Source organism: Colius striatus, chromosome 13 (genome assembly GCF_028858725.1).
Source record: "Colius striatus isolate bColStr4 chromosome 13, bColStr4.1.hap1, whole genome shotgun sequence".
Taxonomy (NCBI): domain Eukaryota; kingdom Metazoa; phylum Chordata; class Aves; order Coliiformes; family Coliidae; genus Colius; species Colius striatus.
In genome coordinates, this window is record NC_084771.1 from 19092773 (window position 1) to 19164861 (window position 72089).

General features: G+C 39.7%; 1 protein-coding gene across 3 annotated transcripts; it reads left to right on the forward strand.

Annotated features, from left to right (window-relative positions):
- The first annotated feature begins 1351 nt into the window (after positions 1–1351).
- Positions 1352–42240, forward strand: RPS6KA6 (ribosomal protein S6 kinase A6). 3 transcript variants are annotated; one of them, XM_062006323.1, is made up of 22 exons: positions 1352–1640; positions 11115–11174; positions 14213–14329; positions 18016–18097; positions 18928–19008; positions 19507–19586; positions 22397–22503; positions 22773–22810; positions 24151–24293; positions 25126–25196; positions 26412–26500; positions 26943–27007; positions 28125–28227; positions 29218–29342; positions 29589–29714; positions 30271–30360; positions 31030–31188; positions 31610–31771; positions 32178–32254; positions 33909–34026; positions 35906–36046; positions 36880–42240. In XM_062006323.1, the coding sequence occupies exons 1-22, from the start codon at positions 1560–1562 to the stop codon at positions 37003–37005; spliced, it is 2241 nt and encodes a 746-aa protein (XP_061862307.1). In that variant the 5' UTR covers positions 1352–1559; the 3' UTR covers positions 37006–42240. The 3 variants fall into 3 exon arrangements, with proteins under 3 accessions (XP_061862307.1, XP_061862309.1, XP_061862308.1); XM_062006324.1 differs by lacking the exon at positions 1352–1640 and adding an exon at positions 2112–2473; XM_062006325.1 differs by lacking the exons at positions 22773–22810; positions 24151–24293 and having other exon boundaries at positions 22387–22503.
- Positions 42241–72089: the final 29849 nt, after the last annotated feature.

Below are 72089 nucleotides of genomic sequence, written 5' to 3' on the forward strand. Positions count from 1 at the left end.
ATAGTCCTTGATTCAGTCCAAAACACTTGTCCATGGTTGAGTTACAGACCTTTGAAAATGTTTGCAATGGAAATGCTGACATGCCAGCTGGCTGTTGCTGCAATGACACATTCACAATAGGCAACTCTCTTCAGCATGCTCAGCAACAGGGAGCTGGTAATGGTTTGTTTTGTGAAACGGGTCACTTTAATTTAATCGGGGGCTACAGCAGCACAGCATCTTATATCATATACTTGTTTGAATGATGACTGACTTCTGAGTAAGAAAAGGATCATGATGGGAAAGCATGCTGGACTACGGGTGTACCAGCTCATTCCCTTGGTTGTGCTAATTTCATCACAATTATTTGGCAAGTAAGAACTGTTTGAGAAATCCTTTGTTAGCTTTATCCGAAGGGCTGGGCTTACTAGTAAGCAATACAGTGCCACTGAGGCAGTTTTCTATCCTCAAAAATATATCTATTTTGATAGTGTCATCTAGTGTTTTCCAGCTGCCACGATGAAACGGTGATGGAGAAATATTTCTTTTTCATCTGTGGTCTTTTTTCTACCCACTCAGGTTTGGAAATAGTGTAGTGTTTCTCTCTAAACACATGCTTGGAGACGAAGAAGTCCATTGCCTTGGTGTTTGTAACCAGTGAAGCACACTGGTGATCTCACACTCCTCATCACACCAAGCACCTCGCGTGAGCCAGGCTATGGCTTTCCACTTTCCAACCGTCTGTGCTGCTTCTTCTGACACCACGAAGTTCTCAAAACCAAAACTATTTGGGGACTGCCCCCGCTGTCACTTCAGCGAGGGGGAGAGCCGCCCTCCCCCCCGGCCGGCCGCCCCACCTATCCCCTTCCTAAGCGCGACCCCTGGGCTGGAGGCACCTGAGGAAGGGACGGCCGCAGACCGTGTGGGCTGAGGGCACAACGCTCTTTTAACCAGCGGAACTTCCCTGACCTCGCACGGTCCCTCTGTTTACCCGTTTTGTTTTGTCCTACGTGCCCCGGCGCCCTTCTCCCAGACCTTCCCTCAGCGTCCCCTCAGCCTCAGGCGAAACGCCCAGGTGCCGCCCGTCGCCGCCGCTCTTGGGCCGCGCTCCCTCGGGCGCGGGGGCAGCTCTGTGTGCGGCGGGGCCGCCCCAGCCGGCGCCTTCCCCGTGCCGCGGGCCGGTGGCCGCAGCCCCTGCCCCCGTCTCGGTCCCCGTTCCCGTCCCCGTCCGGGAGGCGCCGGGCGGCTGAGCAAACGTTAACAGCCCCGTGCGTCACCAGCCGCTCCTCGCCGCCCCCCCATGCAGGGGATTCTCCGGCCCGCCCTGACGTCATCTCCATGCCGCGCAGGCCCCGCCCCCGCCGGCCGCCATGTTGGGGGGTGTGCGCGGGGGAGCGCAGAGCGGCGCCGCCCCCGCCGGCCGGCAGCAGCAGCAGCAGTAGTCGCCTCAGCTCCGCCGCCGCGCTCCATGGGCAGCAGGAGGGGACCCGCCGCGGCTGCCCGCCGTCTCTGAGCCGGCCGCGGGCCGGGGAGTGCGCAGCGGCTGGCGGCGGCTGCCCGGCTAGGAGGGGAGCCGGGACATGGTGCCGTTCGCTCCGCTGGAGGACGCGGAGGAGCCGGAGCCCTGCCACAAAATGGAGCTGTACGTGAGCGGCGGCGAGGTCAGTGTGGGGCCCGGGGTGGGGAGGCGGGGCTCCCCAGGCCGCGGCCGGCTTCCCCCGCGGCCACCTGCCTCCGCGGCCCCCGCCGCCTGCGAGCGGCTGGACCAGGCCGGGGGCGGAGGGCGGGCAGACCGCAACGCCCCCGGCCCCAGCCGCTCCCCGGCGGCCCCCGCCCCTGCCCGGCTTCGGGGGGCTCCGCGCTCCTCGCCTCGCTGTTCCCGGTCTGTCCGCCGCCCTCCCCCGCCGGATACCGAGCGCCTCTTCCCCGCCTCCCTCGGGATCCCCCCCGCGTCCGCCCCCGCCGCCCGGCCACCTGGCCTGCTCACGCCTCCTTCCCCTGGGCAGCCGCGCTGGGACTGGCCTTCCCGGGAGCTCGCCCCGGCTCCGGCGCGGTCCGGTCCGGCCCGGGAAGGCGGTGGCCCCCAGGCGCGACCCGCAGCCCGTCGCCGCGGGAGGGCCCGTTCCCCGCGGGCCTCCCCCGCTTCCCCTCGGCGGCCGTGGCCGGGGCCCTCGCAGCGCGCCCTGCGCCCGGCGGCCGCTCCGGGGTTGGGGAAACGACGGCAAAGCGCGTTTTCCTCACGGGTGCGGGCTGCGAGGCAGCGGGAACACGTGTGGAGTTAGAAGAGAGCCAACTCGACTTGTAAGAAAAACGCGAATGAAGGGCTGGTGTGCATTGTGTCGCCGCCTTAACGACGTTAATGCCACAGTTGTCGGTTCCGCGTTAATGTACAGCTCGGGAGGCTTTTGGTAAACTCAAATTTATGGCTGTATCTCCTGTGGAAAGTTACTTTAACTGCTGAAAATTTGATTGTAGCAGGCTGATGTGCTGCCAGGTAGGTTGTCACTAGGAGAGGTCCCTTTGCTTTTTCATTGAATAACTATATAATGATAATCATACATGCAACTAACAGAAGGAGCCAGGAGTGTGTGACTGATGTTTTGATGCTTAAGCGTTGCAAAGAGCAAGGAACAACTTTGAGAGTGGCTTCACTATTGCTCTGCACTCCAGATGCGTCCATAAGCAAGTGCCAATGCTATTTAATCGGGAAAAAAAGGGTAAAACTGGTTACGCTGTGACAATGCGTGTGTCTCAGCAGAACGTGATGCTCAGGTATTGAAACTTCGGCGCTTTTCAATCAGAAGTGTAGGATTGTGTATCAAGTATGGCCAAGCATGACAAATAAAAGATTACACCTAGGTGTATTAGACACACAAAAGATGTTATCTAAATAAAGCTGCTTAAAACCAGTCAAACTTGCTTTCTGTGATGCAGTAGGTTTTTCTTATCATAAGGAAAAAGGTCTGTAGCAAATTGATGTCTAAGTACAACACACACAAACCAGATGTAGGTTGAAGTTTTAAGAAGAGTGAAAGGATAACCTTTAAAGGATCACATTAGCATTTTATTCTCTGATTAAAATTTTATTCATATAGAGGAGAAAAACAGTGATTCAAAACAGGAATAGAGCCATGAAGTTTTACCTTTCTTAGCTGTGGCTTTATGTTTGTTGTTGTTTTGAGTTTTTTTGTTTTAATTTTCTGTAGCTATCAATAGAGTGTCCCTTCCAAGTGTTGGATGTGCATTTCTATGCTATGACTGCTACACTTTAACACTTTAAAATATTCTAATGACCTAATAGTACTTGACACAGTCCCTGTACCTTGATATTAGAGAGATCCTAGTGGAGCCAGGTAAGGATTAAAAAGTCAGCAGAAGTATTAAAGCTTATTTGTTAATATTATGGTTTTGTAACAATTATATGTTGTAGTTAAGGTATGAAGCTTATTGAAGGTCTGGGAACTTCCTTGGCTCCATTGATCTAATCTTTAAGAATATTGTGATACATCAATGTAAAAGTAATCAAACTTTAAATATTGCAGTTGGAACGTTCACATCTGTGGTTATTGTGCACCTCTCAGTATTTTTTGGCCAGAAGAGCACTCCTCCACTGAGGCTGGTGCTACTTCGAGTACTGTATTCAGTGCTGCTTTTTGTGTACAGATTTTGCCATATTGGCAGTTAGCAGGAGGCTGGACAACCAACCAGCTGTAGCCTCAGCACAGCAATGCTCAGACAGGTAGTTCTGGTGGTGGTGATGTTCTGTTGTCTGTGACTACTTGGCTGGGCTTGAGCTAATAAAGAAACGTGAGCTTGGCAATGTGGTTTTGAAATCACACTCAGCTGCGTAACAGAGCCCAGGATGGTGGATGTCCAGCTGAAACAGTGCTGTGTTCAGGCCATCTGAAGGCAACTTTGCAACACTCCTTTAAATTGTATTTTTCTCAAGTCTGTACATAAGCTCCTTAACAGGATGTGTGAAAAACTATTTCAGTTGCACTCTGATGAAAATGAGCCCTCGTATTGGTAATGTCTGTGTAATGTTATTTGAGCGTTCATTTATCTCAAAACCAGTTTCTTCCAGTTGCATATGAAGTCCCCAGGTTGCATTAACAAATACTTGTTATTGTCATAACACTTACTATTAAGCACATCTCGGGGACGTGTAGTGCTTCTCACTTGTTAGAATCTGACATCTGCATGGTCTGGGGATTTAACAAAGGTTTATTTTATGTTCAAAGGAATTTTGTTTTGCTTTGGATTCTTCACTTAAATTTTACAGAGTTCATTACAGCGTAGAGTATTTACTACAACCTTATAGTGGCAGTTGGATAGATGTTAGCCTCACTGTCAATAGTATTACTGTGAAACAGGACTATATTTTGAGTGCTTACTTACTTGGGTTTATTGATGCTCTTGTCCATCAGTTATGGCAAAGGGGAAAAAAATCTGAGAAACGTTTTTCTCTGAGGAATCTGCTTGTTAGCTAAATTTAGGGTTACGTTATTAGAAATAAGTGCATTTCCAGTGAAGTAGCACTCCTGTTGACTTGACAAAGTAAAAACAGTTGGCAAGGGGAAGATACAGTCTTGGAAAGTAAGAAACAAATTTTCATGCTTCAAGGCATGAACTTGTGGAAGAAATTTAGGGATTAATTATTTTGCCCTTTTCACATTGGTGGCCTTTGAAGGGCTAAGGATTGTATTTTGGACCATACGCTGTGCTGTTCGTGTCTGTTGCCCTATTCCTACTATGGTGTCACCTGTGAAGCAGTTTGGTGACACTGGGTATTCTTAAAGCCCTGGCGGGAAGGGTCAGCGTTGTGCGGTTCAGGCTTCAAATACTTGAGTGAACTTCTTTCCTTCTAAATATAGGATTAGTAAGTGTTTTCGTGGTAATAAAAATTGGTATGAGGGTGTTGATTATAATCAACTGTTGTAGATTATTAAAATATAGTAGTCTCCAAAGGCACAGGAAAGTAAATGTTAACATTTTATTGACCAAGCTGAATAAAATGCAAAGATATTTGGAATTGGGTAGAACACAATAATTTTGGTGTATTTTTCCCATTTGATAGAAGTAATCTTGCATTTAAAAGGAAAAGTGTAATTGACTTAAGTGCATGCTGTTAGTAATACATGAGTATTGTGAATTAATACTTCAGAAAACTGTTGCTTAATTGGCTGGCAGTGACAAAGACAACAAAGTTGGAACAATAAACTCACTGGAAATTATTCTGTTAGAAAAGTGGACTGCATTGAAAGCTACTGCCTTCCAAAAGACACATTTGTGAGTTGAGCTTTGCTGCTGTTGTACATAATCTGTTATGCATGCTGGTGTAAATATATCTTTGATTTTTCACTAATGTTTTCAGTCCATTCCTTTAAATGTGTTCTGAGCCTCATCTGTCAAAGGCCACTGAATTTTGTCAGTGTTGGGAGTTGCATAACTCCTTTGTGAGTAATTACTGGCAGTGACGTGGATGACTCAGCTACCTAGTTTTGTGCATCCCTGAAAATCTCCACAATTATGTGGCGTTAAGAAAAGAAAGTAATATTGCCTGTAACTTGAACTAAGTGTCCCCAACCACTGCAACAGTGTAAATTTTTTATAAAGGCTTAGGAGAACAAGCTGCCCTAAAAAAATACCAACAAACCATTTCTAAAAAAAAGAAAGTAAGCACATTAATACTCTTAAATGGAAAACAAGGAATGTCTTTATGCATTAAAAAGTGCTGCAATATAACAATAATAATAATAATAATTCTGGTAGTATGTAGTACTTTGAAGACAGTTTTGGAAATTTGCTGTGATAAGCTGAGTCTCTAAAAGGAACGGGGGATCTGTTGAGGTAGCTTACCTTGTTTCTGACACGATAGCTTTGGAGAGACTTCACAGTAGCCTTAAATCAGAATAATGGTATGATGTGTCAACTCATTATATAGATTTTTAGTATTTATGTGGATGCACTTCTTTACTACAGTAAGAATAAAGTTTGAAATTTATCCTTTTCATCCAGTTTAGATCCTGGCCTTTCACAGTATTGTTTTACTTGCCATTAAACATGATTTTGAGACTGGCTGCTTTATGCCTTTTGATTATGGAGTCACAGTTTTCTCTCAGGCAGCAGTGAGAAGATGAAGTTCTTTGGTGAACAGTGATCCCTGTGCCTTATGGTTGGGTTTATGTCTTATAGCTATAACTACTGTGAGACACATGTAATTCTCCCCTGATCTCTGGTGATGGGAAGGATCAACATGTCCTCTTACAATCAGTAATTATACATTGTTAAACATTTGTTACTTTGTCTGAAGGTATGATTTCTTTGCCACAGGAAAAGAACTTGATTAGCTTTTCATATTAAGTGATTATGGAGTTAAGTTGTTGGCTTTTTTTTAAGATAGATGGCTTTATTTTCCTCTAACTAGTATGTTTAAAGACAGCGTGAGTGAGTTGCCTGGCCTCTTTTGTGAGAGGAGCTGAGACTGAAACTGTCACAGGGTTTGTGCAGGGGGTGGGCTGATGAGGAGATAATTCAGCGTAGACCTACAGGTTTTCACATGAGCACCACCATCAGCAGGACATCCTTCCTCGGGTCACCTTGTGGTAGGGTGGGCTTTCTCTGGTGTAACTCTTGTGTTGGGTAACCCTAATTACACTGGGATTGTCTGCTGGACTGGGGGAGATGGTGCCTTCCCAAAAGGTGTGAGCCCAGGCAGTAAAGAGCACTGAATCTAGTGTGAACACCTGCACCTATAACAGGATGTACCTTAAAAAAAAGTTGCATGGAGGAAAGTTGTGGATGTTTTATAGGAAAAAACAAGTGCCTTTAAGCTTCAGTTTTGTTCACAGTAACTTTTAGAGATATAAAAAAATATATAGTAAAACTGCTTACCTATTTGGCAGTGCAGAGGATCCCCAGGTTTCTCAAACCTGTCTCAGGAAATAAGATTCAGTAGGCCAATGTGTTGCTAATTATCTGCAGAGAGTTTTCATCGTTAATTATAATTCAAAATAAATGAGAATAGGTGTGGTGGTCTTAACAGGTGGGTTTTTTCTTTTCTGGAGTATTTTCCAAATAATTGGGGTTTCTAATGTAAGCTTCCACTCTTAACAGTTGGAAATAAATATTTGAAGCAATGATTTTATAACCAGCAAACTGGTTAGTCTTGTGTTCATTTGGAAGAATTGAAAGGTGTGGGTCTGGTGACTGTAGCTGCAGTAACTTAGCAAATGCAGTGAAGGAGGAACCTTTGAGGATGCAGCAGCTTTTTTTGATCTTTATGTAGAATTTTACCTGTTTGGAGCCAGGCAAGGCTATATGTCAGTGGTGAGGAATAACTCTTCTTCGAACAATACTATGATTATAAAGTGCTGAATTCTGTTTCTCTTCTAAAATTTTTAATTGTTTGAATACCTAAGTGAAGACATATAAAAGAAGGGCAGAGTGAACCAGCTTTACATTATCTTCTGCTTTTGCATGTAGTTAGGCATTTTTGCTGACTGTTTGTGTAGCTGCCTTCAGCCAAAACCTGTGAGTCCACCCAATTGTAATGCATTTATGTGAAAACAGTTAGAACATCCTGAATGTGGAGGGGAAAGATGATTCAAATCTTTGGCAATACTGGGACTCCTCTGTTCCGCTGTAATTGTCAGAGGAAAAAACATGTGCAATAGTAAAGCATTTGATTAGCCCACAAAAGCCCTTTGGATATTCTCCCAAGGTAACAGGGTACAGTCCCAGCAAGTCATGGGATCCATTGCAGCTATTTAAATCAGGCAGATTGCATGGTGCTACCTCAGAGGCAGTTTGGCATCAGAGCATTGGGTCTCTTAGCCTGCAGCTAAGGACAAGTACACCTCTTACCTGCCAGGTTGTCTGACTTTAAGTTTGTTCTCATGTGCTTATGTAGTTGTTTTAGTTATTTTTATACTAATAGCAATGTGGAATACTTTCTGTAACTGTCAAGATTTGTGTTTGGAAAGTATTGATGCTGTTTGCCTAAATGTCTTTAGTTTGTGTTTCAATGATAGTTAATATTTAAAGGGTTCAAGTAGTTGTAGAGCTTCAGCAGTAATAAACAGCAAAATAATTGAAGGATTAAAATCTCCTTCAGAATAATGATACTTGCTTCCTTTCACCAGCTCTCTTTATAACAATATATGCTAATTCTCAATAGTAAATCTAAGTGTTCATAAATGTTTAAGTAATGACTTGGAGGTTAAAATAGTTCTGCTCTATATGTGTTTGTGCATAAATATTCATGTTGAAATCACTAAAAGGGGTCACAGTTGGCAGCGGAAGCAGAATTTTGGTTTTGATTTCCATAGAGGTGAGAATTAAGTATTAATTTTAACTTTGCTCTTTTTGTCTAATACGAGGTACAGTGGAAACTTCTGGTTACTGAAGCTTGACTGATATCAATAACTGTACAGAACAGTATTGATTTGATTTTTGTCATGGAGTTTTTTTACTGAATGATTAATAAACTGACTAATAGATTTTGGGTTGCAATCCAACAGGTTTGAGGTTGGTTATTGTTTTGTTGGGTTTTCTGAATGGACAGTGAGCATGGTTCACAAATAAGGCAAGGGTATAGTCACGTAGCTCGGGCAATAAAAGTAGATTCATGCACTTGAACATAAAATTGTTTGGACTAAAACTTGGCAGACATCCCAGTCTTTGTAGTTATAGGGAGATTGGACAGGAAAAAAAACAACACAACAAAACCATGAGCAACAATGCAGGGGGAAAGTGTATGATAGGAAATTGTTAATTAAGATGACATTTGATTACCTGCCATAAAAATCCAATAACTTAACTATATTTGATTTGCCAGAAAGCTGAAGCTATGCTTACATGGTGTACTCAGGAACTGTGAGATCAAATAACATGCTGATTTTTGGTTCAGCATCCCATTCCAGCAGTGACAGCTTTCTATATCTGATTTCCTGGAGTTAAGCTAATGTTTTGCTAATGTTTTCGGTATATTTGCAGTTGTTCTGGCTGGTAATATCAGTTCCAGAGCTTAATTTTAAGTAACAAAACTTGGAAAATGTTGACTGTATTTAAAGAAAGAAAAGGTGAAATGCACACACAATTCACTTCAGTTTGAAGACTCTGAGTGAAGAATGGCATTGTATTTCTGAGCACCTAGAGTCCAAACTCACTCTATTACTAAAACCAAAGAAGCTTTTTGAACAACTTTGATGCGCTTATCACATTGATTCACTCTTCAATGTAACCTAATGATATTGTGAAATGAAATGACCTGGCAGTGAGCCCTTCTGAAATGAGGTTGGAGTTCATATCTAGTCTGAACTTTGGTATTATTTCCTGATATATTCCAATAATTCATACAGTAACAAGTACAGTGGGTGTCTAGTCACTCCCAGTGTGTAATTTGGAAAAAAAATACTTATGCAAAAGGGAAATAAGTTATGTAGCAAATTCTTTAGCAGTATTGATGTCTGTAGTATTTGTTTCTGTAGCACTGTGAGGTTTCTGAATCCAGTGGATTTTAGCCTTAGAAGTTAGGGTGGCAATGCATGATATAAATGCATGAGAAATGTGTTGAATATGCCATCACTGGGTTAAACTGAGGCTTTATAGTTAATGTGAAGAGTATGTGTGTTAACTGTGGGTAAAATAAATAAAGAAGAATAAAAGCAACTAAAGCCTCATGCCTTAATTTTATTTTCAGACCAAAAATAAGTGCCTGTATCTTGATACAAGAAGACAGAGATTTCATTTTATCAAAATTATTCATTTAGGACTTGCCTCTTAAAAGCTCTACTTGAAATCAAGAGTCCTAGAAGAAGTGATTGAGAGTTTACTTAGATGATACAGCCCTGTCTATTTGTAGTTTTCTGCTTTGTTTTTAAGTAGGAGCATGGTCTATATGGCACTTCAAGATTCTTTGCAGTCTTGGGTTTTACCATTTCACATACTGATAGTCATAACATGTTGTGATGTCTTAGGCCCGTGTTTTAGAAGTAAAGGAAAAAAAAACCCCATACCTGGTGTAAGGACTGAATTGTTTAAACTTCTGTTTTCAGGAAAACGTAGTTTGTTTCCTTATTTCCAGTTAGTATTGTGTTGTGTGAGACCATGTGAAGGTAGTGATACTGAACAATTAACATATCAATAAATTGTCACCACTAAAATCCATAATTGACTTCACCTGTTTTTGTCAGGAATTTCCAGCTTTTAATTAGTTCTTTGTCTGTTGAAACAGAGCATGCCCTTTCCATCCAGCAGCATTGAATTGTTTGTTACTTAGGGAGAACTCAAACTAAATAACTAAACTAAGTAAGTTTGGGTTTTTTTCACTGTGACTATGGACTTGATATCTTCTTTTTGCTGTTGTTTGAGGCAACTGCTAGCTAGTATTGTGCTCATTTAGGAGCGTGTAATTTATTTGTCCCTGTCCAGGTGCATATCATACTTTTTTGTCACTTAAAGGTGCTGTTTTTGAAATTGATTTACAAGTATAGATCTATAATTTCTATAGTACTTCATTAAAATTTGAGTATTTTATTTGCTACATATTTAAATAACTACTGAGGCAAGCAAATTTCTAGAGGAATCTAATTTTTTAGGGTGATAGGTAATTGTTTTTGTGCATAAGAGTTGTCATGTATTTTCCATTCTACTTGCTCTTGCATTTCTGCCCCTTGCCTTATGAAGACATTAAAACACTTTTGAGTCTTTTCTCCCTAAATTGCAAATTAATTTTCAGCAGCAGATTTTAGGTTTTTCAAAAACATCTGCAACACAAATTTTGTGCATAATGAAAGAATTTTACATTAGTACCGTCTTGTATGGGTGGTATCTGTAGCTTTTAAAGAAGGAATTTTAAATTAATTCCAATTAAATAAGAGTATGGAATGGCATTTACAAAGGGTATGCTAAGTGACACATAAGGGAGATGCTAAATATAACTACTAAGTAGTAGTATTTGTTTGAAACTACAGTTCTAAATTAGAGCAGCAAGAACACCAGTTTTCATTTGTGTGCTCTGAAATGTAAATTGGTCAAATTATGAACTCTGCTTATTTGAATTTGTTAGGTCTTAATGATGTACATTGGGTTTTTTCCTTCTCATCTGCCTTCCTCTTCTGTCTCCTCTCCAGCTAAATGGCCTTAAAATGGCAGATGAGCCTATGGAGGAAGGTGAACCATATTCCTACCATGTAAGTATATCGAATAAATGTTCACTTTAGGTGCTCAGTAGTTTTGTCCACTACCTTGATGATATGTGTATTTAGGAGATGCTCAAGATCAGTGTTTTGTATGCTGGGTAGATCTTGGAGTAAACTTCAGGATACTTCTTTGTGTGGTTAAAGCACTTGCCCTTGCATGGAGAAGTTGGCCGTCATTTTACAACACACACATTTATGTATTTTTGAGCATAACCATCAAGAAGGTATCAAGTAGAGGTTATTGCCAGGTATCACCACTGTGGTGTTGTACTGCAGTAATAACTTTTTGAATGACTTGCTGAGTAAACTCTTAAGGTTAGAAACGTGGTGCTTGGACATGTCCTGGTGTGGAGTAAGTAAATAAACCATCATAATCATGTTACAGGTAGCAAAGAAAGATGAGCAGTGGGCTGTCTCAGTGTTTCACTGCAGTTGAACTAGAAGGATGTTGCTGAGCTTGTTTGTTAGTTGCTCAGAGCTACATACCAGTCAAGCTGTAACAAAGTCTGATGGCGCAGAGCCATAACTGATTGTGGCGTTTCTTTCTGTGCTTTGTCTTCTGTTGAACCTGCTGGGAATGAGTTACCTCTTGTGCAAGGCAACTCAGTGGGAGCCCATACCTGAGCCCTGGAAGAGATTTGCTGTTCAAGCAGCAGAGTGCAAAATCAGATAACCAAGTCTGTAGTTCATGGAGGCCCAACTAGAAATGAAAAGGCAACTGGCTTACATATCTGTTCAGCTCTTTACCTGCCTATTTCTTGTTGAAGAGGCAGAGGTCTTTTTATACTTCAGTCATGCCAATTTTTAGTACTTTAATGATAGTTAAGTAGGTGAAATTACATAGACATCTTTGGGAAGATAAAACACTTTATAGAAAATAACTCATTTCATACATCTCAAGTTATTCTTTATTTGCATGGAAAACATTTTTCTCTTCAGTTCACATTTAGAAATACTCTGTCAGTCTCCCCAGCAACCACGTGTGATGTCACAGGCTAATGACTCAAGGTGGGTGATAAACAGAAGAGCAGGTGAACTCTTAAAGATCTTTTCTCATGTAAAAGTTCACAGTGTTAAGAAATACAAATTAGGATATTCAAGTGGAAAGGTTTCTAAATAGAGTTTTTACGTATTTCATAGAAAAGACCAACCATTAAGTCTGTTGTACAACTTGGTATGAAGCTAGAGGAACCACTGCTTTTATCTCTCACCAAATGACTTGAAATGCTCATGTTCTCACCTACCTTAAGTCCCAGACTTGTGTTTAAAAAAAAAGTGATGTGTGTGTATTCCTATGCACATGCATAATCAGCAAGATGGATGGATGAAATCAAGTTGGGGTGTATAGACTGTATCATTGGTATATGTCAGTTGGGCTGGGGTTTGTGAACAAAGAAGGAAATAAAGTAGCTTGGAGTGTGAATTAAGTAACTTTGTTACCCAGCAGTGCCTTGTGCTGATACCTACCTTTCCATGGGAAGCAGGTAGAGCAAACAAGGCTTTCCAAAAAGGGTATGAAATAGGAGATGTAGGGCAGGGGAAGGGACTTTTGAAATAACAGCTGGGCTACAGTTTGTGAATATACTAAGATGTAAGATGTTTGAACTCTTTCCTACTCTGGACAAAGAAAGAAATTTAGGCATAGACAGTTAATGCAGTCTTATGATTGCCCCTTTTTAAATTATTGCAGTAAGTACACACACTTTTTGATGATCCCTAAATGTCTGTATAACCACAGCTAGGCAATTTTGTCTAGATACTTCTATATCAAGTCTGATAATACTAACTGTAAGTTTTAATTCATGATCTTGGGCAAAAAGACTTTCCGTAGCCAACCCGACTATAGAATGCTGTCCTTCCTTAAAACCTTTTCATGAAGTAGTCGGTCTTTTTCTGGTGGTGTTTGTACTTGTCATTGAGGGAGAGCAATGCACTGTAGCTTGATAGGGTGTTTTTCTGGTCTATGTTAAGCTTTCAAGGCGAAGTGTGATATATAGAGAGGATAGGAGGACAGTTAGTAATCATTTCCCTAAAGACATTAAAGTACTTCAAATCAGATGGGATTTGCTGTTCTGATTGGGTAGTATTTGCAGTGGGCCAGAAATTAATTGATATTCTTGTTAGGGCTGAGAGGTGCTGATCCTTTTGTACATGTAAACTCAGGTTGCTGTTCGAGGTTCTACCAAATAGTTGGTAGTATCAAGTTGATTTTAACATCTTGCTTGGTTTGGCTCACAGAAGCTTCTCATACACCATAAAAGCTGCAGTACCTCATCTGTTTTGTTTTCATTATGGATGTCTGTCTTTTCACAATTGTAGCTACTGTGCCCTGCTTTGCTAAAGAGGAGAGTAACACAGAAAAGTCAACAGAACACCAAATCCTTCCTCCACCTCAGAATTACCTTCAGCTTTATGAAGGGGGTCTCCGCATAGGGTAGTCTTTCCATAAGCTCTGTACCTCAGAGCTGTTTCTTCTTTTGGATGCAAGAATTCTCAGAGATTTTAAGATGACTCATATCTTATTTGTGCTCTTCAAATGATGCATGTTCCTCTAGCCACAAATGGATGACCATATTTATTATTTGCTGCTGTGAAAAGCAATAATTACCTAAATGATGAAATTCAATTTTACTTTCATTAAGACTATTTCAGGAAAGGGAAAGATGAGAAGAGTAATCACTGGGAAAACAAAAGGCTGCTAAAACAGAGGTGAAGCACAAAGGGATCATCTTAGACTTGGTTTAAAAAAATGTACATTTATTCCTTTCATGTAAGAAGATCCATCTTTGCTATAGTTGTAATATTTGTGGTAAAAGGAAATGAGCATTTAGATGCATCTATTTAAGAAAAAATGGATGGGAAAACTCTTTATTTGAACAGCTTTCTTTTATGCCTTATTAGAATTTGAAGTATTCTATATTTAAAAAAAAGACTAACAAGAAAAGAGCAGACATTTACATGCACTTCTAACAAGAGTTGATTAATTCATGCCTGATCACTGTTGTACTTTGTTTGTCTTGAAATAATAGGATGAAGGAAGTGTGAAAGAAATTCCTATTACACACCATGTGAAAGAAGGATGTGAGAAAGCAGATCCAGCACAATTTGAACTACTTAAGGTTCTTGGACAGGGATCATTTGGAAAGGTAAGGAAACAAACTTCGTTTTTTTCTGATGTTCACTTTGAACCTGCTTTGTCTTATTAGGTTATAAACCTAACAAATCTGAATACAGGTAGGTATGCTTGTGGAAATTGCCCTGTTTTTGAGGAAGTTAACCATCCTTATTTGCAGCTGGGCAGGGACAGGTGTTGTATGTTTTTGTTTTTAGTGTGATAGCATTTCTGACTTCATGTTCTTAGAGGAAAACCGATGTCTTTTTCCATAGAGCTGTACAGACATTCAAGAAAGGTGGTGCCCTAGCAGACTCAGTGTGAATGTTTGAGAAGATATTGACAAATTTCATCTTTATCCAATTTTGCTCTGGTGCCAAGGGAGCACTATGTATTGCAAGACACCAGAATCATATCAGACAGAGGCAACAGCCTGAGTCTCTAGGCAGAAGGGTCAGTCAATGGCAAATTTAGGAGGTCTACTGTGGAAAGTTATGGTTTGCTTTAACTGAGTAAAGAGGCATGTTTCTGGTTCATTGGGACTGACATCTGCATCTTTGTGTGGACAATGGCACCAACAGCAAGTGACTTTACCAGGTGGATTTTCTGCAATAGCTGTAGTGTTGACAAGCTCTGTTTGCTTAATGCCATGACTATTTGGAATAAAAACAGTGGTTTTGACTGCTTCAGACTTGATTGCAGCATCTAGGGAAGAATCAGAATGAGCAGTATCTCCATTCCATGCAGGTTGCCTTGAGTCTGTGGCTTAGGTTGATGGTTGGCAGGCACTAGTAGTGTAGGAGACATCAATAGACACCTGTGGAGAAGATACTGATCTGTCTTTTAATGATGGTACTTGATATGCTGTGAATGTTTGACTTTTTTCAATGTATAAAATCTATATTGATGTAGATGCAGGAGAGTGATTGTGGTAGTTTGGAACTTGAACCAAAGTAAAAATAAAGTAAATAACCTGGGAAATATTCAGGTGTTTAATTTTGCTGTATTTGTTAAGTCATCTACAGCTAAAAGACACTGAACAATTATTCAAATAGCACATAGAAGAAATATTGCAAGTTTTTTGTTACAAGAGTTTCTTTTCATAATGTGCCCCTTGGTGGTGTGTTGCAGGAATAAAATTAAAACTAAATGTCTCAGTTACTAGTTTTAAACACATTGGCTGAAATATTAATGGTAGTGTATGAGAAGCTAACTTTTTTTCAACAGAGCTTGAAACCACATCTGTTACAACACGTAAAAAGTAGACAGTCAGTTTTACACGTGTTTCTATTTTCCTGTTCTTCTGCTGGTTTTGTCTATCTCATGGCAGTAACAAACCTCTGCGTAGAGTTGTATGAGAGGAGAAAGTGAAATTACGTGTTAGGAAGGCATTCTGTGAATAAGGGATAGTCTAGAAAATAGATTTTAAAATGTTTCTTAATGTGCAAAACATTAAGAAAAATTTCTTTATCTGCTGGTGGTGGTTACTCATTCTCTCACACAGTTCTCATCTTCAAAGCCTGAAAGGCTCTATGCATGTATGACTCCTGACTTGGGATCTCTTAAGCTATGTTTAGGTTCAGCACATCTGGTACAAACATCTTAGCCCTGACTCAGATTCTTACTTTACAGAGCTCAGACTTCTGACAGCCGAAGGAACGCTCCTGCTCAGAATCTCACCAGCTTGGTGAGACATCTGTTCTAGAGCCATTGAAACATGGCAGTACTTGGTTCAGGAACCAGCTTTAAAAATTTGTGTCTGTTCCACATCTGAGCAGAGCCCTTTTCATCTGATATTTGTTGCTTTCTATTGAGAACAGAAAACAAGCAGCAAAGATCAATGGCTGTTGTCTTCATGGTGTTTGTTTTCTCTCTCCAATTTCTACTACACAGGGATTTCCCTTTGGGGTCAGCAAACACAAGGTTTGTTTGCTTTAGCCTCTTATAGTGCTACAGTCCATCTCCAACTAGTCTTTTTTTGATATCTGTACAGGATTTAACACCGCTCCATAGAAATAAAGGGTTAAACCTAATGCTTGTTACTGAATTTCTGTCTTCAGCCTTGATAAGCTCTGAAGGCCACAGCACTTGGTCTGCTGAAGGCAGTGGTTGATTACCTTGGGTGAATTACTTTGTGCAACAGGTGCCCATCTTGATTTTGCTTTACAGTGCATCAGCTGATCATTGCATCTCCAGGATGCAGGATTATGGAGACTTCCTCTGCAAATTAAATAGATGATGCTCAAGTAGTTTTCAGTGGCAGCTGTTTTGCTCTATATTAACTCTACTTTGTAACCTGTACATGAACTTCCATTCTCACAAGCTGCTAGTTACTGAGCACTAAAATATTTGTACGTGCTTCCTGATATTTTACTCTTAAAATTGTGAGTGTATTAACCTACAGATATTTTTCTTATTTACTTCTTTTACTATTTTAGTATCAACATCATGTAATTAGAGAGCAGTGCTGTAGGTTAATCCTGGGCAAAACTGTAAACAGAAAGCCTGATAACCTTGCTATGTGATGACATTTTTCTTCTAACCAGAACTTAAAATAAAAACAACTCTCTCTCAACACTGTACAGTTTATGAATTTCTGATTCTAGAATGGAAAACTTGAGAAACTAATTTGATTATTTGAAAAATAATTTCTAGTTATTTAACAATTTCTGACAAAGTATATATGTAAGCACACACAGAATCACAGAATCTTAAGGGTTGGAAGGGACCCGGAAAGATCTTCTAGTCCAACCCTCCTGCTAGAGGTAATGAAAATTTGAATAAGGTAGAACCAGAGAGGCAATGTTGGGTAATTCTTATCATTCTCTCATGATTTGTACATTATTTTTTTCACAGTACAAACATTTCTCATAACTAGTAATTGTTTTTTATAAGAACAACAACTTAGGAACAGGAGCACACACTTAACCATTTTCTAAACTGAAAAACCTAGTAGTTAGAATATTAGTCAGTGCAGATACATGTATTTGTACTGCATTATTTTATCTAATATGCTTTTCTTAGTGTCAAGTTATGTACCATCTATCTTTAAAACTCTTCTGGAGAGAACAGAGTAGAAAAACCTGTTGGAGTTGCTATTCCAGAGGCAAAGTGTGCTTTGATCTTAAATGGGGAGGTTTCCTTGCTTTCGTCTCACCACTCTAAAAGAATTAATGTAGCCTGTTATGTATTTGAGACTTGATCTTAACCTCCAAAATCACTTAGGAAGTGGCAGACCAGGTAGTTTTGTCATTCTCCAAGAAAGTGATAAAGATGTTTGTTAAATACTTACTTGATAACTACTTATTTAAATGGCTTGCTGTAGGAAAGAACATGTAGTTTATGACCAATCAGAATACTACAGAGAGCTTAGTGGCGCATTTACCTGTAGTCTAATGAAGGGAGTGAAATTTTGTTCTTCCTTTAAAGATGTATACTTAGGAAAGAACACTAAAAGCTGTTCGGAACTTAATAGGAAATTTCCAAGTGTTCTGTGATAGTAGCATGTTTGATTACTAAACTTGCTTATGTGAAAAGACTTACTGTGAATATTTGGCCTCTTTATTCCTTGGACTTATTGAGAAACGGGATGGGGCTCTTTGTATTAATGAAGTTAAAAGTAGAGATGTATTAATGCTTTTTTTTTTTTTTAGTAGGATGATTTGCTATTTACATAAAGTCTTTCATCATCAGTTTTTAAAATTAGATTTTTATTACCAGGTTTTCCTCGTACGGAAAATAATTGGTCCTGATGCTGGGCAACTTTATGCAATGAAAGTATTGAAAAAAGCTTCTTTAAAAGGTAAATGTGTGTTATGAATTGCAAGTTCAGAAAATGCTTTTCACTGCACCTGTATCTCTTAAATGAGTCTTCTATATACTTCTTTTTAAAAGTTTTTTTTATTCGTCAGTGTTTTCATGTGAGTTGGTAGTTCTCCTCTGCCAGTAGCTTTTTTTCTAGAGTAACTTGTAAGTTCATGTTTAAGAATTGTTTTAAACCTGGACATATAGCTTTAATTATGTGATTAGAAAGTAGTCTTTCAAAGTTGCATCGTTTAATTCTGTTTAATCTCTTCATTGTATTAAAATGAATAAATTTGAAAGAATTTTCCTTTTGTGTTTTAAGTTAGGGCTTTACTGTGGTTAAAATTAACTCATTCTCTCTTGTAATAAGTGCCATGACAAGCTAACTTACTGGTTTGGCTTTCAGAAGATATTTTAATGGACATAGTCTGCTGTGTGTAAATAGGGACTGTTATTAGTTGAAGAGAAAAAAGTAGTCTTGAAAGGCAGAAAATATACATTCATTATAGTTAATTCAGAGGTTGATGTTAGTTGAAATGTGGATGTGAACTCTTATTCCTGGAAATAATTCATGTTACCACAAAATACCAGGAGGTGTTGGGGGGGAAAAAAATGAAGACCATAAGGGAGCTGGGGCAGGTAAGAAATAAGAGTTTTGCTGTCTGAAAGCATGTACTTTGTAGGAGATTTTAAAGTTAAAAACAAGTAAGGTAACAATGAAAAGTATATTTTTAGACAGCAAAGAATTTCCGTATGCTAATTTTTACTCTGTCTGTGTTATATCCAATACTTCTGTTTCACACTAATCTTTTTTCCCTTTTTCCTCAGTTCGGGATCGAGTTCGTACAAAAATGGAGAGAGATATATTAGTAGAAGTAAATCATCCATTTATTGTCAAACTGCACTATGGTTTGTATATTTTTTGGCTACAATTTCTTTCATTACTTGAAGGCATTGCTGGTCTTGTTCTTTTCCAGATTCATAGAGTCCAAATTAGGTTTTAGCAATTGAAATCACAGGGCTAAAAAAGGAATGTACATACATATGAATATAAACATTTAAATCCTCTCAATTTAGATTTGGAAAGTATTCACAAGTTCCGCAGAGATCTTTAGTTTTTCATTGAATAAAATGAAAACACAGTAATTCACATACTTGATGTTTCCCTTTTTGACAAAGGAGAAATAACAGAATAGTATTTTAATGCTCTCTTATGACTAAGATTGCCTTCTGTGAACAAGTAGTAATCATTCAATAAGTTACCTCATGTGCTGCTGAATTATTTGAGTTCCATAACAAAAGTACTGCCTTTCACTGAAACTTCCAAGCTGTAAAAGAAATCAGATCTGTTTGGTAGATCATCTTTGTCATACAACTATTGATTTTTACCTTTGTAACTTTTTTAAGCCTTTCAGACTGAAGGGAAGCTATATTTAATATTGGATTTTCTCAGGGGAGGAGATGTATTCACACGATTATCCAAAGAGGTAAGCACCTAAAATTTTTTCTCCACTTAGTGTTAGAGGATTTTTTTGTCAGTATCGGATTGTCTTCTGTAGCTGCCTCTCCCCTATTTGGTGTCACAGTCAAGTTTCTAATAATTTCCTTGGTCTTCTCTTACATGTTCTAGAATATATATATTCTATAACCTTTAGAAACATGAATGTGTATTGATTAGTAGCTTAAGTTTTATTTTGGTATCTGCAAAGTATGGTTCTTTTGTCTAAAAATGTTTTGTTGCTTGGAAACCTAACTGAAGTAAATTAAGATTTAGCATTAAGGAAAGGGAATGTATAGTTCTCATGCTCATAGTTAGCTTAGGTACTCCTGGAAGCCTGCATCTGTAAGAGATTTCTGCTGCATTGTAAAATTTCATAGTGCTGTGATACAAACCCTAATGCTTAATCTCACCAAGTGTGAACATGGAGTATTTTTGAGACCACTCCCCTTCATCTAACGTTGGCATGCAACTTGAACTTTAATTTTTCCTTTCTATTTTTGTTTTGTGGAGAGGGAGTTTCAGAGGAGGGAATACAATGCAACCTGTCACTATTTTTAATTGTCATCAAATATTTGTTAAATGATACTTTCAGTGTTATGAATGTGTTTATAATGCTTTTATTTTCTTTCTGAAAATCTATCTTAAAGATCTAAATTGTAGTTTTTCAGTGACTTCACAGTAAGAGAACTTTTTAGTGTTTTCACTAGTCTAAATATATTTACCTTTCTAATGCAAGGGAAAAGCTACTTTCTTAAATGAGAACTGGATATCTATTGATTTTTCACAATGCGAAGGAGGTAGTTGCATCCCCTGTAGGTAAGGCCATGAGCTAGGATTTTCCCAAATACTTTGCAGAAATCTTTACAGTATGAACAGGAAAAAGAGAAGAAAGAATTTTAAGGAGTTTTTGTTTTCCCTTTTTATAAAAAGATGACTTTAGTAAAGCAGTGATCATGTCTAAGAATTTAGCTCAAAATTAATTAAGCTTGAGGCTAAAATGGAAGTTAAAAGCTGAAACAATCAGCTGACTTGTAAAAGGTTATCGGAGCAGTAGGTAGAAAAGAGGTCAATCTCTGCTTTGGTAGAGGGTGTCTAATTATAGAGGAATTTCTGGTATTGCAGGAAGAACTGTTCTTTTGTACTAACACAAGTGAGATTACTGAGAATGTAACATTCTTAAATAAAGGATGTGAGTGTATCCAAAATAATACTAGCTAGGAGACTGAAAGAGGTATGTATTCCCTCTGAGAGTACAGAAGTAATAATGGTCAAGTTTCCTTTCTGTTAAGTCTCTACACGTTTTTTGGAAGACTTTAGTGACCTTCAATGATGCCTTTTAAACATGTATATAGATTAAAAAATTGCCAGGCCTTTTTGTCTACTGGTGGGAAGACCAAAGTGTTTTCAAAAGTGGATGGTGAAAAAGAGACAGTAGACAGTACACTTGAGGGTAAATTGCACATGGCATTTCATACTTTCCACACAAGGAATATTTAAAATTAATTTGATTTAGTATGAAGTTATTAAAACACTTTTCTTGGTCTTTAAATTCTAATGTGTGCATGAGAGTTTCATCTATGCAGGTGAAATGAGTATATAATGAAGTTTTCGTTGGCAACATTTAATGAAGTTGACTTGCATCATGTTTAATTTGATTCAAAAAAACAGTTTAAAATTAAATTGTTATTGAGAGACTGTAGATTGCTATCTAATATCCTTGCATTCTGAGATTTGCCTTTTGACTACTCCAAGGAGTAACAATGTCCAAGATTTCCTCTTGGTTTTTTGGATGTAGATCAAAAACAATATCGACACTGCTCTTTAAGAATTGAGGTGAAGCTTTGTGCAGCATAACAGCTTTATTGTTCATCCAACATTAATACCTGTCATTATGGAAATTAGGAATATATCTGTTGCCAGTAGAACACATTATGTACGTGCAACTCAAAATACAAATCAGTGTACTACTAAATGAGTAAGCCCAGTTTCCTTAATTTAAATGTTGTTAGCTATCTGACAAGCAGTTGGGGTGGCTCTTCTCCCCATTCCTGGTGTTTTAGAAAAAAAGAAAGGAGTGGTTAGCGTAAACCTCAAATTCAATTCTGCCACTTTAAAGATTATTTGCTTCTCCATTAATCTGCAGAATGTGACAAGAGCCAAAGCCAATATGGTTCTTGTGTATGAAATTAGAAGCAACCTGTTGAGTATTTAGGATTGAACTGCATCTGTCAAATGCTCTACATATGACACAGTTTTTCAATATCTCAGCAGGGTCCTTCAAATTTCTTTTCCTAAAAGCAGAGTGGGTTCTTTAACTCCCACAGCAGGCTTTCACATTGTGGTTATTTTCACCAAAGTATTTTAATTTACATACTTTTTTCTTAATTGCTTTTTTTTTTCCCAAAACACTGTTAATGTGAATTCAGACAGTCACCCAATACAGCAGTTATATACTAAATTTTATGATGCAGTGGAAAACACTCTGTGTAGGATTGTGGCAGAAGGAGTGCTGGTGGTTAATAACAGATCATACAATAATTAAATTTATTACTTTAGAAGTTAGTTAATGCTGTGCAGTAAATGCTGATGGTTTTGTTTTAAGTATTGCAGGTAGTTCTTTTGTTTACTTGATTAGCCTATATTAATATATAGTTAGTTAGGTGAATTCATTAACTATGAATTCATGAGGTACTTCTAAAACTTATGAAATGTAGACAGACAAGACTGTTATTTTTAGAATGCAGTTTTAAAAACTGAAGACAAGATCAGAAGGTAAATCTATACAGTTCTTATTAGGTTATGTTTACAGAGGAAGATGTGAAATTCTACCTCGCAGAACTGGCCCTTGCTTTGGATCACCTTCACAGCTTGGGAATTGTGTACAGGGACCTGAAGCCAGAAAAGTAAAGTAAAATGTATTTTACCACTATTATGTGTATTTTGCTTGTTGATTTGCATCTTCTGCCATAGTGATGTAAAAAATTAAAGATATTTTTGTTAGTCTATTAAACAAACATTAAATGTAAACCAATATCTGTGATTTAAATTAAGTAATATTATCTTGTTAAATTAGTAACAGAAGTTGGGAGATGGAATTGTTAACTGCTATATCTGAAATGTGTGTAACCATTCCTCTTTATGTGTATTGGTGAATGTGAATTTTAATTTTCAGCATTTTGCTTGATGAAGCAGGACATATCAAGTTAACAGGTAGGTAACAATTATTAGTACAGCACTTTCTGTGCCTTTTTCTGTATAAGCTTTTAGTTGTAAACCTAATATATTTGTAGTGATGGCTGGAAGATGTGTGAACCAGTATTTAGCCGTTCAGAAAGTTTTTTATTGTGCAAACTTTTTATAATGTGTCCCTTCCTTTTACAATGATTCTTTATATAGCATAAAGTCATTTTATTGAACTATTTTATACAGCAGAGCCCAATCTGATGGGTTAGGTTGTTCACCAGGTCCTGGTGTCGGTGAAATTTCCATTTAAGTTAGTTTCCATGTTTAGTGTGAAGTGCCTTTTAACTGTAGACCAAGAGGCTGGTATTGGTGCACAGATTTTCGTGCACAATAAGTTACTTGAAATATTACTTTCTTTTGCACTTCAGGATAATCACTTTTAAATACTTATAAAATTGCAGAAAAATGTTCTAGAAGGAATGATTAAAATACATTCTGGGAAATTACATATGCAGAAGACTGGGACTATTTGGGAACAAATTATTGTGAATTTATGAAAGCCTTAACACTTTGTATTGTGAGTTTCATTATGTATTTTGACCTGCAGTTGTTGCTATTAGTTTCCAAGAGAAAATGAAGTTTCTTGAATTATGAAAAATGTGATGGAATAATGATGGTGGGAATCATGTTTGTAAAGTGAACAGTTTTAAAAATTCATCCAGTTCAACCCTAAAATTCTCACTTCCTTCTGAAACTGAAAAATAATTGTTGGGATTACTTATTAGCAATCACATTCCCTTGGAAAAAAAAGGGATGCTTCAGAGCCTTGTCTTGAGAGTTGAGCTAATATCAAGGACTTAGAGGAATAGAGAGTATTCTGGAAGTTAAAGAAAGCAGATATGTAAGGCTCTTTATTCAATCAAGTGACAGAGACATGTTGTCTTATATTTTTAGACTGATTTTATTTATTCATTTTTCAGTAATACTAGACCATGCAGAGTGCATTCTTTGAAGCTCTATATTAACTTTTATCCAATTTTTTGTTTGAATATATGAGGCAGTAAACAGAAAATGAGAACTCTTGATCATTTAAAGACCCTAAGTATGTAATATTTCAACTATTGAGCTATTCTGAGTAGTAATATTAGTGGCCAATCATCAGTTTAATATGATTTATGGTTTTGATGGTACGCATTAAATGTCTGCAGTATCTATAGAAATCTGCATTTTATTTCATGAAGAGCTGGGATAATCACATAAGCAAACAGACAAAAGTTGTTGACACTTTAATTTTGAATTACCCAATACAGTATTGTTTTTCTGAAGGTTTTTTTACTGGCTCTGTTCTTGTAATACTGTTGTTGTAGACTTTGGACTCAGCAAAGAATCAGTAGATCAAGAGAAGAAGGCCTATTCTTTCTGTGGTACTGTAGAATACATGGCACCTGAAGTAGTAAACAGGCGAGGGCACAACCAGAGTGCTGACTGGTGGTCTTTTGGTGTTCTCATGGTACTGTATGCTTCCTTGCTTACCTTGCTTAGGTCACAAATACACTGCATGTGACTAAGTGAATGTGAAATAATGTAGTTAGAATAAGCTTGTCTATATCTAATTACAAGTGCTAGGGTAAGGGGAGGAGAGAATTCAATAGCTGCATTGCTAGTGAAATAGTAACTGAAGTGATTGAAGTTTATTCTGTCCTCCTTAGCCCTGTAAGGAATACTTACTCAAAACCATAAAGATCATGCATGTAGTTCGTTAGTTTTGAACAGTTGTATTCAGTGTGAAATTTCAATGTGTATATTTTGCATGTTACTTGATAGTTCCAGTTCCATATAGTTCCCCAAAAGAACCTGAAGACTGAGTTTGGTGAAATATGAATTGTGATTTTTTTTTTAAGAGTAAGCCTATTGAAAGAGTATTGGTGTGGAGTAATGAAATAAGCACTTACACCTTTTCTGTGATGTGTTAGAGTATCAGACTAGAATAGGCATATTGACATGCACAGTAAAGTACTAGTTTAGAACTTATTCTTCTTCCTGTCTTCAGAGTATGGCAACATCCAAAACTTGATAATGGAGGGGATTTTATTACTTTAATTTAAAAGTAGCTTATGGATATGAAATGCTTACATAATCATTGTTACATTTGCCACTGTTGCTATAATGCAACCTGCTAAACAAAAAAAGCCCACCAAATTTTACATTTCTGAATGTTTTTTATTATGTTTTAAAAGCTCAAGGCAGTATGTCTGGTGTAGTGATAGGGAAAAGTACAGTACTTAACACTGTGAGCTGTTGAGGGAGAAGCGTTGATTTAGATTAACATTTGTTCTTTTCAGTTTGAAATGCTTACTGGTACACTACCATTTCAAGGTAAAGATCGAAATGAAACTATGAATATGATCCTGAAGTAAGTATATATATATATATATATATGAATTGTTATTTTAACTGTTGTTATTATTTTACTTTTTGGAAAGACAGAAAATGTAATTTAAAATGTGTTTTAACAAACTGTTGTAACTTCTGGTGCTGGAAGAGCATTGAGCTAGAACAGAGACAAAAAAGCCAAGACTCCCCCAGTAAGGTTTGGATCCCAGACCATGCAAATACTACTCAGTACCTACAGGAATTAAAATTCCTAGGGATGAACTTGGATTTTCACTGTAGGTAGATAATAAATATAGCAATAGTGTAGTGATTGAGACCTGCGTTATTTACCATTCATGTTGTTGTACATTCTCTTGCTACTGTTGCAGCATACCTTATTTTGTAAGCAATAGCTGATCAAGTGTTGCTTTGTGTATGTATATATGGAGAGTGTACTTATATGCTCTAAATTACTTGGGTTACAACAGAAGCTGTCTAACAAGCCAAACTGGGTGAACTGGTGATTAGTAAATTAAGTTGTTGGGCAACTATGTTCTTGTCTTTGTTTATTCTTGGCCTTTCGACCACATATAGAACCTTAGGCCTTTTGAGGGGGTCATAGGGAAGAGGGTGAGATAAGCTCTTCTCTTACCAACATGCATCAGTATGACTTTATAGTGATATTACTTGTGAAAGCTGATGGATTAGGTCACTAACTTCACCTTCTGCTCTCAGTGTTGCTACAGTCTGCAGAAGAATTTTTCACCTTAATTGTTTTCATAAAATAAGCTTGGTGAACTCAGTAAGCTTTTATATGATGGCTTAATTAACTACTTCTTGAGGCTCTTTCTTTGAGACAAATGTTAGCAATCACCTCAGAGGAAAGTTATTTGGGATTCGTTGAGTCTCTTACGGTGTTGCATTTTGGTGATAACTTCCTGGCAAGCATGAAGATACCTTTGAAAACACATATTTCTGAGATAATTGGTTTACTTTTTTTTTTTCTTAGCATGAAGCTTGTTGGAGAGGTTTGGGTGGAGTTTGAGGGTTCTGCTCTAGTGTATTTTTTGTTTGGATTCTTTTTTTCTTGAAAACCATTCATAATGTGAAACTTAAAAGTGGATGAGTTAAATATACACACTCTGCAAGACTTTGATAGATTCTTGATACATCAAATTTGTCTACAGAAGGTTCATTGCACAACTTTTAATACGATAATGTTTCTTCCTCTTACTTGTTCTCTGCTTTCCATTAGAGCAAAACTTGGAATGCCTCAGTTCCTCAGCCCTGAAGCACAGAGTCTTCTGAGGATGTTGTTTAAAAGAAACCCATCAAATAGATTAGGTTCGTTCATTTATTTGGATCTTTGAAATAAAATTAGTTGGGTTGAGTAGATTATTTAAAGAAAGTCATTGGTAGAGACTCTCAAGCTCTGGATTGTCAGTAATAATAGATACCATTTCTTGTTAGCTTGAATTATGAGTTCCTGGATTTGGTAAATGAGTTATTATTGACTTGGACCAGTGACTCTTAGGAGTGAACAAAAGCTTTGACAGTGTCTGAGCAAAGAATAGCGACTCTGTATTTTGAGGCTTCTTGTACTCCACCTCCTTGATGAGGTGTGTGCTGCTCAATTGAGTATTTTACATCCTTGGAATATGTCTGTATTTAGAGTTCATTCAAATTACTCTGTCTATTCCAGTTTTTAGAAATGAACTAATTTTTATTGCAGTTCTCTTCAAAGACTTTTGGGTAGTGTTTCAAATACAGTATTGTCTTTGTTCAGGAGCTGGTTCAGATGGAGTTGAAGAAATCAAGAGGCATCCTTTTTTTTCTACTGTTGACTGGAATGTAAGTACAAAATTATCTGAAAGAGAAAGCTTTTTTAGTTTTTCTCTGTTGTAGCATTATAAGTATTTGCATCTGAGTAAGGCACAACAAACACTGCAGTACTGCTGACTGTTACATTCTGGCTTCTACTGTAATCTTGGCATCTGGAGCTGTAGTGTTTCTGGTACAGACAGTAATTATAAACTGTGCATTTACTTTTTAAATAATTAAATGTTGCAGTATCTTAAAGCTTAAATTGTCTATTAGAGGGTTTGTAGTTAGGAGTTCCCTATGTGCAGGAATAGTCTTCAGTGTCTGTCTAGTACTTCCATGCAGGGCACAAAACCTTGCTGTGACTGATTGTTTTTGACTTCTCTTTAGTTAGCAACAGCACATCCCTATTTTATCAGTCATATTCCATTTACAGTTGAATTATTGACTAGTGCTTGGAGCTGATCAGGAGTCTGCACAAGTTCATGCCTGCTACCTTAAATTTTTAATAACCACCTTGATACTTCTCCTCTGTGGTTCTCTAAGCTTTTGAGAAGTGTTTCCCAGAAACATTCACTAAACTTAAGATGCTCTGTATCAAATCCACTCTGAAAACAACTCCTTTGCTATAATGCCTGCAAAAGGAGAGTCATGATAAGTGAGGTGTTACTGTGCTGACAGACTACCTGCAATGCAAGCTAATACTGCATTCAACTGTTTCTTTAAAGCCTGTTGTCATTATCCCTCTCTATCTCTTGTATTTACTTCTGAAAAGGTAGTTTTCTCCCAGTGTTTATGCAGCATGTACCATAGAGTCCTGATTAGCAGGTAGAGCTCTCAGTAACAGCAAAACTTCAGTTTCATGTGAGTACACTGTTGAAGAGAAGGCAGTGTTATTATGGCGTGACATTGAAATAAATACCAGCAAGGATGTTTGAAAGAGCTGCAGCTCTAACTCTGTTTTTTCTTTCTGTGTCTTTTTTTTTTAATTTGACAGTGCTTGTGTTTTTCTGCTTGCTACATAGTCGTTCTTTCAGAACCTTGTTTTAGTGAAACTGTAATGTTTGAGTTACTTTAACTTGGCAAAGTTACAGCACCCATGGAAATTTTCATCCACTCTTAGTTATGCGACTTTATTCTTCTTTAGAAACTGTTCCGAAGAGAAATTCAACCCCCATTTAAACCTGCTTCTGGAAAGCCAGAAGATACCTTTTGTTTTGATCCAGAATTCACAGCAAAAACACCAAAAGGTAACTGCGTGGTTATAAATTGGTGAGGCTCATGAGATAGGAGGGGTCAAATTAATGTTACAACAAGAAGCTTGCTAAGAGAAAAAGCCAGTCACAAAATTAAAAGGAAAGAATGCAACAGAGTTCCAGTGCTTTGAAGGAGTATGTTCTCCTCATCAGGTTACCTTTCTTTGGAATAGTCTGCTAAAGCTCTGATTCATCAACCAAAACAATGTCAGTAATTTTAACAGCTGAATTATGATTTGTAGTTATCATTTAATCAGACATGAAGTCTTTGCAGAGTGAGGAATGTGGGGAAATATTTAACAGTAAAAGTAAAGAACTACAACTTGGTAAATGTGCCAACACCTACTGCTCAGTATACTTCCAGTTTCAGTTTGTATTTTCTGTTGTGATTTTGTTTTTTTTCTTTACTGCGACACCGAGCATTCAAAATAACTCGGCATGTTTGTTTGAAGAATGTCTGTGGTTCTAACAGGCTACACGGAACTGTCAAGCTGTGCTTACTGTGATATTTCAGATGCTGAATTTAGAGGTGCACATACTATAATATATATACTAATTTGAGGGAAAAATGGTTCTAATTATTCAGTAGTATTATTGATTGAATATCATTACATTACCTTCAGCCTTGCCAGCAGCACGCATACCACTGAAGCAGCAAAATCTCTGGGCATTCTTGTGATTCAGTCCTTGAACATAAGACTATGACCTTTATTTCTTTCTTATAAGTAGTGTTGCACTTAAACCTTTTTCCTAAAAACACATGTTCATACATCAGTTCTTGCAGTTTCAGGTAAAACCCGGGAATACTGGCTTTGGGTATTATTTCAGTAAGACAGACAACTGACTAGAAGTCTTATTCAACATCTAGCAGCGCCTTTGTTTGCTGCCCTTCCCTCAAAATGTTTTATCCCACGTCTCTCTCCTGAATGTTAAAAATAGCCTTGCTGGGATTTAGCCATGCTAATGAAATGTGTGTGCCACCAGATTCCCCAGGAGTCCCGCCGAGTGCCAACGCACATCAGCTCTTCAAAGGATTTAGTTTCGTTGCAACTACTACTGTAGAAGATCATAAAATATCACCACTCACCAATATACTGCCAATAGTACAGGTAACATTTTATAGTTTGGAAAACTTCTGTGTTTACAGTCTGTTCTTTTTTTGGCTGGGGAAAGTATTATAAAATATGCATTATTAAAATGCTTCTGTGGGATAGTTTTACATTTTAAAAAGCAAGTTGCTGTTTTTCTGGAGGCAGAATTCAAATGAGAAAACATGGGCAAGCAGAAGAAGCTTTTGCTGTTGGAAGGTGTCTTGTTTTTTTCGATGGCAGCTTATGTGCTTTTGTTTTTTAAAGCAACTTCATGGGAGCACTGCACAGTTTACTGATGTATATGAACTGAAGGAAGATATTGGTGTTGGTTCCTACTCTGTTTGCAAGCGATGCATACACATAGCTACAAATATGGAGTTTGCTGTAAAGGTATTTTGATTTTGAATAAATTCTAATGTAACAGTAGATTTGTAAATTTAAATGCATGAATTTCCATGTTACTGTACCTCTTCATATGCTGTGGGAAATGAAAACCAGTGTTCTCTTTGTTTAAATTGTATATTGGCTTCTCTAGCTCTTCTTTTTGTGGGTAAAGTTATGGCCTTGAAAAACTGGCTTTGCAATTACAGTCTTGAAGCCTGAAAATGCTGTGCCGTGATGAGCACACCTGAAAGAAAATATCCACAAAAATGGAACTGGGCTGCAGGGGAGTAGTGATGATTCAGACAGTCCGTTGCGTTTCCTTGTCTGCTGGAGCTGAATAGACTGCATTAATGATAATTGTAACTGGTAGTAGGGATACAGCAAGAAGTGAATCAACAGCGGGATGTGAAGCTGGGAGATGAGTTAGCCATGATTAGTAAGAAGTAATGAAATGAAGAATTTTTTTATTCTGTTGTTAAAGTAAGAATATAAATTTTAAAATAGTATTCCTTATGTAGATTCTGTTTAGCTGAGTGTTTTTCCCTGATGTTATATTTTGCAGATAATTGATAAAAGCAAGAGGGATCCCTCAGAAGAAATCGAGATTCTCATGCGTTATGGACAGCATCCAAATATTATTACTTTAAAGGATGTATGTACCTCTTTTTCTCTGCTACCTCTTATTACACAGTAGTCAATAGATCAATGTAGATGTAGGAAGTTTATTGGATTTCATTAAATTCTTTTACATAATAAGATATATTGGGAGAGCGGTGTAGTGATAAAGTGGTGAGTATTGCAAAATATGACATTGTCTTGACCTTAATTTTTTTCTGAAGGCTGTTCAATGAACTGAAGTGAGAAACGATGTAAAGATTAGAAAAGCTGTATTCCTTGTTGCAAATGACTTGACTAGGTAATGTGTTTGTTAATCTGAAACTGAGAAAGTACTTGCATGTTGTCTCATATATGTGAAGTGCCAGCAACTAAAAGTTGTCTGCAGGTAGGGGAAAAGCAGTAGGGATGGTCTCCTCTGACAACAAAGGTTCCTAGACTGAAAAAATTAATTCTGAATAGTGAATTAAGAATCCATTACCTCAATTTCTCACAGAATGACATAGTAATTGTCTCCTACTTCATGCTTTAAGGCTCCTGAATTGCAGAATGAAACTTGACAGTCCCTACTGTTAGTGCTTGTGTTCATATATGAATAGGTGACCAACCTAATCTGTAACTTTCATTTATCAGGATTCCAGGTTATCTTTTTTAATAGATATGTGTGTATTTATATACATATATACTTGTTAAAACTTCTTATCAGGTGTATGATGATGGTAGATTCATATACCTTGTCACTGAACTGATGAAAGGAGGAGAGCTGCTTGATCGAATTCTCAGACAGAAGTTCTTCTCGGAACGAGAGGCCAGTGCTGTATTGTACACTATAACAAAGACTGTGGACTACCTGCACTGCCAAGGAGTGAGTGATTTCTTCTATAACACAGCTTCTGTCACACTTCTACAATTAACAAATGCGTTTTGTTATGTGCTTTGGTTGACTTGTTTTTACAGCAGAAGGAAAGAGACAAAATTTCTGACAAAAGTGAATCATATAAACAACTCATCCTGTTATTCTGGCAAACCCTTTGACTCTACTTGTATAGTTTATGAAACAGCAGATATTTGTTCTTTTCTGCTTGTTGGCAAATGGTTATGTTGGTTCCAGTAGGCTTTTTTATGACACTACTTGAACTACATTTTTTTGTTACTTGAAAGTTATGCGATTGTGTAGAACTGTTAATAAGTCTGTTAATCTGGATAATGTAGCTTTTGCAAATTGCATACAAAGAAATATACCTGGATCTTCTAAATAACAATTGTTTACATTTCTTTGTTTAAAGGTAGTGCATCGAGACCTTAAACCGAGTAATATTTTATATACAGATGATTCAAATAATGCTGATTCTATCAGGATTTGTGATTTTGGATTTGCAAAACAGCTTCGGGGAGAAAATGGATTACTTCTAACTCCGTGCTATACTGCAAACTTTGTGGCACCAGAGGTATCTTAACCTGCCAGGTCTTTTCTCTAGGCTGTTTTTGATCCATCAACTACTTAAAACATTTTAGTGGTGCTTAAAACAAAGAAAAACTTTGCTAGATGTCCTTAAATATAATTAAGTATATTTCATAAGACACTTCTGCATATGTTTATAATAAACCTGCTTTAAAAATAGCAGAAACCACCCTCAAAAGTAAGATTTGAGCCTGTTGAGAATCTCAAGATGATGTTCTGAAAACAAGAAATATTTTTAATAGTTACCATAGCCTATCTATTAAAAAATGAATAATCAAACCTCTGAAATTGTCCTGAGATTGACTTACCCTTCCTTAGACTGTGTAGTGATATTGGTTTGGGATAATGTTTTTTTTTAATATAGGAAGAATCTTGAACCCTTTGTCTTACAGGTTCTTATGAGACAGGGATATGATGCTGCTTGTGACATATGGAGCTTGGGTGTTCTTCTTTACACAATGTTGGCAGGGTGAGAAATATTTCTTAGCTTCTTTGTTTACCTAAAATTCTAGCATGTTGCATTTATCTATACTTTCATTAAAATTGTAAGATTACCTCACTGATTTGAATGCAGAATGACAAAGACACTGAACAGGAAGCTATAAGTAAATAGGTGCATAAACTATAAGCTTATCTTACAGGTAGGTTGAAGGCTTCTATAGTGGTTCACTAGGGGATGCTAAAGACACTCCTCAGTTTCCAGGAGAGAATTTAGTCTGTGAAAGTATGTGGTGGTTTCCTTCTTTGTCTTTCTGCCCCTTGTCCTCACCATCCCAGTACACTCATAGTCCACCTTGTATCTCCTGCCACAGGCTTGACTCCTGGCACTCTTATAGAACACAACTCACTTTTCTAAATCTCTAAACTTTGATTAAGCCCGGTGAAGTGTGTAGTGACAGAATCTTAGAATCACAGAAAATGAGAAGACTTTTTCCTGAATTTTGCTCTAACAGAAAAATAGGAGGTTTTTTGCCTTATAGATAATTGCTACCTATTGGAAGCTGTTCCTCTTGATAAACTTCCTGTAAAACCACCACCACCCCTATAGTTCTGTCACCAGAACCCAGATTGTTCTATGTTTTAAGTGCAAATATACAGGTATTGGGCAGTATGCTGCCTACACACTTAAACTTTGTCTGAACTGAAGGTATGATAGACCAAAAGTATGGGGGAGGAATAGTCCAGAATTAATTCCTGTCGCTCCATTTTGTTGTTCTTAAGCCCATCAACCAAAAGACTAGAACTAACTGGCTGGGATAGTTGCCTCTGCTGCTGGTTGATCTTTCTTCCATGCAGAGCTTTCAAAGTACTGAAAATACGTTAATCTTAGTTTTTATTGTTTGCAAGCTAATTTGAAATCTAAGGGTATTGTGATGTAACTGCTCTTTATCAGAGTAAGATTTGGCTTTTTCAATTAAAATGAACTTGGTACTAGCCTATGATCATAGAACATCATAATGCTTTTCATGTTGTTAAAAAGCATGTTTAAGTGATTCAGATTAGTTTTCAGATTTGCCAGTTTAGTTCTTTTGAGTTCATGGTAGAATTTGGAGAAAGTGTAAGCTAAACTTGCAAGCTGTTATAAGCCTCCCAAACCAATGATCTTGTGAACTAAGCATCCCAGACTCACTTAATTTTCATGATAATTTTTTACTTTTCTTGTAGCTTTTCCCCAAATGATAGATGTGTGTACATTGTGCTCATTTTCTGTCTAATCAAATGCACATAACCTGAACACAATATCACTCCAGCTTTATTGGGCCGTTCTGTTAGTGTACTGTTCCAGATTGGGATTACTTTTTATGCTCTGGTAATCTAGCATAATTTGTGTTTATGAATCACTTCTATTTAACTTGCAAGTCTGCACTGATTAGAATGCATTATTAAGATATTAACTTAAGATATCTTTCTAGTCTGCATTTCCCATTTATTCTACTTGATTAACCATAATTATGGGGAAAAGAAAATAATACCGTTTCAAAGATGAAATGCTAATATAAGAAGCACTTAATAGTATATAGTGTGTTTCTGTCAGCAGTGAAATACCTACTCAGAGTGATTCACAAGCTTCTTGCAGCTTCTTACCTATAATGAGGCATTTTGGTTTTTTGCTCTTTTAACAGCTACACTCCATTTGCCAACGGTCCTAATGACACTCCAGAGGAGATCCTGGTACGGATAGGCAGCGGAAAATTCTCCTTAAGTGGCGGCAACTGGGACACTGTTTCAGATGCAGCAAAGGTGTAAATGTGTTTCTGTTCTTATATTTTTGTACAATTCAAATGTCTATATGTTGAACTTTTAAAAATAGACTAGCCTAACACAACAGTTTGCTATTATTACCTGCAAGCTTTACTGCAGTGAGGGTCATCTAGTCCAACCTCCTGCTCAAAGCTGGGTCAGCTGGGAGATCTGACCATGTAGCTCAGGCCTTTATTCAGTCAGACTTTAGAAACTTCCAAGGGTGGAGACTGAATAGTTTACCTGCACAGCCTTGTCTGATGCCCAGCTGCTGTAAGAGGGAAAAAGCTGCTCCTGATTTGTCCTCTGTCTCCATTCCTTTGGCCATACTGACCCTGGAGTATCAGCTTTCTTAGATGCCAGGTCACAGTGGAAGTTCAGGTTCAACTTAGTCTACCAAAACCTCCCTGGTGTTTCTCAGCAAAGCTGCTCCCCAGCCAGTCAGTCCCTTCCCTGTACCTTGGTAACAATTTATTCCTTTTGCATTTGTCCTTGCTGAATTTTCTATGGCTCTGGTTAGTCCATTGCTTCATCCTGCCTAGATCCCTTTGGATGGCTGCCCTGCCCTGGAACTCATTAGCTCTTTCCCACACCTCCAGTTTGGTGCCCCATTGCAAATGTGGCAAGACTGCACTCCCTTCCTCCAGGTCACTGGTAAAGACTTTTTTAGGAAAAGCCCTTATTGAGACCTATCTTATTCAATCAGAATTGTATTTCTTATTTTTATTGGACCAAAATCAAGTCTTTGTGAGATTCCTTAAATGGAAGGATGGCTTTTTGCAATTACCTGTTGGTTTTAGTGGATAACCAGTCCTACATTAAAAGGTTTTTTTTTTTTTTTGTGGTGCAGTTTCTTAAGTGTTCAATGCTGAAGTCATCAGGTGGTTTTCTTTGTCAGTACTTTCAGCAACTAAACTAGTGCTTAACCAAATATATCTGGATATTCTGCCAAAAATCTTGATCAGCTTGATTATGCAGCTGTCTTATTAAAGACTGTTTCTCATTCATTGCTGTATGTGTTCTCTGGGTTTGGTATTGGCCTGGCCTGCTGTAGGTATCTTAGTTACTGATAGTACTTTTTACAAAGCTTTGTATTAGTGTTAAATCTTTCCTTGATTGTTTGGAACTGCACTGCTTGTTCATTTTGGGGGTGATTCATACTACTTGTTAGTTGGTGCTGTCTTAGCACAAGGAATTCATTTTTTAATATTGAAGAATGCTTAACATTTTGTACCTAAAACAAAGGGAACGTTCTGTCAGATTGGTCGTATTTTGCTTTTCTTTCAAGCTGTTCCTGTATTTGTTCTGTGTTCTCACCCAGCTCTTCTTTTGACCAACATTGTAATCAGTAGTTTGTTCCTAATGCTTCTAAACAGGCAAAACAAGTGTTTATTTCTGTTGGCTTTCCTCTTTATATAGCTCTTGGAAGAAAAAATTCATTGGCAGTATATCACTATATATAAATTCAATTGTAATATGTAGTCAGCAGACCCCACGTGTGTAGTATGAATGGAGAGAGATGTTTGCAAAGAATAGCTTTTGTTCATGAAATCTGTCAAATTTTAATAGGATTTCTAGTCTTTAAAAGATTATATTAATAATGAACAAACTGAAATAAAACACAAATAGTAAGTTTCTTTACAATAAATGCCTGCTCTGTTTAACTGATTAGATAGTACAACACATTGTTTTCAGAGTCCTGCAGTGTCAAGGCACAGAATGATCCCATTTATCTGATGGGTTTTGTGTATGTGTGTTTGCATTGTGCTAATCCCTCCCATGTAGAGTACTTTTTTCATTGCCATAATTAATGCTTGAAAGTCTATATGAGATGATTTTAGCCAAATACTATGTGTGTTTTCCTTTTTTTTTAATCTAGGACTTATTATCACACATGCTTCATGTGGATCCACATCAGCGATACACAGCAGAGCAAGTACTAAAACATTCGTGGATAGCCTGCAGGGACCAGTTGCCACATTATCAACTAAACAGACAAGATGCACCACATCTAGTAAAGGTAAAACAGCCTGAAGGCTGCTGGAGCAGGTGAATGTGCAATGAATGGGGTTACTTTTAGAGCTACAGACAGAACTTTTTTCCTTTAGAAGTTAACTTTCTTTTATTTTCCCTTGTACATGCAAACTTAAGTTATGTAAGCAGACAGATTACTGTGTGCAAAGGAAGAGATTTTTCTGGATGTTTTCAAAGACTAAGGTAGCTTTGGCTACCCTGATAAGGAAGTTATCTGAGATTGCCACAGGACTCCTAGGAGTCTTATTCAGGAAAGCTTTTGGGATTTGGGTTTTTTTTCCAATTGGCTCATAGTCTGTTTTCCTAACATAAATTAATAAGCTACACTAGCGTTTTTCCACTAGCATTTCATCTGTTTATTCTGTATCTTTCTACTTCACACAAACATTCTGTTGTGTGCAGGCAGCTTTTAAGTTGACTGCATTAGTTTTGTTGGATTAAAAACCAAGAGCCAGTTTTAATTGTGTTGCTTTCATAAGTCAGAACCTGAATGGCCACTTAAGTGGCTGTGTTTGATATATTGACGCTAGAGTTGCTTGAAAGATACTAATTCTGACCATATTAAAAGGTTACTCCTACATCTAAAGTATGTAAAAGAAATGTATGGGCAAGAAAAAGAAGTGTCAGATACCCATGTGTAGAAACCTGAAGAAATCAGCAATAAATGTGTTTTTCAAAACAAACTTCAGAGAGTGTGCATGACTTGCCATAAGTCTTCGGGTTTTTTTTATAGATGTAATTAGGAATGGTATATTCAGTTGCTTTATTTTCTGATAAAAATGACCTTTACAGGCTTTTATGTATTTCATTATTCTCTAGGGAGCCATGGCTGCTACATATTCTGCACTGAATCACAAGACATTTCAGCCAGTGTTAGAGCCTGTTGCAGCCTCAAGTTTAGCTCAGCGACGGAGCATGAAAAAGCTAACATCAACAGACTTATAGATCCACTGGGACACCTTAGCAAACAGAAGCAAGGGGAAGATCCAATAAGTGGCTCTATTTTGCCTGACCTGTGATCAAAAGGCATCTATGGTTTCCTGCTACACTACTTGAATTCTGTAAAAGTCCTTTTTTTAAAAAGAAAAAGAAAAATCCACAGGTTCATACCGTGTTGTTTTACGGGCCGTATCTGTTAAATTAATTTCAACATCACATGCACCATAATGAATTTTTCAACCCTGTCCTTTAACAGATCTGTTGCAAATATTATTTCACATTCTGTATAGTTTTGCTGGGTTCATTTAAAAAATGGTTTAGGGGACCGTTGCCAGTGACCAAGTTGTACATAAAGTGTCAGTGTAAGTTCTTTTCTTCACACTTTTAGACCCTATTGTGAAGAACACATTCTTAATTTTGTAATTGGGCACTTAATTCATTCAACTTAACAGTTCTGAACAAGTTAAATGAATTATGGAGAGCTGACTAGTGTATTGTGTCAGTGTTAAATGCGTTAGTGTTAATTTGGAAGGTCTGTGTTTGCATGGTGCCAGTAACTGATACCTTTTATGTGACAATAGAAACAAAAGGGATGTGTAAGATTCTGCACTTTAACCATAAACTTACTTTGATCACCTGTGACCCAAAAGTGCTTGTTAACAAATGGCCTCTTACAGGGAATTGAACACTTCATTTGCTACCACGAAGAATATTGTGTCCTGCACTGAGCTGGAGAAAGTAAGCATGTATATAAACTGTCAGAATTAAGGGTCTCTATCGTAACATTGGTACCACTTTAAGGCCAACATCATGCAGTCCAATACTTTTTGTTATTTATATTGCCTATCCTTTAGTACAAAGACAATGTTGTTGTTTCCTCAGCAGTTGTTTCCACTGAACATACTCAATATGGTTTGTTTGGCATATAAGACAAGCTGACACTTTATAATAACAAACTTGGCACATGGATTTTATTTTCTATTTATTTGATTTTTATAGAATGTTGCTTCTATCTGAATCTCGCCGCGTGTACAAATGTTACAGAACAGAAATGCAAAATTCTATCTGCCTAACTGTAGGGGTAGCTTGGGAAAATAAGTCTTGCAGTGTGCCCAGGTAAGGCAATTCTGACCAAGAAAATTCACAGTTACAAACAAATCACTGATGAAATCCTGTTGCCAGCACTAGCTCGCCCTTTCTGTCTTGGTGTTAGGACTCTTTCTAAATGCTGTGATGGAGAAAGAAGTTCATTTCAGGACCAGAATTACCTTGGGGATTTCTGACTCAAAACCAGTGCTAACTTGCTAGTAAACTGGGAATTAATGCATTCAGAGAGGATGAGCTTAAAAATGTTTTTGAAGGTTGTAGACACTGTTGTGCAATTGTACTGTCATAGTAGGATGATACACATTTCAAACACTGAAAATGTTAGTGATCAATGGTTAGATGGTGAAAAAGAATCCAAGTGACCAAAAAGTAAATGTACTTCGTGCTGATTTGCCATCATGGAATTTGCTGTTCCAGATACCTTTGGTAGCCAGTTACAGGACACAAGGTGATGACAAAACTTGTCATTTTGAGACAAGAAAAAAGCTTTCAGGAGAATTCTGGCCCACTTGCCAAGAGTAGCAGTAGTAACTCTGATCTTAAAAGGCAGAGGATGCTGGCTGGTTTGCTTGTACCTGTGAAGTACTTGGTGGCACTGGCAGTACTATTAGATAAGCTGCTTTCTTTTGTTGTGGTGGGGGAAGATGGAAGTTATCTGGCCAAATAGTTAGGTATGAGTACTATGTAGATTTGAGACTTAATGAATATAGCAAACATAGGTGTGCTATTTGTATCATGCAGAACATACCCCATATGAAATTTCTTGAGTGTTTGATAGGTGTTGGAAGCTTTAGGGGCCATTAGTGCCTAGTATTGAGGTGCCTGTTTGAAATGCTTGAAAGCTCATCAAAAAACACAACTGCTTCCTGGAAAGCTTATTGTATAGTACAAAATCTGCCCCTGATTCAGCTGAGTCATCCTTCTTTCCATTACTGAAGACCTTTGCCAGCAAGAATGCCTGTAAACCTCTTGTCTACAGCCTCTCAGTATATTTTTTTTTTTTTTAATTTACAAATGACTGCCAGAAGAATTTGAATTCAAAGAAAAAAAAAAAAGAACAAAACAACCAGCCAAACTGGTGGAAATAAAACCCCCTTAGCCAAGGTCAAGGTATAATGTGGATTGAAACATAACAGTAAAAACTGTAATGCAAAGTGTAGAACATAAATGTCAAACTTGAATTGTCTTTAGCTTTCCTGTAAGGTAGCAGCTGGTCTTCAACAGCTTTTTTTCATAAATCATTTAGTAGTGTTTATATTGGTATTTTCTTTTAGCTTGCTTAGAAGCACCACATTATAAGCACCTTAAAAGCATTTTGCACAAAAGCAGATGTAAGCAGTTGAAGGTACTTAAGTTCTTGGTGTGCAGCACAAAGGTGGTAAGAGGAAAGTACACAAACAAGATGGATACTGTGATTCTTAGCAAAGAATTTAAAATATCATCTATAAAATTATCACTGCTGGGTTTATGTTGTTACTAGCCTTTAGTACAAGTTGGTACCCTTGGGATAAAAGCAAGGATTCAATGACCACATTACAAACTTGCCTTACCATGAGGAAAACATATGGACTAGCACCTTTGTTATATCTGACAGGCCAGTGCACCCTGGTATGCCCATTTTCATCCTTAATTGAAGGGAGATGGAAGTTCACTTGCTATGAATATTTCAGTGTATCAGTCGGAAGCATTTTGGATATGCAGGGATACAAAACAGTTCACTTGCAATTTACTCTCACTAGATTGTATTCAATGATTGTCGTCTTTGTGATACTTCTTTTGGAATTTCTTGCATACTGTTTTTTTCCAACTAAGGTTTTGTTGAGTGAAGTGGTTACAGGAAAGCAGCGTGGTCTGCTTGAGACTAAGCAGCTACGTCTGAAATGGAACAACACAATTTGAACATGCTCTTGTCTGGAGTGAAAAGTCAGTGTAAATGGCTTCACTTTCATATCCTCTCTGCACAGTTTAGGATTGCAAACTAGTTACAGTCCTACTATCTTACTACTAAGTAAATCGGTAAAAGTGACATTTTTACAAAGGCTTGTAATTGCAAAGAAATAGGCATACATACTACATATTTAGAGGAATTTCCAGGCAACTAATCAATATCTGAAGTGATAGAATATTTTGGATAGGACCTCTGTTACTGCCAGCAAAATAGCTTCTACTCTGATGTTTGGTAATGGCAATTATAAGTAAGTGCTAATTCTCAAGTGCGTGTAGAGCCTGGTACATTCTCACTACAGAGAAGGTTCCCACAGACCTCTAGCTATAGCTGGAGCAAGCTCATGACATGCTTTGCTGTTCTTTCACCCCTGGGATACCGCAGTTTCTATCTCCAGTTTTTCTTTTGATAAAATGTGAGGAACTCTATTGTATTTCTGTTATGTATCCAAAACTATGCAATGGCATCAATATCAGCCAGCAGTGCACAACAAAGAGTGCCCACCCCCATGAGCATCGCTGTGGGTGGATGCATTTGAGACACTCTTGTGGCTCATGTAGTCTCAGTGCTGCTGTTAGCATGTTGTGCGATCTGGAGGCTTTTTCATTATTATTATTAAAACCAGTAAATTGTCATACTGTCCATTTGAGGCCTATGTTAGAGTATGGTTTAAGTGTTCTCCTTGCATCTGGAGAATGCATCCAAAACCTCACACAAGTCAGTCATACTCAGCTTGATTTCTGTCTTCTGTGTTTTAAATTCACTTTCCAAAGCTAATCTTCATGTGTCCAGTAGTTAAATTTACTTCTAGCAAACTTCAGCAATTGGAAGTTACTTGCAGTACACTTATCAACTGGCCACGTGCAGTGACATATGGCTGCAGCCAGTACTCAGCATTCTGCCCTCAAATGTTACAGTTAAGAAGTTGAGATAGCTTGTAAGAATTGTTGGATGAATTACACGATAGTGTAGTATTCCCTGGTTTGTATCAATTAAATTATGCTAAAACATCATTGCAAACATGGGGGTTTAAGTACTTTTGTAGCACTTAAGTTTTTTTCAGTCGTATCTGGAATTAGAAGTTTGCAAACATTTATGGGAGGGAAGGGAGGAGGTTTTAATTTATCCCATCCCATCCTCCACTGACACCCCGTTACTTATGTACATTCTGAATGCTGTTTGTCCCTACTTCAGTGTATTTGTTAAATGTCTGCTACCCCAAATCATGTTGTTTGATGAGCCTACACTTTCATTTGGGAACAAGAGAATGACTATAGGTTTGTTAAAAACCCCACCCTTAGCATATAGCTAAAGCTGGCTTGAGTGGTATAATAACTTATGTAATTAGAAGTTGTCCTCCTCCACATAATCTGTGACTTTTCTTGAGATTTTTTTCCTATGTAATGAAAGCGAAATTTCTGAAAGCTTTAAAAGATATTTAGTTGGTTATGTCTCTAACAATTCAGATTTGGGCAATAGCACCACTCGTGAGTCTGAGTAACATCAAATCCTGTTTTGGAGGTGCTTTGTGTGTGGACTGAGAAGATGCTTGAGGTGGATTTCCTTTGGAGGACTAAGTGTTCCTATTTGTGTGTGTTTTTCATTAGGCTTATGAGCAGCGTTTGCTAAGTAACTGCATTGTCATAACAGCCCAAGCACTTTGGCATCTTGCACTGATAACTCTGATCAGAGCTAAAACTCCTTTGGCACGAGACTGGCTACAAATCTCAAGATACGAAAGGGCATTAATTGAAGACGGTGTGCAATGACTTACATGCTCTCTGAGGTACTTCAAAGAGGAAACTATACAAAAGGTCCCCGTTATCAGATATTGTAACTGTCATTTCTTTCTCTAAGCATATTGTGGATTTTGTATCATATTGTATTTATTTCATTTAATTTTAAAAGAAATGTTTTCTTTAAAGCTCTGTATATATTGACATTAAAGTTTGCATTGTACTACGTTCTCCTTGTAAGGCTGAATCTAGTAGTGCATTGTATGGTATGTTGTTTTTCTTTGCACTGTGCTGCTAAAAGATACTATTGCCTTGAATTACGACATGCCAAAGACAACTTCAAAATTGTATTTATTTTTGTTAAACTTTGTGAATAATGATAAAAGTACAGTTTTAAATAGCTGGCAGTTCCTTGAGTACTAGAATAAAAAGGTTGCAAATCCATAATATTTTATAATTGACAAAAATCCATCATTTATGATTTGGAAGTTCACCAACTCCTTTTTCTTAAACAAAACACAAAGACCAAAAGAAGATAAACCCAACAAGCAAACATTCCTAAATGGAATGTACTGGGAATTGCATTATTTGGTAAACCTTGCCAAAAATCTCCCATATATCAAGAGATGTTTATAAATTTATACTCAGTCAAGTGTTTCATGCCACACTTTCAATAAAACATACATTCACTGATAGGATTGATGTATTGCTTCAGGGTGGGATGATCTACCTTCTATATGTTTTTTTCAGGTGTCTATTCTGATTGGATTTTTATGTATATAGAGGAAATATTTTCTCTGCAACCATCTGGCCCTTGGAAAAGGCAGGTACTTGCATTAGGAATGAGAGTCATTGCATTAAAAAGTGACCTGTGTACATGGTCAGTGTTGAGCATGTACCATGAGAGGAGCTGTAGTCCTGGCTCTGCCTCGTGACACCACTTTATGGATTTAAGATAATAAATTGCTGCCGATTATTGAACTCTTCTGTCCAGTAGGTGAGCTGTTACTGCAAAGCCAGCTGCTGATGTCCTCACTATGAGGTGATGGACCAGCTCAGGATGCAGCTAATCTCTCTGATGGGATGAGAATATGAGATTTCAGTGTAATGGCATTGATTTTTAATTGCAATATCTGGGTTTAAAATACCTCTTATACATTTGGTAGCCAGTGTTGCTGTTTGCTTTCAAAATAAGATACCTTGTTTTTCAGTTACTTCATCAGTCTTGAGTACACAGAAAGTTGGGTTTTTTTCCACATTTATCTGAAGTCCATTTCCCAGGTGATACTTGTTTACACAAGACACTTTTCACAAGGGTTCAGGCCTGTCTGATGACAAAGTCACCAGGCTCAGGGATGGCTTTGGTAGAGGAGGGAGCTCTGAGGTCACCCACAGATGAACCCCTCAGCAGTTGGGGAAAGGATGGAGTACTTCAGTATGGTTTGGTTGGAGGGGTTTTGTTGCTTTGTTTTATTGGGGTTTCTTTTTTTAATGTTTTCATTAATAAATTGGTAACTGAAGTAGGAAAGAAAAAGTAGGGGCTAAATGAGGACCAAGCATTTTTCCCTTTTTGCTGCCCAGCAGTGCCTGAGGGGCCAAGGCTTGACAGAGTGGTGAGTGATGTGTGATGGGCCTGGGGCCTCCTTCTGCAGCTGGAGAGCAAACTGCACACAGAACTGTGCCTCGACAGCTGGGAAGAAGCTGAGGACTGAAGCTATATAGAAGGAAATGTTCAAAAGTTTGCAAGACGGTGGTGATTGCCTTGATTTTATTGACGGTAGGAAGGGAAGAATAACCAGATCTGGAAAAATCACTTATTTTAAACCAGAGAGCAACACCACCAACAACAAAGCCCTGAAAACCCCAGATTCTGATGTAATGAGCTCCTGTAGGCTTCCTGAGTATTTTCCTGGAGAGAGAAGAGTCAAGGCATGGAGTAAGAACCAACCAACCAACCTTACTCGGTTGCTAGTGGGTGTTTTCAGAAACCAAGAACAGGGACAAGCAGGATGTTAGCAAGGAGACTGCAGACTATGTTAGTTCTATCCTGCTCATTTTGCTTTCCTGTAAATATTGGTTCTCAACATGTTTTCCTTCCCCGTGCTTCACCTCTGAAGCTTATGGCTGTAAGAGGCACAGTCCTGCAACTCTTGTGCTTTAAGATGAAGAAAAAGTTGTTGGATACTTAAAATACAGTTACTTCAGCTGAGTAGCTTTCCTTAGGTAGTCACCAGATCAAGTTCTCATCACTAAGCACTGTGTTACTGTGCTGGACACTGAGGAACTGGGACCTGGAGGAGGCCAGAGTGTGCTGCTTGTTGAGAGTGACCTATTCAGTGATGGACTTTGAGAATGGAGAGCAGGAGGTAAGGATTGAAGGTGCAATGAAATGATACACTGGTGTTGGCAAAGATCCTGAATTCAGAGCTTGCTTTTCAGACTGCTCCTTGTCTTTAAGGTGAAGATTTAAGATCTGCTGTTCAATGTTTTATCAGGGCTGTAGTGGAGCAATGTATCTGCTGCTGCTACACCATCTCCAAGTGCCTCTTTGCCCAAGCACTAGCCTGTAGCAGGAAGCAATAGTAAGTGCCAGCTGGCACAGGCATCTTGCCAAAATATGAATTTAACTATAGTTTTACTTTAATATATTTTTCCTCAGAGCTTCTGTGGAATTTCTTCTACAGAAGCCAGCTGGGGCTGCTTGTATGTCTTTTGAACGTAAGACCACTATTTTGCCATGCTGAGTTCTCAGTGATTAAGCAGTCAGATTTAATCCTAGATTTAATTTAAAGGAGTTACATTTGCTTTTACTTCTAAAGGCTTTTGAGGGGGGTTATAACCGCGTTTGTGGAGCACAGATACAGGTGTATCAGCAGAGATACTGCATGTTGCTAACTGGGCAGCTGGATGTTCTGAAAGGCTCAATGTGTGTTTGGATGTCTTTGTGATGAAACTGAATGTTGATTATGTAGCAAGGTGGTAGAAACGGGTAATGTGTTGTCTTCCACTTATTTTGGGTCGAAGTTAGTAGTTTCACAGGTGAGAAAGCAGTGACGGTAGCACTGGGAGAAGCACAGCTCGGGCTGCTGCATAGAGGATGCAATTCTATCGTTGCACTTGGCTTGAGAAACTAATTAGGTGCAGATAGAAACCAACGTGCAGCTGCTGCCAGGTTCGGCTCCTGTGACGCCCCTTGCGCTGCCCCTGAGGGGCTCCGCGGGTGCCGAACGCGGTGTTGTCTCGCTGCAGCCTCACCCCTGCGCGGCGGAGCTGCCGGGGTGCCTGTGAGGGTGCCGTGGGGCTGCCTCAGCGCTGTCTGGGCCCCGTCGGTCGCGCCGGGCCCGGGGCCTGGTGGGGCTGCGCTCCCCGCCGCGGCCGGGAGATGGCGGCAGCGCCCCGCGGCAGGGCTCGGCCCAGGCCCCGCGGGCCAGACGCCTCTCGGAAACCCTGAGAAGGGGCTTTGTCCGCGATGAAAACTGTGAGAGACCCCTCACGGCTGAAGGATGCACCGCGAAGAAGTGGAATTCCTTTTCATTTGGTTATTGCCGTTTCTTACGCGAGCTGTGGAGAACAGTGTGCTGCTCTGCTGGCCCTGCGGCGGCCTCCGTGTTCGGATCCCAGCCATGCGCAGGAGCACCTTCAGCTCCCATCACCTTTCAGATCGAGTCCAACGCCTCACCTCACGCTGCCAAGCCCACCACTAAATCATGTCCCTCAGTGCCTCATCTATGTGTCTGTTAAATACCTCTAGGGATGGAGGCTCCACCACCTCCTTGGGCACCTCCCAGGTGACAACACTGGGATGTCAGTTTGTGAATCTAAACCTCCCCAGGGGCAACTTGGGGCCATATAATACTCAGGCCTGACGCTTGGCTCTTCTAACACGTATCTGCTGTTCCTTAGCAGACAAAGTCAATGCAGCCAAGCCCAGGATCTTCTGATCTGGAAACAAAAGCAAGAGGCGAGTTTGGAAACTTCTGATTTAGAGTAGAAGCCTCAACATCGACAAAATATTGATTTATTGAGATAAATAGAAATATTTAAAGATCAAAATAGAAATCAGATGTATCTATTTAGTGGTCTTTTAAAGCTGTTGAACTCTAGTAAAAAGTGACTTGCAGGTTTATATGCTTGAAAATACAACTTTGTACTTATTTGCTATATAGTAAATTCTACCCTAGAAAGTTTAGGAATGAAAATTATTTAAGGACTTGACTTGAAAAGTTGGACAAATACATTATCTGGTTTGCAGAAGGATAACGAAGAAAGACCAGCGCTGCTTGTCACCGTGTCCTGTGAGGGCAGAGGCAGCTGCGTGTCGGGGGATCTCACTGGTTGAGCCTCCTCTTAGGTGTGTGGTGTTTCTTATATCTTAACTTATTTATGTTAGAGATTGCCTCTGCGTGGAACACATACATTTTCTTCTTACAAATAGACTTCTGCGAGTCTTAAAAGAGGCACTTTCTTTGCTCTACTCTGACTACACAGTGCAGGTAGGAGAGCAGAAAATGGACCCAGCATTAACAATGCCCTTCAGATAGCTAATTCCCCAACACCTAACCAGGACTGTATCCTTTAGCTGTCTTGCTAATTTTCTGTGCCTTGTGGAAAATGATCAAACTCAAAAAGAGCTGAAAAAATTCATTTCAATGCACTGACAATGGTTGTTAGTGATGGAATATGCCACCAGAAGGGCAAATCTGTTGAAATTAGTAACGTAACTGAAAGTTCCCAGCAAACTACAAACAAAGGCAATGTAAACTTGGTTTCTAATTAATTACTGCAAATAAACATTTGAAATGCTACAGGCCAAATTAATATTTCAGAGTTCTTCACTATTTATTACTGTGCTTAATTTTCTTACTTAAACATATTTTGAGCCTAGGGCTGTTAAGAATTTAATTTTTGAGGTACTTTAATGAATTATAAAGCATGTTTTAAACAGAAATGAATAACTAAAAAATGCCAAAAGTGATTAATTTTCTGAAATGTAGGAAGGCTTTTGTATTTAATTAAAAAAAATTGTCCTAAATTGTTGGGAAGTAAAGAGAAAGAAAATACAAAGTGAATTGATTGAAGTTTTGATTAACTTTCTGGATCGTAAAAGTGTTTTCCCTTTGCTGTGGCATGGCTGGAGTGGGGAGACAGCAGCTCTTGGTGATGTGCTGGGATGTTAAGCCTTTCTTCTTCTGTGAACATCTTCCATATCCCCTGCACATTGCTCTGTGTCAGTGTTGTCAAATAGAGTCACTGAAGTGATGTTGGCAGTGAAACTGAAAGAAGATGTAGCAAAATGAACAAAAAATGACCATAAGGATCCTTTTATTTTGTGTTCCTAGAAGACAGGAAAAGAAATCCCTTTGGAAGAGGCATCCGGATGGGTTGCTGGTGTAGGCTGTGTAAAAGACTGATGATTCAATGGCTGATCTGAGTTAAATATGATGTGTTTGTACAAGGGGCTGCTCACAACTGTGGAGAAACTACCCGTGGCTTAACATTCAAAAGTGACTTAGATTGTGAATTATTAGGTAACAGACATATGACTCTACCTTTAAAATATGTAGCCTGTGATAATTCATGTGCCTTTTGGGTGACAAAGATACTGAGAAGCCTGAAACATCTCTCTGATATGGAAAGGCTGTGGGACCTGGGGCTGTTCAGCCTGGAGAAGAGAAGGCTGAGAGGGGCCCTTATCAATGCTGAGAAATCCCTAAAGGGTGGGTGTTGAGAAGATGGGGCCAGTCTTTGTTCTGTGGTGGCCAGTGACAGGACAAGGAGTAACAGGCACAAGCTGGAACACAGGAAGTTCCACTGGAACAAGAACTTTCTCCTTTGGTGTTGAGATGAAGGAGCCCTGGCCCAGGCTGCCCAGAGAGGGTGTGGAAGCTCCTTCTTGGGAGGTTTCCAAACCTGCGAGGACACGTTCCTGTGCCACCTTGATCAAGGGGAACCTGCAGGGGGCTGGGCTGGATGAGCTCTGGAGGTTCCCTCCAACCCCCACCATTCTGAGGTTCTGTGACTTGTACCAGTATTTGCTGCCTGATCTGCTCCTGCTTTTTGCAGGTCACCTTGCTACAAGGGACGAGTTGGGACTGAGAAGGGGTCAGGGTGGAATTAACTGGCAGAAGTAGTCACCTGATATAGTACACAGTGTTTGGTTGGATCAGGGATGACTCTGAGCCAGTTGACATTTGGCAAAACGTTTCCTAGAGTGCAAAGACAATTTTCACAGTTTTGATCCAGTGCTCTCTCTGCGTCATTTCCTCATGGTGCAGTTGGGAAGAGTGTTTTCTAGCTTAGGTGAGCTTTTAATTTATATTTTGAATCTGGGACTTGTGTAATGCTTAAAATGTACATGAGGCTCATCTTGATGTGGAGATTTATGTGCACAGCTTCCTGCACTTTGAGATGAGAATATCTATCATTAATTTTTGTGGCTTGAAACCAAGCTTGATTTAGATGCTTTCTTCCCTAGGGAAGAGATATTTTATAAAATCACCACAGTGGTAATTGTTTGGAGTTCAGAGTCAACTAACTTAAATTTCACATGAATCAACTGAGTACTGTAAATGATTTATGCCCTAGCCCATGCCTTCACTTGTCCTTACAAATTATCCAGAACTAAGAATAGGATGATTTGCTGCCATTGACACTTTGTAGATTGTTCAACAAAAGTATTTGCTTGCAGATCTTGTTATAGGAAGGTCCTGCTCATCAATAGAGTCAATAAAACACAATTTCCTTACAAATTTTCCCTTCTTGAGTGTGCAGAAATGCACACACATACATGTGAATCCCAGCATCTCTTTTAAAACAAGTTAGCAAGCTCTTAGCACAGGTTAGTTTTACACCTTATGGCCACCATTCCTCCTCAGCAGAAGAGACAAAACCTTTGAGAACTGGAAAAGTAGGTGCTCAGCAAGGCTAGAAGGCTGACAAAGTTGGCCCTGATAACTCTTTTCCAGAGGCATGAGCATCATGGGGAGAGAAGTATTATTGGAGATGCAAAGGTAAGCCATATCAATTTAGTGCTTGGATGAAAACATCAAACAAAATTTCGTCATGGCTTAGAGGAAGAAGTTATCATCAGGAAAGTAACGCTAGAAAATTAGTCTGTGTATCTGTGAAATTTTGCACTTCTTGGCAAGTTTCTTCAACCTGCTGTATTTTTTTCCTGTATTTTTTTAAGCTAGGATTTATGGAGAAGAGATAAAGTCCTTTTATTTCTTTGGGCTTTGAAATTTTCTAAATTCTTTTAACTCTGAAATTATTTTTCTTCGGAGCCTTTTGAATGCTTGAATCGATTTCTTTTCCTTTCTTATTAATGAAACCATTCATCCAGGAAAACTTTGGAGAAGAGAGATCTAATTTACAGACCTGCCCTAGTGAAAAGAAATAAGGTGAACAATCAGCTGGACCATCCAAAGGATTATTACTATTTCAACGTAAGCTATTTAAGAAAATGTCCATGGGGAAATATCTGGAAATGTAATAACTTAATCCTAAATATCATGAAAACAAAGCAAATAACTGAGTGTATTGTAGAGCCTGAGAACATGAGCAGAGACAGGCACTCACCTGGGACATCTGTTTTAGGCAAGCAGAAAGTTTTTGGTTTGCTGCAATCTAGCCCTGAAAAAAAAAAGCTTACCCTGAAGCTTGTTGTGATGGATGCAGTTTGCTGGTTTACTGGGAAAAGCCCTTTATTTTAGTGTCTTGACACTGTAGTACTCAGACATGATATGCTTTAAGGCCAGAGGGATGACAGATCATCAAGGTGGCGTTGAATTCAGTAGCATTTGCTATGGCAAGTGCTGAGTTTCTGATTGAACTAAGGCTGACACTTACATACAACTTTTCTTCAGTTTAAAGATTTCAGACACCAAGGATCCTGCATGCCTCTCTGTAGACATCACCTGACTTTTTAGAAGCATGAACCTTTTGATCTGGGTTGTATTGTGAGTATATTGAGAATTATGTGACTCCATTACAATCAACCTAAAATGTTGTTGTTGTTTTTACTTTTTACCTTTAGCTACCAACTATTTTCATCTTTCTTTTATAAGCTCTTCCAAACAAATGGCTTGTCTCGTTAATTGCAGAGGAGGAGCATAAAACTGAATTCATGAGATAATTTTGAGGATTGAAGAGGAGATGGATGCAAACAGAGTGTGACAGCCGGTGAGTCTAGACCATGCACACAAGGATTTTGCCAGCATATGGAGTTGGACAGAGGGTGCTCAGATGCTGGGCATGCCCAGAGGGTGTTTTGAAGCCCCTCATCAGAGCTTCACCACTGATGATTCCTGGCAGAAACACTCACTGTAGGATCATGTGCTGCCTCATTGCAAATCTCTGCTAAATTAAAACCTTCCCCTGTAACACCTCATTTCCAGAGTCCAGCTCACCCACCTGTCAGGAGGGGACAGAGTCAGCTGGGGTGAAGTCTGACTTTTTTGTAAAGATGTCAAGAAAACCTGCACTCTGCCCGTTGCCAGGGGTGTGCAGAGCAATTATTCATGCTGGAGACCCAATGCTAGGAAACATGGGCTCAGAGAGAGGCAATGTCTAGTACTGGTAGGACAAGATCATTGTGCTGCAATTTGAATGAAAGGCATTTTTTTGGTAACAAAGATAAGACAGGCCATGAAAGACACTTTTTTTCCACGAAGGAAGAAGGCGTTATCCTGCTTAAATGATTTAGACAGACTTCATTTTCTAGGAAAACCATGAGTCTCTTCATGGATCATTGTCTCCAAGCTGAGCTGCTCAGTGAGACCTTTCGTCTGTGGAAAAGAGATCCAAATAGTGTAAGCTGAACTAGTGACCTTCCACCACTGTAAGTCAGGAGCCATAGAAATGTTTGTCAACGCTTTAAAAAGGAATGACTGTACTTGAGAGGCTTTCCTAGAATAAAATCCTCAATATGGAGCTACAATGAGACTAGAGTTTGATGCAAAGCTGCTAGGACACATAGGTTCCTTTCTTTTGAAATAAAATATGGAAGTTAGCTAGGGTGTGTCCGAGCCTTTGCGATATTATAAGGAAAATATTCAGTGCATCTTTTCTTCTTTTTAATTCAGGAGCTGAGCTCTGCATACACTTAGTTTTTTGGAAGCAGTACAAATAAATATACTTTTATTACTGGCAGAAAACCAATTTGAAGAATTCTCCATGTGAGAACTTGATTTGATGACCTCCAATTTGAGAAGTGGTATACACTAGTCTGCAGAGAGAAATCCCCAGGTCTCAACTCAACCTAAATCTGTGACCATCAGCCCCAAAGGCTTTTCACTACCGGGGCCAGGCTGATGTGAATTGTCGCTTCTTCTCAGTCAGATGAAACTCTGAGGTTAGTGCAAAACATACGTAACTCTTAGTTTACTTCTGATCATTTGCAATCCTACACTGCTCAAAAAATGGTGGTTCTTCCTCCTGCAGCTAGTTACTGGAGCTGAGAATTACCTTTTTTTTTAAACTTGTCTCCCTTCCTTCTCCTGTTCTTGCCATATACAGAACAAATAGTGTTACCAGAGGTTGAACTGTGGGCTAGCATTAATGTGTGGCATACATTTCCAGGAAACAAGGTTTCTGCCTGTCATTTGCAATACTCAATAGTTACTGGCTTGTCCAAATCCTTGTTTTCATCTTTTCTTTTTTTTTTAATAAACAGGACAACACTTCAAAACCACACATGACAAAGCTTTTTTCAGCACTACCTTTACCACAGACTTCCTGGTCAGACACATTTCCCCACTCAGTGTCTGGAAGCCCTTACTGTCCTCCCATGGATACTTTGCTTACATCCAGAATTACTCTGGCACGTGATATTATAAGGAGGATGGGAATCCTGACAGGTTTCTACAGGGATCCTGTCGAGTTTCTGCATCTGCCATTTGCTGCACGTGGCATTGCAGCTCTTTAAACCCTGTGAATCTTTCATGAGCAGTAGTGCAATTGAAAGTCAAAATTGCATTAAAACAAGTTCTTCCAAAATACAGTGTTTTGTTTATATGGCAAGATTAACCTGATAAGTCCATTTATTGCATCCATATAGACAAGAGATGATGTCAGAGAAGAGTTGGCTTGCTTGATCATGATCTTGGTGGTTTTTCCCATTCATTTGTGGTTTATTGATAGAAATGAAGGTGAGATGGGTGTTAGTTGGGTTTATACTAGCCCTGGCATGGTGCTAAAATCCTTCTGCTGTCAGGCATACCAAACAGGTCTGCTCAGGCATACTGAGAACTGGGACTGATTTGATTTGTATGCAAAGCTGCAGCCAGGGAAAGCATTGAACAGTTGCCCATGGGATGTCTGAGAAATGCCTTTTTAAGAAAATCTGTATGAAAATAGAGGGAACATACTGCCATATAAGAGGTCCTTTTCTGTGTGAGATAACGTGAATTTTGCTTTCCAGAAATGACTAGTTAGAAATGGCATTGTTTGGATTTGTAGGCAAGAGCACCATTTACTTGTGTAAGTAACCCATGACGTTAATTCCTTCTATATAATCACATTGATTTTAGTAAGTTGGTAAAAAATGACTCAAAACCTGTGTGATGACTCTGGGCCTCTACATAAAGCAGCATCTGGAGGAAAATTAGTTGAGCCATCTTTGAAAATAGTATGTGATGTGAACAGAGTCAGGGTTTTATTCAGAAGGTTGTGCCTGGTGGGATTTGCTCATCCCTGAAAGAGGTAGCAATAGAAGACACTGTCTCAGTGCTAAGGTAAACAAGAAGTGTTGAACTGACTTTTAGAAGGAAAAATCAATTTTCACCTTAGCAGATATTAGAAGATTGAAAGTAATAGATGGGAAAAAAATGAGCAGCTTCTGCTTCTTTGCATGCAAATCATAGGAGAAAAGGAAAAGAATATTTATGAGCTTTTTGTAAGACTAATGTTATTGGCAGACTAGAACACTGAAGTGGGTATTATATACTGAAACCCAGTGAGGGTCACAGGGAAGTCTTTCTTGATAGATTTTAAGTCTGTTTTCTTTGGCAAGTTACATTTCTTGACCAGCAGAGAACATCCCATCAACATGCACCAAATGTCTTCAAGCAGTATTGCTCTTACTAGTGTATTTCAGATCCTGGTCTTCTATTTCATCACCTAGACAGATTCCTGATTTTGGGGGAGAAAAAAAAAGTCTGTAACAGAGTATAATAAGATTAGACAATCTAGATATCCAATGTCAAGAACATCACTGGAAAAGAATAAACATTTCTGTGCATTTACATTGAAATTTGTTGTCTTGCACAGTGTCAGTTGTGTTGTAGATCTGAAAATGCATCTTTGGTGTTTCGTACACTAGAGCAGAAGACCTGGATTTCCATCAATGATTTCCCAGGCTAAGTTTTCAGTAGTTATGAGTTATTTGCATTAAAGGTATTTGCATTGGGGGGGGGGGGGGGGGGGGGGCGGGGAAGCTTTCACTGACATTTCCTTTAACTGAAAAACAGGTTGATACTTCATTTTGAAGTGATGTTTTGAGCCTGGATGCGTTTCATTACCAAGACTTGATCCAGCGATGATTATGACACTGTAATAAGTCTTTTCCATCCTATGCTTTTTGTACCCATAGGTCATGATTCTACAGGTCTGGTAAATGGGTGGGGGAGTTTCGGTTTGATTTTTGGAGGGGATTGTGGTTTTGTTTGTTCAAACACTTAACACTTATCTTTGGTGACACTGTGACACATTGAACTAATGAGCCTCTTGGGGAATGAATAGCCTGGCTGGGTTCCGTGAAGGGCTGGGGAGCAGCTGGATGTGACCAAAACCTCCCAGCTGCCTCTTGCCATAACCTCTCCCATCCCAGCTGAGCCGCTGAAGTGTTCACAGCATCAACTTTGGACAGGCCTGGCCCAACTTAGTGCAGATCAGACACACAAAAAATACACTTACCTACAGATATACTATTGGCAACCGACCTTCTAATGTCAAACTCCCTAAAGCAAGTGGTCATACGTAGCTTAGATATAGTTGCAAACGTTTGTCTTCAGAGGTAATTTATTGTAAGAGGTGCTTATAGTCACAAAACAAAAGCTGTAGGGGAAGAAATATTTAAATGATAATCCTTGAAACCTTGGACCCTGCTGCTGCATCACAGAGCAGATTAGCTCATTTATTTTCATTGTGCAGTGCAATGAGCAACATTCATGCTGAAAAGTAAACGGGATTTGGAAAATGACTGTGTCTGAATAACTGTAAATTTTATTAACAGCATAGATTTAAATAATAGCTTCTGCAGTGTTCGGTTTGTTTTATCCTGTTTGTGTCCCCGTCTGCTTGCCCAAGTCTGTAAATCATTCATTTGATCACTTGTTCAAAATTTATTAAAATTGATTACCATTGTTTTCACATGCAGAATGAATTTTCCAGATCATCTTCATCACTTTAATCCTCACACAACTCATGCCCTGTCATGATCAGGTGGTGGGATGCTCTTGGATGAGCATCTCTCTCAGCTACAAGGGGTTGAGCATAAGGAACTACCTTTGTTCTGGAGTGTGTCCAAACCTGGGCACTGGAGCTGAGAAACGGTCTGGAGTACAAGTCTGATGGGGAGCAGCTGAGGGACCTGGGGGTGTTTAGTCTGGAGGAGGCTGATGGGAGGCATGAGCACTCTCTACAAACTACCTGGAAGGAGATTGTAGCAAGATGGGAGTTGGTCTTTGCTCCCAAGTAACAAGTGATAGGACAAGAGGAAATGGCCTCAAGTTGCACCAGAAGAAGTTTAGATTGGAGATGAGATAGAACTTTTCCCCCCGAGAGGGTTGTCAGCTCCTGTCCCAGGCTGCCCAGGGAGGTGGAGGAGTTCCCATCCCTGGAGATATTGTGAAGCCATGGAGCTGAGGTGCTGAGGGCCATGGGTTACTGGTGGGCTTGGCAGTGTGAGAGGAGAGGTTGGACTCCATGAGCTTAAAGGCCTTTTCCAACCAGAACGATTCTATGTTCTCACAAGCTGAGCTGTTTTTTCCTGCCTGCAGTGCTGATGCTCAGCGTGACACTGTGAGCAAAACATGGTGAATCTGGACAGTGATCTCTGAGCTGCTCACAGCACTGCTGCTGAGTGACAGAGTGAAGCCACAGCAAGGGAGAGACTGAGGACCAGGGAGGTAAAGATCTGGACAAGGGCTTGCATGTTTACATTTCTAGCAAATAGTACGCTCGCATGTGTTCAGGGAGTAAAGTTAAGGTATTACAAGGCAGTGGAAAATAAGTTGACTCTCAACTTTGTTGTGCTTGGTGTTTTTGTATAAGAAGGCTCAGAATTTTGCAAATGAAGCCTGCATGGAAAGAGGATTTTGTTGCAAGTTATAAAATAGTCAAGATACTCTTTTTAATTATCTGTTTCTATTTAAACAATCTTTAGCTGCTTAGATATTACTATTAATCCCTGCAGTTTATCTTAGAAAGTTTTTTGTAATACCTCTTGTCTGGAGTTTGTTTTTCAAAGGCTGCACAAGGCTTTGAGGCTTCAAGGAACTCATGGGAGCTAAAGGGTCCCCATGCCCAGTGGGAGATGTTTGGATGTCTCCTCTTGTAGGTGGATGTCTCCATGCAAACAATTCTGCATTTGACTGGGGAAGCTCTTTTCAAGCAGCTTCATTCCTTGTTTCTCATTTATGAGGAAAACATAAAACTGCTTTCTGCACTTAAAGGCATTCTGGTAATGCTCTAAATTCTATGCTTAAGGATGCATTTAATTAAAGATTGACTATGGCATAAAGTGTAGGTTAATTAAATACCAATCAATTCCTGTATAAAATACATATAAAGAGGCTTTGACTCAGACAGTAAAATGAGTCTCCAGGAGGAGATACCCGACTTGTACACTGTGCAGCTGAAGAATTACTTCCCACATGCTTTCCCCCACTGTATTTGCCACTCAGAATACTCAAGTACCTGTATAATAGCTCTGTTTATGGAAACAAAGCCATGGTCTGACCTGTTCCTGCTGCTCAGAAGAGATTTCAGAGACTTTTCCATTCATTTTAATCAGACCCTCACTTTGTTATGGTGATGGTGGTGTTATTAGACAAAACTCTAATTGAGGCAAGGATAACTCTGTCCTGTGGTTATTTTTTGCCAAATAGTTTTAACAAATTCTGTCATACAGTCAATGTCATGAGGGACATCAAATGAAGCCAGAATGTCCACAGTTAATAAAACAAGATGACTTGTCACAAAACAAGTTATTCAACTGTAGATGGCCTTATTATAGGATATTGTATATGCTGAAATCTAGGTGAGCTTCAGGGAGGAGAGGAGTTTTGGGGGGTTGTGGAAGAGGAGTCCAGTATCGGAGAAGCCTCATGTGATTATCCTCCTCCCGTGTTCCTCCCCAGTCTCATGAAGGAACATTTTGGGGCTCAGCAGGGTGTTGATCTGACCCTTTGCAGCCATTCTTCTGGGGTATGGCTATCTCTGTTTCACTGGTATAGTGTCAGTGAAAGCTTGGATGTTAATGCTGGAATTTCAGGAAGATTTCTGGAGTTTGTGCTCCTCCACTGATGACTAAATGGGCAGTCTTGAAAAACAGAGTCCTTGGTCCTAGAAGTCACGCAGTGGATCAAGGGCAGAATTTCTGGATCTATTTCTTAAGAGGACTTTAGAAGAATCTCACTGCTCTCCATGCTCTGGAATAACATTGCTTATACAGGGAAAAGCAAAGCTATCCTTTGTAGTGTAGTCCCTTAAAAGTGAAGGTTTTTGGTTTGTTGTGTTGGGTTTTTTTTAAATTAAAAAAGTCTGGATTTCAAATTTAGTCAGAACTTTATTGCTGGACATTCTTTTGTTTAGCCTGCTCAGCCTAGATTCGAGACATGTCAGTTTCATTCAGAAGGAAAAGTATTAGTATAATCTCAATGTTTATATTTTTAAATTAAAAATACTGTTGTACTTTCATTTCCCATGAATCCCCCTGAATCAAAGCTTTTCTGAGTAATGAGTCTTTTAGAGAGGTTGATGTCCTCCTTCAGAAAGCCACATTACATTACTACAGTGCTGTCCCTGCAAGGAGCTCAAGACACCTTGTCAGCATGACAGGACCTCTTAGAAGTATTTCTCCAGTTTGGCAGAAGGAGAAAGATGAGATGAAGGGATGTGAGAAACTCAGTGTCTGACAGCACCTTGCCATGTTGGAGCAAGGACTGGAAACCACAGGCTCTGGCTGTAAGTCCTGTGCTGTGCTTCTTCCTCTTACCTTCCTCTTTGTGGTTCCCAAAGCTCAGTCATTTCTACACTTGCATGTCAGATCATGCCCTGCTTCTGAGCTTGTGGGTTTTCTAACTTGCTCTGAAGGTGCTTCTCTGCTTTTCTTTATCTTCTCTCCTTTTCCTTTTATACTGTTTTGTCTGTCAGGTCATCTCCTCAATTTTGTGATTGCTCCCTCCTATTTAATTTTGTCTTTCTCCCCGCTGTTTCATTTCATCTTTCTGCCTCTGATTTCATTTTGTCTTGACCCCCTCAGTGCTGAGTTAGAGGTCCAGGGTGAGATGCCTCTTCCTCCACCAAGTTTGAGCCAGCCAAGTCAACAGGAGTGGGCAGAGGTGAAGCCCTCTGCACCCGATGACACTGCGCAGCTGCTTGTTGATATTGTTCCTGACTCATGCACACAAGGTACAGGCTGCAAAAATGAAGTTGCAAGTTAATTGTTCTTGTTGCTGAAAGACCTAGGTTAGTTGCTGTCATTACACTAATTTTGATACTGTCTTAGTGACCTTCATATCATATTAACAATTTTATATCGTGTTAGCAAATTGCTCAGTGAGAGCTGCTACTCTGATTGCATTCTGAAGGTTATTAATATGATATGAAAATATTATTGTATTCTCTGCTTTCATATTTTATTAGTGATATGGAAAGCAATAAAGGGACTGATTTTTACAGGGAGGTTCCCCAGGGACACATGCTCTACAGCAGTGGTGTCCCACATTGGCTCCTAATCCAATCTCAATGGGAAGTTCAATTTCCTCATCATTAATTATTTAGCTGTATTTAACTGCTGTAAATTCTCAGATTAATTTTTTTAACTGTTGAGTTTGATGACCTCTAAAGACATTGGTATTAACCAATGCAATGCGAAGTACAGTTGCCTAATGCAAATAGAAGCTAACTCTTCCATGAGGATTTGTGTGAAGGTATAATAATGGCAAATCTAATTTCTATGCTCTAACAGTGAGGGCTTATTGTATTACTACCTTTGGTGCAATTCAGTATTGCAAAATGAAGGCTGAAGGCAACTGTGGCTGAGCCATTCCCTTTAGTCTGGCTGAGCTGGTCCCTGGCGCAGGGTGTCGGGGTGCTGACACCAGGGCTGTCCCCAGGACAGGTTGCTAGTGGCCAGCCAGGCCTTCCCTTCCATGAACTTCCCAGTGGCTTCCCATTGGGCTGCACCAGCACAGGGGAGAGTCAGTGTAACCCACAGCTCCACTGGACTCCTGGAATTTTACTTCTCAAGTAATGTAATCCTCCAGAAATGGACTCTCAAGAGCAGTAAAGTCCTAACGTGTGTGAGTGATGAGGAGAAACGTTATCAGTCACCTAACAGAGCTCGCTGTGAAGGCAATAACCTTTGGGCAGTTTTTGTCTATTATTTAAGTACAAGGAAGCTTTAATCTTGAAGAAAGTAAGTTATAAACAATTAAAGACTTGACTAGAAAAGAAAGGTCATCACTTGCAAAGACAAATGATTTTTCCAGTGAACAATGCAGCATATTAGAATGACTTCAGTTGAATGTCTGACTTTCTTGTTAAGCAGCAACAGTTGCCTGCCCTTAAAATGACACATAACAGCAGTTTATCAAATGTTAAAAAAACCCAATATTGAATTATAATATAATAGAATTCAAATGTTGTTTTTCGATGTGATTGTGCCAACTAGTATGTTTTAATGTTTGAATTTATTCTTTTTCCCTGCCACAATATGGGGCTGCTGTGAATTCATTGGCTTCAGCAGTGTGATGGCTATAGCCTCTTGTGTTAAGAAAGTTAATCTGGAAGTTCCCACAGCCTGGGGAAAATCCCAGAGGGTTTCTGTGCAGCACTTCAGGCAGCAAACAAAATGGGTTCTGTCCTTCAGCAGAAATCAGTGCTGAGGGATATGGTCTGAGTTTATAGCAAGAGGCAGCGTGCAGTGGCAACCGGCCTGCCTGAAGTAGTCAAACACCTTTGATTCTTTAACTTCAAATAAATAAAGACTGAGTCAAACTTCCAAGGTGATTGAAAGTTTTCTCTGAGTAAGGAGTGAATCACAAAGCTCAAAACCCAAACAAAATATAACGTTAGGTGCAGCTGAGGGCCTGACTCAGAGCTCACATGCACCGTTCTCACACCAGCTCCAAACAGATTTTAAATGGTTCTTTTTCTTTGCCAGTGGACAGGAATGGAGCAGTGGCATCGCTGTGCAGTGCTGCTCACAGTGCTGTAGATGGCAATGCTCCACCAGCACTGAGCTCCATGGCCCCAGCAGTGGGCACCTCAGCACTGCTGCTACATCCCTGCCTCGTGGACACCAGTACCTTCAGTGATCCAACTGCTTGCTGACTCACAGAGGGTTCCACTCCAAATTCCTTGTATAGAGAGGTGAGGGTGGTCTCTGCCCCCCATGCCATGGCCTACAGGGAGGTTTTTTGGGGCACGCTGGTGACATGTAGGGAATTGGGCATTCCCCTGGTCTGTGCATAGCCATGACCTCGAGCTCCAGGGAGAGGAGACGTCGTTCTTCATGATGGCAGAGCGTGATGGAGAAGAGGAAACACTGGTGTAACTCTATGCCCAGCATAGCTGTGACAGTGCTACTTACCTCCCAGTTTGTGTCACCGTGTGTGCAGCTCATGTTTAGCTGCAGAACACATTCATGGCACTGTGGCCTTAAATATGGGGCTGTAAATCTCAGTGAAAACCCAGGACAAACTAGGCAAAGCCACACCCCAGTAGGGATTTTATTGACAATAACAAAATCTTTTGTGTCTGTTACAGGAAAGAGGAACACTGGTAACACTGCCTGAGACAACAGTTTGAGAGTTCTGAAGGTAAGATCCTGTGGTCTAAGCTATATTTCATCACAAAAAGAGCCCTTTAACCAACAAACTTGTTCTGGGAAAGTTTCCAATTCAGACAGTCTCTTGTGTTGTGGGGTGGTGGGATCTCTCATGCTAGGAGCATCAAAGGAGTCTCTGGAGGACAGGAGCCTGAGAGGGAGACTTCAAAATCCTGGCAGTAGTACAAATAAAACACACTTCAGTCTTCCATTAATGTTAAATTTTGTGAAACTGTCTCTCTCAGATTATTCCCAACATAGAGTTAGAAAACAAACAAGCAAACAAGCAAAAAACCCCCGGATGGTGTCCATAAAGAACAAGTGCTGTGATTCCTAAGCCCTGGATGACATATCCTCCAAAAACCACCTCTTTGGGAAGATTCCACGGCTCCAGGCTTCCTCTGTTTAAAAAACCAAAGGGACATCCCAGGCCTTCAAAAAACAGGGAACTTGTCCTTTCACCTAAACCAGCAATTTCTGGGAGGGGTTCCCCCAGCCAAGGCTGTGTGTGACCCCCCCAGAGCACTGCAGAGCTCTCTCCCCAGCTCTGCTCCTTCAGCTGTCACAGGGCTCCATCGTAGTGCAACTTGGCTGCTCCAGGCTCATCCTGGAAAGCAAAGCTGAGCTGGGAATGTCAGCTCTCCCCCTCTCTGTGGCCTCCATGTGGCTGAAGAGCAAAGTTGGGCTGTGTCTGCCTCAGGAAGTAAACAAGAAAGGAAAAACAAGAGGAGGAAAAAAAACTGCCCAGAAAAGACCTGGAAATAGAGACTGAGCAGAGAAGGAGTTAGAAGAAAAGATTATTATAATAATAATATTAATGACAAAATTTAATTAATAGGCTGCTAATTAATTTTATAAGCACCATAAAATTGCCATCACAGGCTAATTGCTTTGCTTGTCTTGCCAACAGCCAGTCAGAAGATGAAGTGTTATAATCCCCTGGATTTCGACGTGGGAGGCAGCAATGTAGGGGCTGTGCTAAGGTGTCAGGGCCTGCTGGGGCAGTGCCACCAGGCAGGAAACAGCCTTTTGCCTACTGAGGGGACCTGCTGCCATGGATGGCCACCCTCTCAGAGCAGCTTTGCCCAAAGTGTGGATACAGTGACAACAAATGGTTTGCAAGTTAATTTCTGTTTTGCTATCATTCTGGAAAAAGCCTGGAGAAGCCCTGGCTTTATTGCAGCTGCTTTCATGTTCTCTTTGAAACCTCCTCACCTTCTTACTGACCTTTTGAAAACATTTATTAACTTAATGCCAGCACAGATTTGGGGGTTTTTTATGCTTGCTTACTTTTTGGAACAATCACATACCTGTAAGAAGTTACTTACAGTAAGTATGGCTGTAGAAACGCCAGCTCTCAAAGCCACACGAGCTCCCATTCCTCTGTACTACTCGAGACCCATTAGAGAAGCCCCCAAACACAGAGATACCCTGTAACTCCTAGATTTTATTTAGCTGGGGCTGTGGGTGCAGGTGTGCACAGCCCAGCCACCCCTCCTGACCTGGGCCACCATTCAGGTGGCATCATGGTCACACTTGAAATAGTTATTCAATGAGATGGATGTTTTTCCTGTGCTGTTTTTGACAGTGTTACACAATTCCCACCAGTTCTGTGACAAGCAACTTGGATTTAGCTGCATTGACCCCTCTCTTATTTGGGGATGGAGAGAGGCTGCTATCATGTGCTCTGTCTGTTTTCAGGAATTAGTCCTTTCATTTCCAAAGGTGGTAATCAAGTGAGAACACATTATCATTTGCCATAATCTTAATGCAAAATGAGATTCCATCTCATCCTGTCACTTCTGAAAAGGAAAACAAATGGCTGTTTTGGCCTGTATAGGTTCTGTGAAGTACAGCAAAGTCTTCAGCTGGTTTTTTTCATGTAACTTGTGCTTTTCTGCCTTTACATTTATTTTTCTTGCATTCATAACAAACATGTTTTTGCACTTCTTTGTCATAAGGATGATGAGGATTAACTAAAGGCATCTAAACATAACCATAAAAAAAGGGAAGAGTACACTGCATGAGCAAACTTGATGCTCTTCCCAGTTCATTAGAATTTAATGAAGAAATACTTGGTGCCCAACAGGGGAATCCTAATTCATTATGTCTTTTGAATTCTCATTAAGCATATGTACAGTGACTACTAGAAAACTGCACCCTTTAAATTCTGTTGTCTATTACACTGACTAATAAATATCCATTATACTTAAATGCTCATGATAAGAGAAACTCAGGGAAGTTTTAGTCATGTAATTAATTTTCACTGGTTAACTCCTGATGATTTTCCAGTGTTGTACTGGTGGTGGCTGAATTGAAATCATTGAATCGGTGAGGTTAGAGAGAAGAAATGGTTTTGAAGATGGACCACAACTAAACCTTCCTGCAGAAGCTACCTTCTCCCTACCTCAAGGATATCACTCTGGAATCAAGGGGATCTGCTGCTTTGTTAAGGGGGAAAAGCTTGCTATGCCTTTAATGGTGTCAACTGGTTTTGGCCCAGTATCTGAATGATGATGGAACATGTCTACTGTTATCCAAGAGGTAATACTTTGCACAGTTTTCCACCAATCTTGGGTAAATGCTTTTAAAGGAAGCCTGTGTCAGAAATCATGGGATTATTAAATGCTTCCAGCTTGTTATTTAGCTGAAGGCAATGTTTAAAAGCTGCTTAGTCACTCAGAGCTATGCTTTAGTTGCGTTATTGTCCATGGCAAACAGGTTAGTCATTCCTGTATCTCTTCACAATTATTAATACTTTCATCTTTTACCTCTATTACTAAAAATATCTAATAGCTCTGAAATAAGGAATCTCTTGGGGTGTTAGAGTCAAGAAATGGCTGGTTCTATTACAGCTGCTTTCCAGAAGACTTTTTTTCCACTGGTCCACGTGGTCCACCTTTGGTAGCACATGAGGAGTGTACAGGAAGCTTTTGGCTGTCAGCTGCTCGTTGCAGGGTGCCAGCCTCAGCAAAATCCCCAATTCATGATGTCTTGATGATGCAACTTCCAGATATTGTTTCCTGGCGTAGGAGAGGACCTGTGCTCAGGAATGAAGCAGAAGTTCCTCTGCATGGAAGTCGGGATCAGTGCTGGTTGAGGTAAATCACTGGTGGTCGGTTCAGGGACTGAAAAGCAGCCTGAAATCGGCGCTGTGGCAGTGATAAACACGCTGTCCAGAATCACAATTTCTCTGGAATGTGGGATGAACCATCCCTCGTGATCCCAGCCTTAAAAGGAGGGAGGGTTGAGAGGAGGAGCACTTGTGTTGTTATTTACCACCACAGCGTGGAGCTCCAGCCGCTTGTTTGTCGCTTTGGCGTGACATCAAAGAGGATTACTAAAGGAACACAGCAGGAAAGATGCAAGCGGCTGCTGGAGGGAGCATTTCAAGCAGGCAGGCAGTGAATGCTGGGTTCCTGCTCGGACACGGGTGCTGGAGGTCAGTGCCCTGGCAGGTGCAGGTGTCTAAGCAGCAGGTGAAAGGAGGACCCAGCTCTCCCCGTGGCTCTAACAGCATCTAGTGTTCTCATCAGCTTTGCAAATGTCATTTCCACTACATGCATACAGTAGCTTTGGGAGTAAAATACTGGAAAATGATAGTACATCATTACAATGATCCTGATTTGGGCTCGAAGAATTGTATAGAATATTTCCTAAAATGAAATCCATCTTCAGAATTATTTTTTTTTAATAAAAGAGGCTTTTGTATATCTCAAGAGATCTCACAGCAGGTTCCTTACAATTTTTCTCAACAAATTTCTTCCTGATAATCTTGTTTTTTCCTAATTCACTCAGGAAAATTATGTCAACCTGCAGAAATTTTGATCATGTCCTTTGCATGGCAACTTTATGTCATTCAGTGTTTTCAAGGTGCTGATGATTCTATCAAAACAAAGCGTTCTTTGGTGCATGTAAAAATAATCTGTGTATCCAATCTGAAATCAATGGGAGTAATTAGAAAGTTGATCTGAAGCAGCCTGAAGTTAATGGATGTCTTTTGATCTACCTTAGTAGTTTCCCCAAAGCTTTCCACCACCCCTCCAGCAACTGTGGTGAGCTCTCTGGTGGTGATGGAGCTGTGTGGCCAAGCATTGCCTTGTACTCTCCATATATTGTCCTGGGCTGCCTTTGCTTTAACACTGCAAATGATATCAGCTTTCCTAAGGCATGCAGATTCTTCTCAGATTTGTATTGCTTTATATTAGATTTTGTTTTCTGCACAAAGGTGAAAAGGAATGCAGTAAATCTGTATATAAAAATAGTCTGTATCTGATGTATTCTAACCTATTGTCTGCTCCTGACATGCCCAAACTGCACACACACACAAACTCTCTCACTCTCTGAAGCTTTAGAGATCAGCCAATATTTGTGTCATTCCACTGAAAAATCTCCACTAAAATGAGGTTTTATCCTTTTAAAGTAAAATAGGTTTTATTAATTCCTTGAATTAATAATGCAAGGCTTGACTTTCAGAGGAAGGCAGGTGTTTGTTGTGATTAATAGCACACAGTCCCTGGGTATCACGTAACTTTACTAAATCTTAGTAACGGTGTGGGGGTCAGAGGCACTGTTATTAATAGTAATGATAATTATATAGTTGGGAAGCTGTCAGAAAAGTATCTTTTGTACGAGTCAGTGCAGTGTAAACAGACTGTACAGGCAGGCACTACCCTTTCCATCAAGAGGTAAACAATCTTTGTTAAGCTCATCTTGATAGTCTTATTTTGTTGCCACATTTTAATTACTCATCCTGTCTGTTTATATTCCATTGCGTTTTGCTGAAGATACAAGCTTTAAGAATCATTGGTATTTAGGAAAATCCAAAGCTGGGGTGATGCATGCTCAGGTGCTAATTTATTTACATCAATTAATTTCAGGCCCCTGATGTAAACCAATTAGTATTCAACACTTAATGGAGTCATTATCTGTCAGATTAGCTTTTAGAAATGCTTGTCACTGCTACAGGACCAGGCAGCAGAACTTTGCTAATAAAACTAGCAGAATTAATGGAGTGAACAGCATAGATAATGACTTAATGTGGAACATACAGTATAGAAAAGAGACTGAACAACTGTCTTCAAGAAATGAAGATATCATTGACCGAGCTACTTTATTCCAAAAATGAGCTCAGATGGTGCTCTTCAAAAACATCAAAGGTGTCTAGTGAAGCCTTGGCAAAGTTAGCTTTAGTAACAAATAGTTTTCAACCTTTATGCCCCTATGCACACACAATCTACCTTTTCTAGCCTGATGTGGCTAGAAAAATAGACATGCAAATAAATGCTTCACTTTATACCATCCTATGGTGGCTTGAAGCTTTTCTTTCCAAAGGATTGAGAGTTAAGGGGAGTGACAGTCCCCACGTTGCTGAGCTGCTTGTGTGGGTGTCATCTCCAAACAGTGTGGTGTACAACTTCCCCAGGTGATACTTGCTTTGTGAAGTTCCCTTAGCATGTAACTTCTATGGGATGCTGCAAAATAAACTGCATTGAGAAAGTCAGGCAGGAGATCAAAATTCTACAGGCAGGCAAGCTGGCACCACACCTGAAATTGTCTGGTGAGATCTGCAAACAGCAATAAACCTCCAAAAACCATGGCTGCAGTTAGGAGTGTTTTCAGAAGCTTTACTTGTGAGTGTAAGATAACAGCATTTGCCCATTGTTTTGTTCTTCTGGGTTAATTTACCTGTTTTACTGTTTCACCAAGGCAGTTCTTGCCATTTTCTAGCTGTGATATGTGGTCAGCCTGGTTATTCCAGTGTCTTGGTAACAGATAACACCCTGCTCTGTGCTCAAGTTGTCCTTGCATGGAGGACAATCACAAAATTTAATTCCCATTTAAGCTTAAAAAAATCATACATCGTATATTTGCATGGTAATGCCTGTGATTTATGCTTTACCAAGGACTGTGGCACATACCCGCATATGAGTCTGTAATAACACTGACCTTGCTTGCTGCAGAGATAGTCCTGCACCTTCACTCTCTCATAGGTCCTGCTTTTGGGGATCACAGGCTGGTTTGGAGACCCTGGGGTCATGAGAGTGCTCCTAATTGCATTAGATACTCCTCTCCAGTAATATGTATGACTGTATTTGAAGCAAAGACACTGCAAGTGATTATCTAAGCCCCAGAGACAGTGGCCATGTGCCCAGATGCCCTTTGCTTTTAGATGTTTCCTTGTCACAATACCAAACTTGAACTCTTCTGTAAGATAAGATAGAATAAAGCTACTGCTGTGTTGTTTACTATTCTTACTTAGCATAGCTTGGAATATCTCACCAGCTCTCTCCCTGTGCTGCTCACCTGAGGCTGAACAACCTCATATTCTCTCCTGGTAACCAGATTAGTTCTTATAGTTTTAGGTTATGCACCATTTAGGTAAATAGTTGTCTTCAACCTCGGAGATGATTACACATCACACATTTTTTAAGTCTGCCTCTTTTAATTAACTGCATTAACACCTTATATTTTTATATATATATCTCACCTATCCTAGTATAGATGTTGTATGTAAGTGCTGATCATATAAAATTAATAGTTTGGGGGTTTTTTGTGCATCATCTCTGGTTGTTCTTGGTGACAGTTTTCCACCACCCCAGAGGGATTCAGTTTACGGCTGCAAAATCAGGATTTTAAGTTTGATTTTCAGCACAGTATGTGGCTAGTGAGAAACAGGTCACTGTGCACCCCCTTCAGAAAAAATCATCTTGATTCAACACCGCTGCTCAAGAAACTTGCTCACCTTCTACAGCCCTCAAGGCTTCCTTCCAGCAGTGTCCCAGCGAGAAGGGAGACCAGGTGGCATTCTCTTTGACTCTTAGGGCATACATGAGGTGATGTAACAGTTTCCTAGCTTTCATTATTTGAAAAAGCACTTGATGATAGATAGGCAGAAGCTGTTCCTTCCCTGTTGCATTCGTCCCCCGTGAAGCCACGAGCAATTGCTATCCTGACACCCACGTGACAGAGGTTTTGGGAGTATCAATGACAGAGAGTATTTATGGATTTATTTTTTTCAGTAATCACAGCAGAAAATCCTCAGATGTGTGACTTTCTCCTCCAACTGTTTGTCTACGTGATCCCTGGAGTGAGAGAACTTTGGAGCCCAGGGAAGGAGATGCTTGGCCAGCCAGCTGCAGAGAGGTACCGCTGCTGACAGAGGGACACGCCACGTGTTTGGGTAAATAAGGCATCAGTTTGAGAGGTGGGTCTGTATCATTCCTGTGAGCAATATATGAGCATGAGAAACAAGCTGGTTTTATGAACTTCTGTCTCAGTTGAACTTCATTTTAATATCTGTAAAGAAATTTAAACACCGATTAACCTCCACTAAACTCAGATTTCCTTGTGAACATTTTTTGACAGCTGTTCAGAGTTTTCTGCTTTTACAAAGAACAATTAATTTTGGTATCAATAACTTGCTGCTTCAAAGAATATAACCATATGGCTATAAAGACAGTTTATATTTTTCCATAATTGAAACCATACGACTGCTGCAGCATCCTCAAAGGAATGGGAGGTTTTTGCCTTTTATTTGATTGTTTGTTTCCCTACTACTTTACTTACTCTTTCTTGTCAGCCTAAATAGTGACTGGTCTTACCACATAACTGGTGATACAACCCTCACTGTTGTGCTTCATAAATGCACAACTGAGGTGTCTTGATTCAGATGCTATTTTATGGTCCCACCTACTGGAGATGCCCCTTTGAAAGGAGAGGAAATTGCTTTTGGATACCATCACTCTCCCATCACAGCTGGTATTGGCTGGTTAGGATACATGTTTACATTTTCCAAGCAAAATGTAAACACCAATTAAGCATTAATGTTAATGGGTACTGGGACTGGCTCTGCTGCTGGCTCTGCCCTGGCTGCAGGCCATTTCACCCCACTTGCTATCTGTGCTTCCTGGCAGAAAATGAGGGTAATTATTTACTCCTTTCCAAAGAGGGACACCGGGGAGGGTCGTGTAAGGACAAAATACTGTCTTGCTGTGAATGAAACAATCCTTCTCTCAGGAAGATATTCTACCTATCTATCTGTGAACCAGATAAGAGTGGTTTGTTACCAGCAGGTTCAGCTGAGCAAAGAGTAGTGGTGATGGGGTCCCTGAGCTCTTAGGTTGAGACAGCCTTCAGAGAAAGAAAAAAATAGATCTTTATTTCCTACTCCTGCTTCCCCCACCCAAACTAGGCTTTGCTAGGGAGTTTTCTGGGAAGAACTATACAACCTGCCATAACATGGGCCTAAGAGATCTGTAGCAGTCGGTGCAGTCGATATAAAGCAACATCTAGTCCTGCTGCTGTGTAGGCAGTCCAGATTTCAGTTTTCATTCACTATATAAAAGACTTATGTGGTTCTCATTGCTAATGTGTTCCCTTTTCATGTACCACTGTGGGATGAAACGGTCACCGAGGTGCCCCTGCTGTTGTCTGGTCCTGGCATGGTTTTAGCCATGGCCATTTCAGGTCTTTGATGGCAGATTTTCCATTTTTCCTTTGCTCAGCCCCTGCGTGCCTGCGAGAGCAAACAGCAGCTCTCCTAATTAGGAGAGTGTAATTTCTCACAAACTGGTCCTCTCCCTTTGTGAGCCTGTAGATCTGCGAAAAGAATAAAAGCGGCCTGCTTGTCCCCTCCTTTCAGCCCTTCCCCTGATGAGGAGTGTTGCTACACCTAATAAATTAAAGGACACAAAGTTAATGAATTTTTCATTTGAACTCACAGCTAGGTACGGATTAGCGAGGCTGACGTTACAGAAGAGCTCAGAATTGGGAAGGGTCCTACAGGGACATTTTCCTCTTTACTAAAATCTTTTCATTCACCTTTTCAAGCATTATCTAGCTCAGTAGAAAGAGTTCTTTTCACAACATATAGCCTGTGGGGTCTGCTTTCTGTCCGTGGCATAAATGTGATCATTCATTTTGTTTGTCTAATGGATAAAAATAAAGGGCAATGTGAGTGACATTCAGACAGCCCTTCTCCTGAAAGAGAAGGGATTCATACGATCCTGAGCAGTACTCCGGAGCAGACCTTTATGAAGCGTAAATGGTCCTAATTCCTTTAAATTCCAGCTCCTTCAGTTTGCAGCAGCTGAAGGTTGTATTTCCTCCCCCTTGAGCAGTGCTGTGAGGTGCAGAGGGCTTGGGCTTATAAATAAAACTACACTCCATTTATTTAAAAGATAATTTTAAGTTGATGTCAAAGGACCTGTATTATTCAGAATTGATTTCCCTCAGTCTCCCATAAATTTTGCAGGATTGCAGCTGCTTTTAATGTGCAAACTGATTTCTGGTTCCTGAAGCCAATTCAGTGTGATCTAGCCATTTGGAGTGGAGCTGTATCTTGAAGAGTTTATCCCTACTTTTCCTGTCCAAATTGGACTTTTCCTATGAACCTCAATTTTACTATTCCCTCGCTTTTTGATGCTCTGAAATAGCCTTCTACAAAGAAAGGGGGGGGGGGGGGGGGGAAACATTTTAGTTAAAAATACAAGCTGTTTGTGTACAAATGAGTCTGGGGAGGGTGATGGGAGCAGGGCTGCCTCTGTGGGTGCAGGGATTCCTGTTCCTCCTCACCAGGCTGGGGCCGGCCAAAGCCCCATGGCAGTGGGTTATGGCCTTTCCCACAGCCCACATCCATGGGGCCGGTGCGTCTTTTGATGAGCTTAACTTGGAAATCATTGCTAATTAGATCAGAACCAAGTGGGATCTGTTGTGATGCTGCAAGACAGGATGGGGAGCAGGGGCAGAAACTACTGCAAAAATAAAAAACAACCAAAAAGACCCCCAACAACAAAAAACCCCACAAAACAACAACAAACCAAAAAAGAAACCAACCCCAAACACCTTCCCCATGCTCTTGCATAACCCTGGGCGTCTGCAGGGCATGGAGGGGTGTCAGCCTGGGGAAGGGAGGAAGCTGGTGGGAAGCAGGACAGAGGTGATGGGAATAGCTTCCTGCAGCAACCTGAGAGTGAGAACTTTTCCCAGTGATCTCTTTCTGCCTCCAGGAGATGTTCTGGACTTTCATTACTACCCATTCCTAAAGGTGATAGTGGGAGTTCCTCACTGGAAGCTGTGTTTGCCCAAGTCCTCCTATTGAATCATAGAACCATAGAATGGTGGGGTTGGAAGGGACCTTTAGAGATCATCCAGTCCAACTCCCCTGCAGAAGTAGGTTCACCTAGATCAGGTCTCATAGGAACATGTCCAGGTGGGTCTTGAAAACCTCCAAGGAAGGAGACTCCACAACCCCTCTGGGCAGCCTGTGCCAGGGCTCCCTCACCTGAACAGTGAAATAGTTTTTTCTTAAGTGGAACTTTTTGTTTTCCAGCTTCATCCCATCACCCCTTGTCCTGTTACTATCTACTATAGAAAAGAGGGATGTCCCAACCTCCTGACACCCACCCTTTAGATGTTTATAAATAAGATCACCCCTCAATCTCCTCTTCTCCAGACTGAACAACCCCAGTTCCCGCAGCCTTTCCTCGTATGGAATCCCGATGTGATGTCACCACTGCCGTTTTCTCTCACCTTTCAAACCTGAGACAGTGTTTTTATTCAGTTTTTGACATGAACTTTTAGCTAGTTTTGTTAAGTGCTTTTAAAATAACCTGTATGTTGCACCTACAAGTGCATTTCACTAGCAGACTGTTCTATGCAAAAGAAATCGCAAAGGGCTTTGTGAGGAATCTGGGTGAGTAATTTGTATTTGTTTCTTTACTGTATGTATCATATGAGTTTGGTATAGTTCAGTTGGCTAGACTGCTTTCCTGAAGCAACAGCAGAGGAGCAGTTTGCAGGAGCAAACACTTCATCTGACTTCTACTTTCTTTGGTTTTTTGGTTGGATAAGTAATGCCGAATGTCTGTCTTTTGTGACAGACTGGAGAAAGGGCAGAAATGCCACAGACCAACTCTTAATTATAGCTACTTAGTTCAGTATAAATCAACATTATAACACTAAAGGATTCTTTTCCCTCTTTACATTGTCTTCGTTTCCTTGAGTTAGAAGAATCTTTTTCCCCTTGTAACCAGCTGCTTTCTTTGGGGTACAGGAGCTTACTCCACAACGTGCCAACTGTAATGTGTAACTTCATGGCTCAATGAAGCCCATGATGTGCACAGAGGATGCTGAAAGATTTAACCCCTGAGATCCTACTCTTTTTGCTGCTTATTGCATATTTGAAGCAGAAACACCTCATGTGAGAGAGAGTTCTCTGCTTCCTAAATAATTTGGGATCAAAGATCCTGGCACTGGGTTGGATGAGGGTGCACATAAATCTGATTTTAACTGAGATTCGTGTATCTATTAAAAAATAATTGCAAAGGACTAACCATAATTGTCTTAATAAATGATATTTATGCCCTTCAAGCAGCATAACTGATCTATCATGTTGTATGTGGCTCTAAAAAAGGATTAATACTGCTCATGACACTACAGGCTTCCAAAGTTCATCAGCTCTTCGGTTGGTGTGCAGGTCTTTCAAGGAAGAAACCATGTGTTTGTACCACAACTTGTCTTAGCAGACTGATGCAGATACAACTCAATGTTTGTGGTATGCAATGGCTTTTTACTCACTTTATCCAGCTGTTCCTGAGCTCAGCACCAGCTGTGCTGTCAAGACACCTCCTGTGACATGGGAAAGAGATGGCCCGGGGTTAGTGCTTCCTTGGGCATGCTGCACTGCCTAACTCCACATCCACAGGAGAGCTGTGGGCAAAGCAAGCAGAGATGTTTGCTAGGAAATTAGTTCAATGAACATTTACAACTTAATTTTCCCTAGCTCTAGGTGTTGATTTTGGAATTGGGGACTGATCGTTAACTGATATTCCTAAATATCTGCTTTGAACATGGGGTTGGTTTCCTTTTGGCCGTGAGCAGGTTTATTCCCTGACTTCTGATGGGGCCCGTGCCCAGGGACTCACTGTGCTAGCCGAGACCACACTCCTACTCCAGTAAAACACAAACCTTTCCCTTTCTCCCAGCCAGGGACAAACGCCATGGGAGAACTGGTGCTTTCACCAATTTTCATTACTCTTCACTTAGTGCACACAGTTTCGAAGGCCTGGACAACTGGGAAGACCAACTGCTCACATCCCTTTTTCCAATACTGTCCCTGCCACTGCACTCTCTTACTTCTTTGTGCAGGATCTGGCTTTCCTGGTGCTCAGCCTTGGGAGACCCATACAAGTTAGCTAGAATTCTGCCACCAAATGCTTTCTAACCTATGAGCTGTTGTCACCTT

Coding starts and splice junctions, on each gene's coding strand:
- RPS6KA6 (XM_062006323.1), top strand. CDS start 1,560: ATGGTGCCGTTCGCTCCGCTGGAGGACGCGGAGGAGCCGGAGCCCTGC. Junction 31,772..32,177: donor CAAACTTTGTGGCACCAGAG/GTATCTTAACCT, acceptor TTTGTCTTACAG/GTTCTTATGAGACAGGGATA. Junction 36,047..36,879: donor ATGCACCACATCTAGTAAAG/GTAAAACAGCCT, acceptor ATTATTCTCTAG/GGAGCCATGGCTGCTACATA.